The 60948-nt window shown below is 41.0% G+C and overlaps 3 protein-coding genes across 3 annotated transcripts; 2 read left to right on the top strand and 1 right to left on the bottom strand.

Annotated features, from left to right (window-relative positions):
• Positions 1–9709: 9709 nt before the first annotated feature.
• Positions 9710–32943, top strand: CUNH19orf18 (chromosome unknown C19orf18 homolog). Its single transcript, XM_041654554.1, has 5 exons — positions 9710–9830; positions 9937–10023; positions 27276–27378; positions 31648–31808; positions 32789–32943. The coding sequence occupies exons 1-5, from the start codon at positions 9710–9712 to the stop codon at positions 32941–32943; spliced, it is 627 nt and encodes a 208-aa protein (XP_041510488.1).
• A 17452-nt stretch (positions 32944–50395) lies between these two features.
• On the top strand, positions 50396–51309 carry LOC121449892 (vomeronasal type-1 receptor 1-like). Its single transcript, XM_041654553.1, is given in 3 exon segments — positions 50396–50476; positions 50478–50945; positions 50947–51309. Coding segments are annotated over 3 exon segments (912 nt in total).
• A 3257-nt stretch (positions 51310–54566) lies between these two features.
• LOC121449891 (vomeronasal type-1 receptor 1-like) lies at positions 54567–55518 on the bottom strand. Its single transcript, XM_041654552.1, is given in 2 exon segments — positions 54567–54968; positions 54970–55518. Coding segments are annotated over 2 exon segments (951 nt in total).
• Positions 55519–60948: the final 5430 nt, after the last annotated feature.

Below are 60948 nucleotides of genomic sequence, written 5' to 3'. Positions count from 1 at the left end.
GATCAAAACCCAGTGCCATTGTTCTTGAGTTCTCAGCAGTCCTCATTGTCCCCTATGTTCAGCGAGTCCGGTTTTATCCCATGCTTTTTCCGACCCAGTTCAGCTGGCCTTGGTGAGTTCCCGATAGAACATTCTCATTGTCTCAATGTGTGGGCGCACCCCTCGCGGTCTCGAGTTCCTTGCTCATGCTCTCTCTCCTTCTGCTCCTGATTTGGACCTTGGGGTTTCAGTCCTGTGCTCCAATGTGGGTCTCTGTCTCTGTCTCCTTTCATCACCTGATGAAGATTAATATCCAGGAGGATGACTATATGTTTTTCTTTGGGTTCACCTTCTTATTTAGCTTCTCTAGGATCACGAATCTTAATGTGTTCTTTTCCTGCCTCTGCATCGGAATTACTTGTAACACAATTATTTCTGATTCTAACACATTTTGATAAATCTTATGTTTTGGTCTTGAAATTCCTGTGGCTTCCTCCGACACGTATGCCCTCAGTCTCCACAGTCCCTCTACTTTCTGTTGAAACGTCCCCTGCTGTTCTCATTGACTGATGTTAGCCTTCCATTGCTGTGACAAGATACCCAAGGCAAAGGAAGCAAAGCTGATTTTGGTTGATGGTTTGAGTCCATGGCCATTTGAGATTCAAGGTGTCATTTGATAAAAAAAACCTGAACATGTGACTCTTGTTTTTCGAGGCAGGGTTTCTCTTTGTAACAGCCCTAACTGTCCTGGAACTAACTCTGTAGATCAGGCTTGCCTCATCCACCTGCCTCTGCCTCCCGAGTGCTGGGATTAAAGGTGTGTGCACCACTGCCTGGCTGAACATTTAACTCTTCCTGGATGCTATGCTGCAGAGGCCATAGAGGTGAGGTGAGCCTAAGGAGAAGAATGAGAAAGTTAGGGGCAGAGAGAATGAGATTAAGTGATTGGGAGCAAAGGAGAATGAGGAACAAATGGACAGGGAACATTGAGTTTTGTCCCAGGCTTGGGGACTCCACCGTCTTTGAACACAGTTCACCCTGGAGATGATTCCTTCAGGAGTTTCAGCCTCCAACCTTATCTTTGCCTCATTCCCCACTGCACTTCACTGGGCACTGCTTTTCCTTGGGATCACTCCAACTAGACTGAATGATTTTGGCAGAAACGCTTCACAAAAAAGGTGTAGTTCTTTGTCAGTTTCCGGGGACAGGTAAGACTATCTGCTCACCTGAGCCAGAGCATTTACTAGGTGCAGATGTGGTGAGACATGGAACAGAGTCGTCATTAAACATCACCCTTGCACTGAAAACTTGGTAAAGGAAATAATGGGAAAAAGGGAGTGATAGGCTGTTGGGAAAACTCAGCACGTAAAGGTGCTTGCTACCAAGTGTGATGGCTGAAGTTCACTATGTGGGATTGGTATGGTGGAAGGAGAGTGTTAACTCACACAAGTTGTCCTCTGACCTTCAAATATGTGCAGACATACCAATTTAAAAAAATAAAATTAGCCAGGCAGTGGTGGTGCGCACCTTAAATCCCAGAACTCAGAAGCTGAGACAGGTGTATCTCTGAGTTAGAGGCCAATGTGGTCTACAGAGCAAGTTCCAGGACAGGCTTCAAAGCTACACAAAGAAACCCTGTCATAGCCGGGCGGTGGTGGCGCACGCCTTTAATCCCAGCACTGGGGAGGCAGAGGCAGGCGGATCTGTGTGAGTTCGAGACCAGCCTGGTCTACAAGAGCTAGTTCCAGGACAGGCTCCAAAACCACAGAGAAACCCTGTCTCGAAAAACCAAAAAAAAAAAAAAAAAAAAAGAAACCCTGTCATAAAAAACAAACAAAAAAAAAGAGCAGTCAGGGTTCCCTGCCCCGTGGAAAATCCAAGGTCCTCCCCCCTCCATCCAGGTCTAGGAAGGTGAACATCCAAACTGGTTAGGCTCCCACAAAGCCAGAACATGAAGTAGGATCAAAACCCCGTGCCATTGTCCTTGGCTTCTCATCAGCCCTCATTGTCCGCCATGTTCAGAGAGTCCAGTTTTATCCCATGCTTTTTCAGTCACAGACCAGCTGGCCTTGGTGAGCTCCCAATAGATCAGCCAGGAGGAGAAAAGTGGGGGGAGAGGGAGAGGGGCGGGAGGAGGGGGAGGAAAATGGGAGGCTGGGAGGAGGTGGAATTTTTTTTTCTTTTCAATAAAAAAATAAATAAATAATAAAAAAACAAAAAAAAAACCCAAAAAAATAAAAGTAAGTAATGAGTTCTCAGAGAGAAAGTGAGCAGTGTATATTAGAGATACAGCACCAGGGACAGGAGAGAAGAGCTCCCACGAAGAAAGATGAAATTCGATAGGATGACTGGCCAGGTCAGAAAAGAGGAGTTAGGAGAGCTGGTGAAGCAGAAGCTGGTAGCCTTCTACATGTGACACAAAAGGCTGGCATCATTTATGGGGGCAGAATATTAGGAAGGAGAGTATTTCATGTTGTTGGAATCAAAAATCATAGAAAGCAGTAATAGTAACTTTGAGGTGAGGTTGAGCCCTGAGCAGGTTTGACTTCCTCAAAATAAAGGGAATCTGAAGAGAACACTTAAACCTGAATTTAGAAATATGTGTCCCACATTTGATGAGATGACTGGAAATGTCTTCAAGCTGGTGAAAGTAAGTCAGCTCTAGAGAGCAATAACTCAAAAGTTGGATCATAGAGAGCTGCAAAGATCTGCAGCAATAAAATGACCAATGCAAACAGACAATGCAAAACAGACGCATGAACGCGATAATGATGTGACTAGCAGTGACTCCAGGAGGAAGGATGGCAATGGAATGAGGTTAAAAGTGCTGAAAATAGCTAGGCCTTATATCACAGGCCTGTAATCTCAGCTATTTGGGAGGATGAGACAGGAGGATTGCAAGTTCAAGCACTACCTAGGGTACTGAGTGAGTTCATAGTTATGTGGTTAACCCAGTGAGATTGTCTCAAAGAACAGGAAGGGGGACATATGGAGATGTTAAAGTGCTTGCTGCACAAACATAAGGACCTGAGTTCAGATCACCAAAACCCATGCAATGGTGTGTGAATATAATCCCAGAACCAGGAATGGAAACATGAGGTTCTCTGGGGTCTGCTGGCCAGCCAGTGTGGTCAGATTTGCAACTTTCAGGATCAGTGAGAGACTCTGTCTTATATAATAAGATGGAGGCTGCAGGTGATACTGTAACTACTGCCAATCTTCTGCCCCATTGCAATATACTCAACAAACTTTGTTCTTTTAAAGAAGTGGAGAATTACTGAAGGAGACACCAAGTTGCTTCTACGTACACATGCATATGCATATACAGACATACACATGCATACACACATGAGCATGCACACTAAAACAAACTATCCAAAGGACTGGGATATAGGTCAACGGCCACATGCTTACTAGCTTTCATGAGGTCCTTGGGTTCAATCCCCAGTGTGAGTACCTCCAAAAGAAACACCTCAAAGTGCTGAAAGTAAATGTCATTTTTTAACATCAAAGATATATACAATTTAAGATTAATATTTTGAAAGATTCGTTTATTTTATTTTTGTATGGGCATCACATACTTGCCCGAGGAAGTCAGAAGAAGGTGCCTGATTCTCTGATACTGAGATCTGAAGTTATGGATGATTGTGAGCCACCACGTGAGAGCTGGGGACCAAACTCCGATCCTCTGGAAGAGCAGAAAATGTTCTTAATTTCCAAGTTACTACTCCAGTCCCAACGGATCATTCTTTGCTCATTAGGAACGTCCTTCATAGTTTTGAGGTATGGTGTCTGCCTCACAATTCTACTCTTCTAGAAGATTGAGGCAGGGGAATCTCAAATGGAAAATTCTGCCTTAAAAATAACATCTTTCTGGAAATGATGAAATATCCAGGTGAACCAAAGGGGGTCTGCACTGAAATAAAGCAAGATGATTCTGTAGGAAGAAGGAAAATCAAGCAGAAACATGAAAATGCAGGAGGTGGTGAAAAGCAGATGCATATATTTTCGCTCTGAGTGGTTGAATACCTGGTGAGGCTGGGTCTTCGCCTTCTTATTTGGCTCCAGATCCTAGGTTATTTGGCAACCCTCTCTGATCTTCCAGCCAATGCACTTTCATCTCATTGCTATGCTCAAAAATTGTTTTATAGCACAAGTCACTATGTAACATATTCTTTTGTTCTTTCTTGTTGACTCTCTTCCCCAATAGTACACAAGGTTGTGAACTCCATAAGAATAGGGACTTTGATAGCCCTGTACTATTGGCCAGATTAACAGTTATCATGCTGTGGATATTTGGAGGCGTACCATAACACAAGTAGATTGTTCGGTTTGCTTTTATGATTCTAGGGATCAAACCCAGAGCCTTTATGGTAGGCAAATGTTCTACCACTTAGCTACACCCCAGTTTGTACCGAGTTCTTGATTAGACTTTGTGAAGCCTGACCTCATTAGATCAAGACTCATGAGTTGCTCCTGTCTGCTTCTGTTGTACGTGGGGAGGAGAAAGTAGGGTTGAATGTGAAGCAGGACCACAGGAAGAGAAGGTTGTAATTTCAGATAAATGTTCAAATGGTAGAAGAATTAAGTAGTCACTTCAGAGAAGCAGATTACCTTGGCCTTGCAGACAGATGTGAAAAGTAGGAGTGAACATGGGCAATGTGTGTGTGTGTGTGTGTGTGTGTGTGTGTGTGTGGTTTCAATTGCATGCATGGTCTTCAACCAGGAGAACCTTGATTTCTGAAGATACTATTTCCCCCTGGCAACCGTCCTGCCTTGTGACATAACACAGAGAAAAACTTTATGCAGGTACAGTAGACAGCAGTCATTAAGGAGCATTTGCACTCTGGTGTATCCTCCTGGGAGGAGACTGGAGGAAGTTTAGTGCCACAAAGAGGAAGAATTCATGCAAGAGAATTGGGAGCCCATACAGATATTTCATCCAAATTATAAAAAGAACTAAAATAGCTATTACTCTTCAATTCTGTTTTTCTGAGCTCTGAAGAACTGCACTGTTTGCTCATTAACTCTGTGAACTAGGTACTATTTTTTATGGCATTTACACATGAGGAAACTGAGGCTGAGGAGATTTAAGTGAATTGATGAAACAAAAATTTAACTTTAGAATAATTGGGTTATCTACAGGTAGGGAGGTCATAAGCCTTAGTGAAGCATCGGTTATATTGTTTTGCTAAATGGATATGTCAAAAATCTCTTCTTATATCCATATTTTATAACTATTTATTAATGTGCTCTCAACTTTTATCAAAGAAGCTTATTCAGGCAAGAGTTAATGCAGACAACTGTTTTGATCACAACTGATCAAAATACTGAGAATAAGTGATGGTGGGGTGCTTAGTCCTAAATGGAGCATCTCTATCACTCCCCCCTAGGCTCAGGGACATCATAGAAGAATCTTAAAATTTGAAGATGTGGAGTTATATTGTAAAAGGATGTCTTCTGGAAACAACATGGTCATTGTACTCACGAATTCATAGCATCTATTGTTATTCATACAGGACCTGCACAGGATTGATCTTGAGGACATTCATCATTGATTGGAGAGGGACTCATGAGGTTCTACTCCTTTCTGAAGAGCTAGAGGCGGTTGGTGGTTGCTGTGTATATGTGTGAAGTTGTGTTGGTTGTCTTCTTAACACGAACTTAGATATATTTGGGAAGAGGGAATCTTAACTGAGAAAATATGTAAGGTTGGGCTGTAAGAAAGTCTGCGACATTTCTTTTGATTAATGATCGATATGGGAGGGCCCATCTTATTACTGATGGTGTTAGCAGGCTGAATAAGTCATGAGGAACAAAGCTAGTCAGCAACATTCTTCTATGACTTCTGATCCAATTTCTGCCTCCAGGTTCCTGCCCTGAGGTCCCGTCTTGACTTCCCTTGTTAGTCCTTATTTATTGAGGAAGACATTGTACACTTAGGACACGGTACTTGAATGATTCAAGCTGTATAGAACACAAGAGCTCCTTTCCTGAGGTCTAGCTTCCAATAGTTCCAGAAAGTATCATACAAGCTTCCAAGGGAGAGAAACAATTAATAGCTCTTACTAACTGTGATACCTATGAACTACAACAGTGATCAGCATGGCAAGATATCCATAAAGATGCAATAGTGGCACTCACATGTTGGTAGTAATAGATGCCTAATTGGACTTAAAGTCTACTCAACAGATAGGAAAACATGTCTGGAACTAGAATCCTAGCCAACTACATGGAGTTCATGAGGTCATGTGTCTTAGCTATACTACTGCCATTTTGCTAGGTCAGCATAATTCCAAATTATATTCTAAAATATTAACTTTATACCCATAGATAATTGTAGTCATCACCTATCATCAAAGATTTTACTTACAGCAAATAGAGACTATTACAGAAAACCACATCTGGACACACTGCGGAGATTAATGGATGGTGAAGATTCCGGTTCCAGTAGATAGCTCTACACCACAGTCCTTGCATCTATGACTCAGGAAACATCACAGAAGAGGGGTAGGGAACATGTAAGAAGCAGAATACCAGGAAGTCTTCTGTGAGATCATCTCTCCTAGAAATGACTACATAAACAAGACCTGAATGATCATATTATCAATAGACACACCAATAAGGAAGAGAAAAAATCTCACAGGATCCTGTCCCTAGGCAAAGAGCTATAGGCAACTAATGATTGCTGAGAGGAAGAGAATTATCCAGGGATGTGCCCATTAATTGTTTATTTGATGCATCTAGCATAGCTCCAGGAACAGACCTGGTTAGGATGAATAAAGAAATGAAGAAAGATAGACAGATACAAGGGCCATGCAGAAAAACTGGCATTGGGTGGTGGGGCTCTTCTATGGAGAAACCTGAGCACCTTGAAAGATAAGTAGGTTTACTATGTAGAGTTGATCTGAGTGGTAGAGTTATTGCACAAAGCTGAACAGTTAAGGAGGCAGGATTTGTATTCTATAGATGGATCAAGGAGACAGATTTATCTGGTCTTGGTAGGGGTAGTCTCTGGAGGGGAGCACTCTTAAGGTCATAACCATCTGAGCAAAGAAAGCTTTGGTGGACATCTTCTGCATACACAGTCAATATCCACACTTGGACCAGAGAAAGGCTTTGCCATGTTCCTGAGCCTCACCCTTATGGGAAGGGATTGCAGGGGGTGGTTCCCATTCTTTAATCAGTCTGAGACTCTGAGGTACTTGAAATGGCCATGCCTATGTCAACAGCATACATTCATTCACTCAGGACTTCACTAACTCAGGGCTTCCTCCCTACAGTTATCTAATACAATGTGGTCAGCCCCATTGTATGATTATAAACACAACAAAACATACTCAGCAGATTGTACTTACTTATTGGTATCTATCTATCTATCTATCTATCTATCTATCTATCTATCTATCTTCTGTCTATCTATCTATCTATCTATCATCTATCTATCATCTATCCATCTATTGTCTATCATCTATCTATCTCTGTCATCTGTGTGTGTATATAACATGTATGCACATATATATACATACATATATATATATATCAGTAATACATTATATGGAACAATAAAAAAAGGATATAAATTTGAGGATGGGGACATGGGAGCTTCTGTAGGGAGGAAGAAAGGGAAAGGGGAAGTTATATAATTACATTTTAATTTTACAATGTATAAAATAAGTTTTAAAAAGATGGTTGGACCAATGGAATTGAATCAAAGACTCGGATATCAATCCACACATCTACAAACACCTGATTTTTGACGAAGAAGCAAGAAATATAAGATGGAAAAAAGAATGCATACCCAACAAATGGTGCTGACATAACTGGATATCAGCATGTAGAAAAATGAAAATATATATTGAATGAATCATATCTATTGCCATGCATAAAACTCAAGTCCAAATGGATCAAAGACCTCAACATAAAGTCAACCACAATGAACTTCATAGAAGAGAAAGTGGGAAGTACAACTGAACGCATTGGTACAGGAGATCACTTCCTAAATATAACCCCAGTAGCACAGACACTGAGAGAAGTAGACACTGAGAAGCTTCTGTAAAGCAAAGGACACTGTCAACAAGACAAAATGACAGAATGGGAAAAGATTTTCATCAACTCCATATCAGACAGATGGCTGATCTCTAAAATATGTACAGAACTCAAGAAATTGGTCATCAAAACAACAAATAATCTAATAAAAATGGGATACAGACCTAAACAGAGAACTCTCAACAGAGGAATCTAATGACTGAAAGGCACTTAAGGAAAAGCTCAACATCCTTAGTCATCAGAGAAATACAAATCAAAACAACTCTGAGATTCCATCTTAAACCTGTAAGAATGGCCAAGATCAAAAACACTGATGACAACTTATGCTGGAGAGGTTGTGGGGAAAAGGGAACACTTCTGCATTGCTGGTGGGAGTGCAAGCTGGTACAGCTCCTTTGGATATCAGTGTGTTGGTTTCTCAGAAAATTAGGAAACAATCTTCCTCAAGACCCAGTAATACCACTTTTGGGTATATATCCCAAGGATACTCAATTGTTCCACAAAGACTTGTGCTCAATTATGTTCATAGCAGCTTTGTTTGTCATAGCCAGAACCTGGAAACAACCTAAATGCCCCTTGACTTGGGTAAGGAAAATGTGGTACATTTACACAATGGAATACTACACAGCAGAAATAATTAATGACATCTTTAAATTTGTGGGCAAATGGATGGAGCTAGAAAATGTCATACTGAGTGAGGTAACCTAGACCCAGAAAGACAAATAAAATATGTATTCACTCATAAGTGGCTTTTAGAATAGAGCAAAGAAAAACCAGCCTACAATTTGCAATCCCAGAGAACCTAGAACAACAAGAGTACCCTAAGAGAGACATACATACATGGATCTAATATACACGAGAAGTAGAAAAAGGCAGGAGTAAATTGGAAGCATGGGGACCATAGGAGAGGGTAGAAGGGGAGGGGAGAGAAAGGGAGCGGAGCAGAGAAAACTATATAGCTCAATAAAAACAATTTAAAATAAATAAAAAAGATGGTTGACAGAATTATGATCAAAATACATTATATATTTGAGTATTTGCATATGGTATATTTATAAATATATAATTATTTGTAAGTATAAAACTTTGTGAAAGAATAAATTAAGAAAGATATGGTTTAGAATATAGAGTTTTCTTTTTTCAAAAACTGAGCCTGGACTACAATATAGTCTGCTGCTTTCTATGTAGCCTTCTAGGTCTTATTGTTGTGGTTTGTTTGTTTTTATACAAGGGTTCATGTAGCCCAGGCTGGCCTTGAGTTGTCTAACTTGTTATATAGCTAAGGATGACCTCAAACTGTTGAACCTTCAACCTCTACCCCCTCAGTGCTGGGACTGCACATGCGTGGCACTGCAGCTAGCATCTGTCACTTCTGACTTGTCACACTGAATCAAGATTCTTGCCCACCTCCTCCCTAATCTGCATTCTCCCTGAAGGCAGAAACCCAGTCTCATTCCTGTCTGCCTTGCTATAGGACACCAGGCTCATTTAGTCAGTCTCCTTGACTGCTCTGGTTCTGGGAAGGAATTTCAGGGCAGCACAGTAAACTGACCTCACACTAGGGGCTCTAAATCAGAACCCAAACATTCCATGGGTAGCAGTGTCTTCCTGCTCCAGTCGCTAGGCTGTTAGATAAGTACTTCTTTCTAGTGTATGAAAAAGAATTGATAGCTTTAGAATGATGGTCAAGGTTCAGAGTTCCTCTATGTTTTTATTTTGGTTTCTATTGGAATGCCTACTTCATGTCTGCTTACCTTACACAGATGGGATTTATCCTGCTGGGAAAGCAATGGACTCACCAGGTAGCTTCAGCAATGGCCTTTCTTATTTCGGGGGAACTAAAGACTTGTTTCCAGGGAACTAAAGAGAAGTTAATTATATTTCACTGCTACAAGTTTTCTTTTCAAGGGAGTAGACAGTTACAAAGATCAAAAGCTCTTGTGGAAGAACCCAGAGACTACATTTCAGTAATTCATCCAACCCCAGGAACCTCAAGTAAGTTACTGTATTGTTTATTGAGGGGAGGATCAGAGCCGAGCGTGTGTGGTGTGTATATGTGGTGTATTGTGTGTGTATGTGTGGTCTGTGGTGTGTATGTGTGTACATGTGCATATACGGGCTGTGTCTGTGATGTGGTCTGTATATTTGGTGTATCGTGTGTGTGATATATGTGTGTGTATGGTGTATTTGTATGTATGGTGTGTATATGTAGTTTATTTGTGTGTATGGTGTATGTGTGTGCATGTGTGGTGTAATTGTGTGTGTATGTGTGTGTGGTATGATGCATATATGTGGTATATTATGCGTGTGTGGTATGTGCAGTGTATGTGTGTTCATGTTGGCATATGTGTGTGGTTTGGTGTATATATGTGGTATATTATGTGTGTGTGGTAAGTACAGTATATGTATATGCATGTGTGGTGTATGTGGGTGTGCATGTGTGTGTGTGTGTGGTGTGGTATGTATATGTAGTATATTGTGTGTGTGTGATATGTGCAGTGAATGGGTGTGTGCATATGCATGCATGGTATATGTTTGTATACAAGTTTATGTATGGTGTGTGCATGTGGTATAAGTGTGTGTGATATATGTGTGTTGTATGAGTGCATATGCCTTGAGTATTTGCGAGTAGTAAAGTCCAGAGAAGACTTAGACAAATATTTGATAGGAAATTAAATATTCTATGTCTCAGTGTGCTTTGTGCTTTTCATTAAAGGCTACTGCTTCTTCCACTGCCCTTCGCTTTAATTAGTGTGCATAGCAACCTTGAGTCTATCTTGGTTCTATGAACGACTTTAGGTGTAATTTGCTCTACACGTTTTGGTGTTTTGTTTTTTTTTGATGTCTAGATACAGATGTTTTGCAAATGTCCTGCATTATTTATAATCATCTGGGCTTTCTGGACTTAGTTTTAAAGATAAGTATTTACTCCACAGACTTGGCTGGCCTGCGACTCATAACCCTCCTGTGTCAGCCTCCCAAAGTACTAGAACTACAAACATGTACCATTTGTCTCCTAGGCTATGCTTTTTAATTTAAGAACAAAACCATGGCCTTGGGTTTGGTCCTCAGCTCTGGAAAAGGAAAGAACAAAAACATTTATCTTTTTAAATTTAAATTTGTATTTATTTTCTAAAAGGTTCATACATGTATACAATGTATCTTGATCATACCCCCTCAAGCTTTGGGTCTTCCTTTCCTTCTATAATTTTAATTAATTTTTCCAATCCTTGGAGTCCAGTTAGTGCTCATCGGTGTGAGGTTATCCATTAAGACATTGGAAACCTACCAAGAACCACAATCATAAAGAAAAGTGACTATCTACATCCTAACAAATATCAATTTCCAATGAAATTCTCAGTTGGGCTGGAGCCTTTGAAGCCCTTCATCCTCTATGCTGGAAGTATTAACGGAACTGACTGTGTGTAGATAATCACAGCTGTTGAAAACTTCCTTGTGTATCAATCATGTCATGCCCAGAGGACAACATTTCACAACATGCCTTTCATCTTCTGGCTTTCTTCTCTTCTTCCCCAGTGGTCTCTATTCCTTAAGGTGTGTGGGGGTTAATAACAAGTATACCATATATAGCACCCACAGGCATTTATTACTATCAGTTTGAACAGTAATGCATCTGTGCATCAACCACTGCCTACTGCAACAAGAAACTTATTTCACCCAGGTTGGAAGAAGCACAAACATATGGATACAAACATAAGGGCAGGTCTGGAGCGATGACTCAGTGGTTAAGAGAGCTGGTTGCTCTTTAGAGGACCCAGCTTTGATTCCCCAGCACCCACATAATGGCTCATAACTGTCTGCAAGATCAGTTCCAGGGGACCTCTTTTGGACTTCTTGGCCACCAGGCCTGCGTATGAATACCCCCATCTCGTCACTGTCGTACCAGTGGACAGGGTCCAGGGTTGGGTGTCTTTCCTCCCCCATCAGTGTACACGGCACCTTCCAGCACTTTGAAAGCTAAGTAGCAGGGAAAGTTTCTTGTTGAGTTCAAAGTTGATAAGAAATCATTTGAGCAGATGTTGTGGTTCACACTTTAAGACCTAGCACTTTGGGAGGCTCTGGCAGATCTCCCTTCAGTTCCAGGTCCTTTAGGGATTCTCGTGGCACTCTATAAAAAACAAAAATGAACAACAACACCTACAACAAAAAGATAAGAAGTGATTTAAAACAGTGGAACCCAGCCAAGATGATCTTTGATGTCGTATATGCGTCCTCCTGGGAGGAGAATGAAATTTCACTTGTATTCAAGAGAAGGGTCTGTTAATGATTTCGTCACATCTCATCTGTGTCTGAGGAAGGCCATTATTGATGGCTTCATTGGTCTGGCTCTCTTTCTTTGTGGTAAAGGCCAACAGCTTTCAATTCTGTCTTTTCACGCCCTTATCCTGGGAGGGAGTTTCTCAGTTCCCCTGACGGTAAACTTAAGGTCTTATATTTTTGAAATCCCACAGTCACAAAATAAAAAAGTGGATACAAATAGCATGCCATGATGTGGCAAATTAGCTTATATGTCTTCTAGATACTGGAATATATTTATTAACATTTATATTTTTTAGTGGCGGGATACAAGATCAACTCAAAGAATAATTGGACTTGTGAAGGTGCCCTTTGGTGCTCACTAGGGATTAACAGGGCTCAGGCTGAATAAGAGCTTCAGCTCCCTTTGGGTGATGCAGAATATGCAACCAGCCCACACAACCCCAGTACCAACTTTCTGGAGGCTTCTTTGCTTCTGGTTTTTCTGCATGGAGCTTTCCCAAGGGCCCTTGCCACCTAATCCTCTTTAGACAATAGGCCACCTTTCTGCTTTGCTACTCTTCCCACCTTAGAAGTTCCCTTTGGGTCTCTTCACATCTGTTAAATAAATGCCTGCCAGGAACTGATTCCTTACTCAGCATTCTTGTTTTGTACCTTTAAATTTATAATTTTTAATTTTTGAGAATTTCATATGTAAATACTGTATTTACATAATTTCCGTCCACCCTATTCTCCAATTCCTCCCATGTCCCCTTTCACTCCTTATAAAATTCATTACTTTTAAAATGATTATTGTTAACCCGTGCACACATATACACACAAACACCCTGTGGAGTCCATTTAGTTCTGTTCATATGCACATTTGTCTAAGGCTGACCACTTGAGATTGGATAACTAACAAGTAAGATTCTGCCTGTCTCCACAGTCATTGATAGCCTGCAGCTCTTCATCTATGGGCTGGGATTTGTGAAATGTCTCCATTTCAGGTTGGTAGTGACAACTAGCATTGTCATATGCAAGCATTGTGTAGGCAGCCAGAGTGTTGAAACTTCGTGGATGCAGCTTCCCTGGCATGTCTAGAAGACATTACCTCCCAGCAGCATCCTGGTTCTTTGGCTCTCTCTATTTTTTGTTCCATCTTCTGAAGTATTCTCCAAGTCTTATGTGTAGTTGTTGCATTGTATAGGTACCAGTTCGGGTTGAACACCCGATAGTTGCTTGACCAGTTTTGGATCTCTGCAATGGTCTTCACCTGCTGCAGAAATGAAGATTCTTAGAAGAGAGATGAGATCTACACTTGGATTCATCTCTGTTGTTTCACAGTGTACCTGGGATTTGGTTGAAGCAGGTATGTAGGGAGCACAGACATGGAAAGGAGACAATGCAAAAACATAACACTCAACGCAAAGGGGATACAAGATAGACCATTCTGGAATGAATTATGAGTGTCCATAGCCTGGGAACACAGACTCAGGTTATCTCTAATTTCATGTTCCAGTGTAGTAATAGTCTCATGAACTTTTTAAGCTCATAGAACAGAAATAATCAAGACACTTCTCAAATACGTTGGTGGAAATATCAAGTCGATGACTTACAACAAAGTGGATCAATCTTAGCTACAGGCCTCAAATGCTCTCTAATGCACTCTTTGCCTTTTGGTTGGTGGACACGAAGGGTCCATCTGTGTGTACATTCCAAAGATCTACCTAATGGTCAGAAAGATGTCAGATCACACCAGAGGAGGACAATAATGGCTACTGAAGGGTTAAAGATGGTCCAAGATAATTTTGCTCTGGACCTGTAGCATTTCAAATTCACATTATGAAAGTTATCAACTGCCTTTGTGGTTGTATCTTCTTTCCAAAAATTCTGGTTAAGGTTGATGAAGGAAAAGTTTTTGTTACTCACAAATGCTAAGCAGAAGGGCCACTTAATGGAGTATGGGAAGTGGATCAGGAGGAAGAGGGAGTAAGGACATGTGGCCCAAAGCCTTTATTTTTATTTTCACAAACAAAACTTAGGCTAGATAAGAGGCCTTACAGTTGAGTAGTTTGAGTAATTTCCGTTGACCCAAGGGCTCTTCCTAGTTTGTCCAATGTTGGGCCCCGGAGTGGTGAGGGCAATTAGATAGCAGTCTGCAGACTAACGGCTCGCAAAGGGTTCATTGGAGGTGGGTGGTTGCTCACTGGGCTTGGGCTGATCTGAATGCATGTGAAAGGCAAACTCTACCATCTTAGGAGTTAACTGGTCTTAGTCTGGTAGTGTGTATAGGGTCAGGAGGGTCCTCAAATGTCAAAGTATCAACATATAGAACAATAATACAATGAATACATCTATCAGTCCCAAACACTCACTAATAGGACTGTCACTTGCTTGTTTATACCACCCGCAAAGCACAAAGCTTGGGTTAGGGTCTGGGTGTGAGAAGGCTTGTGTTCTCATCTCGACTTTGACACTAACCTGTTCTTTTTAGTTAGTGCTAGTGGTTTGCTGAGCCGTGAGCTTCAGCTCTCAGCTGTAGGTTCTATAGCTAGAGGAAAAAAGTGGTCATCTAATGGAATTGCTGGGAGCCCCCAATGTTCTCCTGGAACTCTTGGACTCTTGTTCATATTGGAAGATGTATGACTCACTCCTAATGAGAGAAATGTGTTGAAAGGTCACAGTGATTGCATCTTTTGGCTCTGAGGTTGAAAGTGGGCAGAATGTTTCAGAACTGGGCTTATGTCTGCTCCCAGGGTTTGGGCTAGAGGCCTCATGCTAACCACATACTTTACCACTGATCTCTGTCCTCAGCCCTTTCATTGCTATTTGAAGATAGTGTCAGTGACTTGGGGCATAGGAGAAGGAGACACTGTTCCCCGCTGTCCCTCTGCAACCTGTGGAGTTCCCCTAGAATTTTAGGGACTCTGATTCAGGTCACACCAGTATTTGTATCTTCGGTGCTGAATATATCCATGAGCATTTCAGGGATAGTCAGTTTATGCAAAAGTGGAGATTTTATTAAAGGTATTTTATTATAGGTTTAGGACAAAGAGAGGCACTCGGAAGAAAGTAGGGCATACCCAAGTGTGGGTAGAGATTCCTCGAGGGAGGGTTTTTATAACAGTCATATGTAGGGTTTTGGTAAGCATTGAAAATTGCTATCTTATCACTGGGTGATTTCTGAGGGAGACCCAACAGGAACACCATTGTGAAGGTAAGAGTCAAGGCCACAAGGATACAGGAAGGCAGGAAATCTATACTGTAAACCAAGTTTCCCAGTGTCTAGGTAAGGAACAAGGGTCCTTCCAAAGGTAATACACATCCAGGGTGTAAGCCTAGGTCACTGTTATTTTAATGTGAAATATGTATATATGAATAGAATGTTGATGTTTGGTTGGTGGCCTTTACAAAGAGCATTATTATACTGGAGTGCTTGGCTCTCAACTGGCCAAGGGCTTTACTCAGACTCCAGAGTGAGGGCCCCCTTTTCCCTTCATGTTGTATACTTTTCCGGTCTTTTTATCCTGCCTCTATAGTGCCTCACTCACTAAGTTGCCCAAGCTGGTCTTGAACTTAACTCCATGCATGGCCCAATGCTCACCTTGACTTGCAACCCTTTTGCCTCAACCTCCTGAATTGTGCTACCAGGCCTGGCAGTATTGTCAAACTCTTGTTTGAAAGCTGGTAATGACTGTAACGTCTCCAGAGGGTGATTTTTACAAATGTAAAAATGGGGCTTGTGAGATGGTTCTGCGGAATAAGATGCTAGCTGCTGAGTCTGACTTTGAGTTTGGTTCCCTGGACCACATGGTGTGAGGAAAGAATGGGCTTCCTTGAACTTATCTCTGACTTCCACATGCATTACACAAAACACAAAACCTCACAAACATACACACAAATAAGTATATGAAATAAGAACTTGTTTTTCAAGTATAGATGCAATATCAATAGATTTTGAGGTGAGAGAAGTGAGGAGATAGGATCAAGAGGAGGGATCTGAAACAAACTGCCCCTCAGGGTAAGAGGTTTATTAGGTGAGTGTTTTAGTTACTGATTGCTGGGGGAAGACACAATGACCAAGGCAACTTAGAAAAGCATTTAATTGGGGGGGGGGTTGCTTATAGTTTTCAGAGGATTAGCCCATTGTCCTCATTGTTATCATCTTGGCTGGGAGTGTGGCTGCAGGAAGACAGGCTTGGTGCTAGAGCTCCCATCTAATCTGCAAATTGCAGAGAGAGAGAGAGAGAGAGAGAGAGAGAGAGAGAGAGAGAGAGAGACTGGGCCCAGTGAAGGCTTTTGGAATCTCAAAGTCTACTCTCAGTGACATACCTATTCCTAAAAGGCCACACCTTCAAATATGTCCTAAATACTCCATGAATTAGAGACCAAGCATTCAAATATATGAGCCTATAGAGGACCATTCACATATAGAGCACCACAGTGAGTTATTATTACCACACAGAGTGTGGTGCAGTTCTAAAAACTTCCATCCAACAAATAAAGCATGATTCTTTCTCTTAAAAGTACCCAGCATATTCTATTTACATGTAGTCAGGCTGCCTTAAATTATTTGTGCAGCAGAGGGAAGAAGAGGGGCTCCCAGCTGATAAGGGAGAGAGGCTTCCGTGGGAGCCACTGAAGCTCTTATTCTAACAATTGCTTTAACTTTTTTACCCAGAATGTTGAACTATGCATAGTGTTTACTTAAAAAAAAATTAGTATTTTTTTTTTCTGAGACATGGTCTCACTATGCAGTCTTGGCTGATCCAGAACTGTAGTAAAATGAGCAATGGGCTGTGTCCTGCCACCTGGCTAGCTTACACCTGAAATAAGTACACAGAAACTGTATTCATTAAAACACTGCCTGGCCCAATATCTTCAGCCCCTTCCTGGCTAACTCTCACATATTAATGTAACCCATCTCCATTCATGTGTATTGCCACTTGACTGTGGTTTACCGGCATAAGTCTAACCAGCATGCGTCTCAGGCAGGAGAATCATGGCGAGTGCCACACTTCCCTTTTTCCCAGCATTCTGCTCTGTCTATTCCACCCACCTAAGGGCTGCCCTATCAAAAAGCCAAGGCAGTCTCTTTATTCAACCAATGAAAGCAACACACAAACAGAAGAACCTCCTACACCACAGAACCCACTATGTAGATCAGGTCGACCTTGAACTCACAGAGTTATACCTGCTTCTGCTTCCCTAGTGCTGGGATTAAAGGCCTGTGCCACCACACCTGGATGGGATCTATTTTAATGGTGGAGGGGAAGGCAGGATGAAAGCCTGGTACCTCTACCTCCACTGTGTTCTTCTTTTTTACTTTGGGTCAGATTCTTACACATGATTATCTCTAAGGGGGTATCTCTCAATCTCACCTGCATCATTGCATCATCCACTTTCTGAGACTGGAGCCAAGAAAATTCTGGGAGGACCACCTCAACTAGGACTGTTTAATTGCTTCAATTTAAACCTAATGCTCATATTACTACTCCAAGGATGAATTTGGGGTCACTAGACCCCTTATTTGTTCCACTTCCTAAAGCATCAGTTGAATGTCTCTTTAACACACATTTTTAATGTCATATCAGGTGATCAAGACTAACTTATTGGGGCTGCAGGAGGTGGGGCTTATGCAGTCACCAAGCTGAGCCATTTCTTACTCCCTATTTGTAGCAAAATTCACATAAGAATTTCCTAAACTCAGCATTCAAGCTCTTTCCTCTCGTTTCCCAGCTCTGCTTTAGTCCTGCCTCTCTGTACAAAAATGATTCTTCTTTACTTTGAAGTTTCAGAAACATCACAGACTAGTGCTACACCTGAGCCTTCAGAGACAACTCATGACTTCACGGCACCTTCTGCATTCTTTAGATCCAACTCTTGGAAAGCAGGTATCTGGGATTACACCATGAATTGACCTGTGGTTTCCTTTTACTACAGCAACTTAACACCTCTAGGCCATTAGGGCAGTATCTTGATCATAAGCCAAGGTGACACAAGGGAGGTGCCAGGTGACAAGAGTTACTATCAAGGGTTAGTATATCTATGAGCAAGGAGTTAATTTATCTACAGGTTACAGGTGCTGTGGGTCAGCAAATCTATAGGTGAAAAGTGTTGTTATAGTGACATCCATAGGGTAAGAATGAGGGCTTGGATAAGAGGTGACCACAAGAAGAAAGTCTGGGGTTTGGGGAAGTAAAATTGAAAAAAAATTAAAATCATTGCATTTCTAATGAATTAAAATGTGTCTATGTGTCTCTGTGTGTATGATGCCTATGGATAGATGGACATCAGAGGACATATTTCATGACTTTATTCTCTCCTTTCACTCTGTAGGGGGTCAAACTTGGACTGATAGGTTTTCTGGTTGGAGTTTTTCCCTGCTGAGCCATTGCTTCAGCCTCACAACTGTTTCTGTAATCTGGACTATGCAGTCTTATGTTAACATTTGTTTTTGAGACAGGCTCCCTCACTCTGTAGCCTGAGCTGGCTCTGAACTCACAGAGATCCACTTCTCTCTCTCTACTTAGTGCTGAGATGAAAGATGTGTTAGAATGTCTGGCAGTATTTTTTTTCTCCTTTGAAAATTGATGTTTATCCAAAGAATATGAATAATAATAAGAAGAATATAAAGAAAGAGGAGGAGGAGAAGAAGGAGAAGGAGAAGGAAGAAAAATGTCCATTCCTTGGGTCTTTTTTCTCCTTTCTTCATTTGTTTCTCAGGATTCCAAGATTGAACACTAGCTAGGGCTAGGTGGCAGTGAAAGACCCTCAGAGTGGGGAGAATCTCAGTCAAGTCTGGGGATAACACGACCTCCAGGAACTCACAAGAGACCGTACTTGCTGCAATCACATGAAGTTTATTGACAGGATAGGAACCAGTGCACTGGGGCCAAGACTCATTTCCCACACAGGGGTAAAGAGTTCAACCCCAAGTAGCTGGGAGAAGGGGTATTTAAGGGAAGAAATCACAACCCAATAATCCAAAACGGGTAGGGAGGGCATCATTGGAAAATTTTGAAAATACCAGTGATCATTGAAAAATTCCAAAAATACCAGTGTTAATCACAAGGGGGGTAACTCCCTGTTTTTCAAGATTATTCTCAAGATTATAATCTAACTTTATCTTCAGCTAGTTCCTGAAACAGAGTCACTGAACTGGCTAATCTAGATTTTTGATTCTTCTCTTCCTGCTTAGGTTTTTGGCTCTATTTTTTCTGCTAGAGGGGTCTGGATTTATCCAGGTCTTTCATCTCCCCACTTCTTCTAGTACCTAGTTCTGATCATAGAACTAGATTTCAGTATCTTCTTGACCTTGTAAAGGCTATATTGGAGGCGTAACATCAAAATCTGAACAGCACTTATTCTTTCTCTAATGAAGGTAATTAGTTTTAATTCATTAAAGTACTGAGGGGCCTTTATTAGGGCAGTGGTGCCTGTCCCGACACCAGCAGCTGCCCCAAGGCCCAGGATTACCGGTAGTGTCAGAAAAATAGGTTCTCGTCAAAAGCGAGTTGAGTGCTTGTCAAACTCATATTCAAGCATGTTAGCTGGATGATAAAAGACCCTAGGTACCAGTTGTACAAGCACAAGTAATCTTTGGTGGCATTAAAAACCGATGTTGACACGCAAGGTATCAGGCCTGTATTACAGGCCCACCATTTATCTAAATTGGGAACCAAGTTCCTGGTGTCAGGAGTCTTAGGGCTCTTAAGAGTCTCATTATATAACCTCAGTAAGAGCCAGCCCATGATTAGTACCCCAAACACAAGCATCCTGACTGGTATTGTTGTTAAAAGCCCCGGATACTGCAATTTGGGTAGTTCAGGAGTTCGCTTCACTCGGTAGGTGTGGATCTAGGCAGAGATGCATACTTCCTTCAGTTGTTCCCAGATCTGGCATCTCACAACTTCAAGGGCCTTTAGGCAGGCAAATAAAGGTCTAGAAAGAATAGCATCAGGATTATACACTGCACCAGACTCAGTGAGCATTCATGGTCCCCCACATAGGATCTCATAAGGGGTGAGTTTAAATTGGGGTGTTCCTAACCCAGAACAGGGCAAAGGGAAGGGGGGCTGTCCAGTCATTCCTGCTGATATCTAGGGCCAATTCTGTCAGAGTGTCTTTTAGAGTTCTATTCATCCTTTCTACCTGACCTGAGCTCTGGGGTTGGTAAGCACAATGTAATTTCCAATTAATCCCCAGTTGGGTGGCCAGTCCCTGACTTACCTGGGCAACAAAGGCAGGTCCATTATCAGACCTTGGGTATCCCAAACCTCGGGAAGATTTCTTTTATGATCTTCTTAGTCACCACATTGGCTGTCTCAGTCCTGGTAGGAAAAGCTTTTACCCAGCCTGAAAAAGTATCTATAAAAACTAATGAGTACTTGTTACCATATCTTTCTGGCTTAATTTCTATAAAATCTACCTCCCAGTAGGCCCCAGGCTGGTCGCCCTGAGCCTCTTCCCAGGAGAATATATATATGGAGTGTCCTGCATTAGTCATAGCACAGACCTTGCAGCTTTTGACTACTTCTTCTGCCAAGTCAGAGAGTCCTATAACGTAATAGTCGGAGGACCTAACCACATCTTTTAGTTTCTTGGCCCCCAAGTGGGTCAGGTAATGTAAGTTGGTAACACATTTGTGTCCTTCTTTTTGTGGGAGGACTAGTTTCCCTCTACTGCCCAATATGGAGTTTTCTTTACCAGTCCTAATTTTCCCATAACTTGATAGTCCTCAGGGGTGTATCTAAAGTTTCACTGATATCATAATAATCTTTGGGTTCTTTGACTGCCAGGATCATTGCTCCTTGGGCCGCCTCTTTAGCGGTTAGGTCTGCCATCTGATTTCCTTTAGCCACAGCATCTTGAGCTTTTTGGTGTCCTGGACAGTGTATGATGGCTACCTTCCTTGGCAAATGTATGGCCTCGAGAAGGCTCAAATTTTTTTCTTTATTTTTTATGTCTTTTCCTGCAGATGTTAACAGTTCACTTTGTCTGTCTATTGCTCCCTGTATGTGGGCAGTGGTAAAAGCACTGCTGTCAATGTAGATGTTGATAGACTTCCCCTTGCCATCCATAGAGCTTGTACCAAAGCCACGAGTTCAGCTTTTTGGGCTGACATCCCTTCAGTGAGGCTACTGGCCCAGATACTTGCTTCTTGTCCACCACTGTTGCCCCCGCCTTCCACTTACCTTCAACCATGAAACGGCTGTTGTCCATATACCAGCTCAGACTCCCAGGCCAAGGCTGATCCTTTAGATCATTTTGGGTACCAGCTTTTTCTGCCAAAATGTCAGCACAGTGATGGGTAGGTGAGGAGTCATCAGTCTCAGGCAGTAGGGTAGCGGGATTGAGGACAACAGGGGAGCGAAGGTCATTCGTTCAGTCAACAGAAGGCTTTGATCACCTCTGGTCTGGTTCAAGTAAACCTGATCTGGGCCTTCAACTTTGTTAACAAGTCTCTTTCTAATAAAGGCATGGGACACTCAGGGATAACCAGGAAGGAATGAGTCACTTGTCCTCTCCCCAAATCTACAGTTTGTAAGGTGGTCCACGGATATTGTTTCTGTCCAGTTGTTCCAATTACTATAGTTTTTGTATTCTTTTCGCTTTCCCAATGGTTGTTTCAGCACAGAGTGCTCAGCCCCTGTGTCCACTAGAAAATCCATAAGGGTCCCCTCCACATCCAGGGTTACCCTCGGTGTGGGAGAGAGGGTCCTAGCCCTGTCCCCTCTAATCATCTTCTTCTAGGGCCAGTACCTTAGAGGCTCTTCCTGTCTTCTTTGGGCATTCTCTTGCCCAATGTCCTTTTTCTTTGCAATAAGCACATTGGTCTTTGTCCAAGGGACGCCTCTGTCCATCTTCACTCATCTTTGGTTTTTTGTTGCCCAGGTTCCCTATCTGTCTAGGTCCTGTTTTTCCCTTTTCTCCTACCACTGCGGCCAAAATTCTAGTCAAATTTCTCTCTTGTCTATGATCCCTCTGGTTCTCTCTTTCTTCTGCCTCCCACATCCCCCTCTCTTACTTCTCTTCCTCAGTCTCTCACTTATGAAACACTTTCTCTGCCTCCTTAACCAAATCCTGCAAGGTATAATCCTGTAACCCTTCTAACTGCTGCAACTTTTCTTAATATCTGATGCTGACTGTCCTATGAAGGCCATAGCTACCGCTGCTTGCTGACCCTCAGAGGTTTGGTCAAAGGGAATATAACACCTATAAGCCTCCTTTAAACGTTCAAGAAACACAGACGGTGAACAACCAGCCCCTGAAGAACCTCTCTTACCTTGGCCAAATTAGTGGGGCGTCTTGCGGCCCCTTGGATAGCCCTGCAGCAATAGACTGTCAGCTGCTCCCTACCTGCTTTAAATCTGACCTTGAAAACATACACAGGGAACTAGATAAGATCCATTTCTGTTTACACTTTTTTTTTTACCAAAATCTCTCTTGCTTTTTAGTCAACATACCAATAATCTCTCTTGCTTTTTAGACAACATAGCAAAAATCTCTCTTGCTTTTTAGACAATGCACCCAAAATCCTCCCTTGCCTTTTAGACAACATAAAAACTGATGTAGGTGGGTCTTCTTTCTATGTGTTGCTTTCATTGGTTAATTAATAAAGAAACTGCTTGGCCTTATAGGTTGGAACATAGGTGGGTGGAGTAGACAGAACAAAATGCTGGAAGACGCAGAGTCAGGCAGATGCCATGATTCCCCTTCCTGAGACTGAAGCTGGCTAGACTCAGGCCGGCAAGCCACGACCTCGTGGTGGCATACAGATTATTAGATATGGGTTAGTCAAGATTTGAGAGTTAGCAAATAATAGGCTAGAACTAATGGGCTAGGTAGTGTTTAAATGAATACAGTTTCCGTGCAGCCTGCCGCTCCTTTTGCCACAAAAAAACTCTTACTAAAGTCCTCTCTGTGGTTTTTCTCAGTGGGGATGTATGGATACATTTTAAACAAGAACAGTATATAAAAATCTGTACCAGTGTGAAACATTTGAGACCAACAATAGGCTTTTTTAAACATTAACCAACAATAATTTTTAAACAAGAACAGCTCATAAAATCCTGTACCAGTGTGAAACATTTGAGACCAACAATAGGTTTTTTTAAAAAAAACATTAACCAACAGTAATTTGTAACCAACCCCTATAAATGATGACAGATGCTTATAATACTTATAACCTATTGGACATGAAAGAGTTCTTCACCCGTGGAGCCAAGCCTTGGTCAGCTTTGACCAGAGGTTTGAGGCATGCAGCTCCCAGGGCAGGCAGAGGGAACTTGTCCACCAGCACAGGGCGGCGGGGGTGGGGGGGAGGGTGGTATGCAGCACTGGGGAACAAAGATTGTTAGCCTCTTTAGGCCATAGCGATTACCCTCAGATCTTTTTTGTTTAGTGTTTGCAATTCTATTGGGGTACATCTGCCTTCTACAACTGTGTCTGCCAGGCTCAATACCTTTTAACAGCAAAGCTGAATAGCCCAGCCATCCATACAAGCATGCTGCCCCGCAGCCATGTGCTTGGGGCCGAGGCCGACTTCTTTTTTTATGAAATATACCCCTATGCTTATGGCCCTACCTCTAAAGTCTTGTAAGTGGTCATAATATCAAAGTCAAAGAAGTCATGATTTGAGTACGTCAGCGTCAGTCTAAGTCAGGACAAAAGCAAAACATACATTACACAGTCATACAGGACAATGGTGCCAAACAAACCAAAGACACAGCCTCAAGCTGCTTCACGGCTGTGACCTGCCCTACTATCGAAATGAGACTGCTATCCACGCGTGTCTCTACAGAGAACTGACCACACCACTCACATGTCATACCACAGAACTGAGAAATGCCACCTAGGTATCTCACCAGAGAACTGAACATGCTACCTGTGTGTAAGAGAAAACCAAGACCGAAGACACACAGACAAAGGTTTAACAAAACTTAGAAAGACAAAACCACTGATCCAGAGTCAACATCACAGTCTGTCCCATTCGTCAAAGTCATAAGTAAGACAAAAGACCAAAGACACACAAGACACACAAACAAACAAATGTCCATCTCCACTGAGACAGACAAAACCATTCCAGAAATACAGGTGGCCTAGAGGGTGTATAGTTCCTCCATTCTAGGAGAACTTCCGTATCCTCAGCAGCACCCAGACTGGAATCTCCCAGGCGTCCCTGGGTCCCTTCTCACCTCCTGGGATGTCTCCCGTGGTGGCAGTCGGTGATCTCCTAGCATGTCTGCTGATCACTCCCTCTGCCTCCTCCTGAGATGCGAGCTACTGCAAAACTAAAACCAAAAATACAGAATTCAGCTGGCAGGGAAACACAGAGACACAGACACACAGACAATGTCTCACCTCCAAGAGGGTCTTCGGAGACAAGGGTGGTCACCAATCCTGAACGAGCCCCCAAAAGAAAGACCCACCAGAGTGGGGAGATTCTCAGTCAAGTCTCGGGATAACATGACCCCCCAGGAACTCACGAGAGACTGTCCTTGCTGCAATCATATGAGGTTTATTGACAGGACAGGAACAAGTACACTGGGGCCAAAACTCATTTCCCATGCAGGGGTATAGATTTCCACCCCGTGTAGCTGGGAGAAGGGGTATTTAAGGGAAGAAACCACAACCCAGTAATCCAAAGGGGTAAGGAGGGCATCATTGGAAAATTTTGAAAATACCAGTGATCATTGAAAAATTCCGAAAATATCAGTATTAATCACAAGGGGGTAACTCCCTGTTTCTCAAGATTATTCTCAAGATTATAATCTAACTTTATCTTCAGCTAGTTCCTGAAACAGAGTCACTGAACAGGCTAATCTAGATTTTTGATACTTCTCTTCCTGCTTAGATTTTTGGCTCTATTTTTTTTTCTAGATTTTTGGCTCTATTTTTTTCTGCTAGAGGGGTCTGGATTTATCCGTGTCTTTCAGCAGGACAGACCCTCAAATGAGGTCAACAATATTGAGAAGCCTCTCCTCAATGGGAGTATTGTAGGAAGTATTAGTGCCTTGAAGAGTCTCTTGCCTCCTTTATCAAGTATATTACTTTGCTGTTGCTGTGATACAATATCATGACCACAATCAATTTATAGGAGGAAGGGTTTACTTTGGCTTAAGGCTCCAGAGGAGAGTCTGTAATGGCAGGGGTGGCATGATAGTTGACATCTAAAACAGGAAGGAGAGAGAGACAGAGACAGAGACAGAGAGATCATATCTTTGACTGCAAATGTGATACAGAGAGATAATCTCAGGATTTGTTAAAAATAAATTTTTAACTAAGAAGATTGTACAATATATTTTGGTAATATTCTTCCCCCAATTCCTCACATATTCTTCCCATCTCCCTACCTAGTCAACTTCATGTTCTCTCTCTCTGTCTCTTTGTCTGTCTCTCTCTCTCTCTCTCTCTCTCTCTCTCTCTCTCTCTCTCAAAAAACCCCCAAGTCTCCCAAAACTAAAAATTAATACTATCAACAACAACAAAACAAAATCAGATAAGACAAAAATAACCAACAAAGCAAAAAGCACATAAAAAGACCACATTGAGTTTGTCTTGCGTTGTCCAGCTTCTCTTGAGCATGGGGCCTGCCTTGTAGTGTGGTTGATACACACAGTGACACTTCATTGGAGGGAACTGATCCCCCCCCCTCCATCCCAGCAGGTATTGAATGCAAATAAGTTCTTGGGTAGGGGTGGGACTGTGTGTCCACTTCCTCATTTCATTCTCTGAGATTTTATCTGGCTTAACCTTGGGTAGGTCTTGTGCAACAGTGTCTGCGAGTTCACATGTGTATCAGCTCCACTACAATTTTTCTGCCTCATCTTCTGTATAATCAGCAGTATCATCCAGTCAGAATAACCACAGTACTACTTATAACAGTTATCTACCTTCAAGGTATACTGGTACAATAGTGGCACAAATGTTATGGGAGTTATTGTAAACATTGCAATTCAGATGGAAGGGGATCCTGGAAGTCAGGGGCCAAGGAGTACCACAAAATCACCTTAAATGTAGCGGTTTACAGCCCTGATTCAGGGGAAGGTTTCCCCAATGTAATAACTCTGCTCTAGCTGGGGAGAGTTTTTAAAGTGTTATAATTCTGCTTCAGAAAAGTTGTTACTTCTCTACTCCATTCCAATCTGGGAAAACAAGGTCTCACTCAAACATCATTCAAGATATTAGTTGGGAGGGAGAACCAGGAGGATGGCTGCTTCTGCCAGGGTGGAAAAAGGCAGCAGTTAGCTGAGCAGGTACAGGGCTTATATATAGCTTCTTAGGGGCAGAGTTTCCCAAAGGTGGAGAGTATCAGGGTGGGAATTGGTTGGATTTCAATTCCTGAATTTGAATAAACTCGAGATTGACTGGATTTCATGCTCAGGGATTGGTTGGTTTTTCTGCTCAGGGATTGATTGTTTTTTTTTGTACTGAGTTGATCAGGGGCAGATTGTATTTCTTTGGCTCTGATTTCAAGGCCAAAGTGTATTTCTTTCATTGGCTTCTTTTAAGCTTTTGACTCTGGTTTCAGGGTCAGGGTGTGCTTTTTTGACTGGCCCTTATGCCTAGGGTAGCTAATTACTTTTTGATTGGATTAAAGTCCCACTCCTTGAAATAAAGATCATACTTGACACTGCTAATATGGCCAAGGACCAGATATTTGATAGGTCATGGGACCTACTGGAAAACCTCCTACTAATATCCAGCTAAAGAAACAGCAATTAGATGATTTAATGCTATACCCATATATCAGAGCATCATTTAACCCTTATCAGAGAAGCTTCTTGTAATAAATTGGAACTAACATGGAGACCCACAATTGAATAATGTACAGAGACTGAGAGACTTTGGGGCACTCAGCTCTAAGTGGGATGTCTCTAACCTTAGTTTTCAATTAGTTTCCTAATTTTTCAAAAATTAGGGATGTCATTTCTAAAAGTACTGCCATTTTTTTTGTAACAAACTTCTTTTCTTTCTATTTTTAGCAGCAATTCCACGTAGACCTGGTCTTGTTCATGTAATTTCAATTTCTAGTATAGCCTTTGCCATTGCCCTGATATGTGGACTCATAATCTCCTATATGATATAGTAAGTATATGCCAAATAACCTCCCTTGTTCTTAACTAATAGGGCAGGAAATACACAAGAAAATTATTTAGAGTCAGAGGTGATGATGATGGTGACATTTCTTTTAATTACTAAATTACTATGACCACATTACACTTCCAGATCAATGCTTCCAAAATGTGAATATTTTTTTATGCTAGCAAAGTAGTAGTAGTGGGAGGAAGACAAGGAGGAGAAGGATGTGGAGGAAGAAGAAGAGAAGGAAGAGGAGGAGGAGGAGGAAGAGAGAAGAAACTGAAATATCAGAATCTCCACAGTGTTGGGGTTACAAATGGGTACCAACACACTTGATTTTTTATGTGGGTCCCTGGGATTTAACTCAGGACCTCAGGCTTGGGTGACAATCATTTTGCCGACTGAGTTTTAGAATTTAGATATTGGGGTAAAACTCTTATCTTTAAAAATATTTAAAATGATTTTACTTGTTCTTTGAGAATTTCATAAGCATACTTTAATCACATTAGGTGGGGCTTATCCAAATGCATCATCGTTTTGAAACTTTTAATCCAAGTGGCATCATGCTATTTGGACCACATTCTGTGGTTTTGATTAAGCCTGGAATTCTACAGAAATAACCAAAGAAAGTACAAACCTCCATTAAAGTTGATGGCCTCCTGAATATAGCAAATAAAGACATTTATTAAAAAAGTTTTTCGAGAAGAAGTTTTTTTTTTTTTTTTGACAGGGTCTCACAATTTAGCTCATGCTAGCCTAGAACTTACTGTTATTCTGCCTTTGGCTTGAATTTGGAGTATAGGACTGCACCAAGATGCTAAGCACAGATTGTTTCTGGATATTTGGCTTATTATAGACTTTTTGTATTCATATCAACATTTGAAAATATTGAGTTAAAATAATTATCTTTTCTCCTGTGTATTTTTGAATTCTCTAAAAATTTTCATCTGGGACCAATGTGTCACCCTGTCTGAATCAATGTCTTTAATACAGTTAATGAATTATTTTGTGAGATTTTTTTTTGCCATTTTGCAACCTGTATCTAGGATGATACAATTGCTTTTCCTATATCACTGCTTTTTAGAATACAATTAAGCTAACCATCAAAGAAGTTTTTTGTTACACAAGTCTCATAGAGCTGGGCAGTTAAGTTTGTCAGGAGAATTAAAACACTGTCATCCATTTCCACATCAAACAGAAACAGCTATCTACAGATCTGCTTACAGAACTGGACTGCCAGTGGCGAGAGGAAGGCCCTACTTCAACTGTAAACTTTAAGGGGGTGTTTAAAAATTCACTAACCAGGATTGTCTTAGGATTTCTATTGCTGTGAAGAGGTACCATGGCCATGGAAACTCTTGTAAAGGAAAGTATTTAATTGGGATTGGCTTACAGTTGAGAGGTGTAGTCCATTATTGTAATGGCTGGAAGTATGGAAGCACATATGCAGACATGGTCCTGGAGATATAGCTGAGCATTCAAAATCTGGACACTGTAGGCAGCAGGAAGAGAGAGTGACACTGGGTCTGGCTTGAGCACTTGAAACCTTAAAGCCCACCCCCAGTGACATACTTCCTCCAACAAAGTCACACCTACTCCAATAAGTCCACATCTCATAATAGTGCCACTCCTTATGGGGGTCTTTCTTCATTCAAACCACCACATTCCACTCCTTGCCCCCATAGTCTTGTGGCCGTATCATAATACAAAACTGCATTCAGTTTAACTTCAAAGGTCCCCCAGAATCTATCAAAGTCTTACCATAGTTTAAAAGTTCAAGGTTCAAGTTTCTTTTCGGAAAGTTTCTTTACAGTCTCTTAACTGTAATCGCCTGTAAAAATCAAAATCCAAAAGCGGATCACAAACTTCCCATATTCAGTGGCACAGGATTTACATTACTGTTCCAAGACAGAGGAAAGGGAGCATAGTGAAGAAAGACTGAACCAAAACAAGACTGACAAATAGCTGGGCAAATTCCAAACTCTGTATCTCTGTGTCTGATGTCAAAATAGTCTTCAGATCTCCAATTTTATTCAGCTTTGTTGACTGCAACACACTTATCTCACTTTGAGTGGCTCCATCCCCCATTAGCCACCTTTCTTGGCAGGTATCCATGGTGCTGTTATCTCCATCATTTTAGGGTCTCCAAGACAGTTCAGGCTTCTCCTTCACAGCTTCACACAAAGGCCTCCATGCAGGCATACCCCTCGCACATGCCTAGGCTCAGTGGCTTCTCTTAGCCATGGAGGGAGATTCCACGACCCCTTTCTTCTCTATCCTTGACTTTTAATTCAAAACCACATGGCTGAAGCTGCCAAGTTCTGCTGCTTGCTGCGGGGGCGGTAACAAGACTCTTTCCTTCAATTGCATCTTTACCAGTTTTCTTTTTTTGATGGTTTCATTTGCTTTCTAAGCTTGACTGTCCTGGAACTTTCTCTGTAGACCAGGCAGGCCTTGAACTGAGACATCCATTTATTTCTGTCTCCTGAGTGCTGGGATTAAAGGCTTGTACTGCACACCTGGACCTACACTGTTCGTTAGTTCCTTTTCATAAGTTGGAAGCATAGCTAGTGGGAGTCTCACCCTGAGGTCATCACTCCCTGTATTCCATTTAGCATCAGACTTTTCTCTAAACTCTTTCCTAGTGTTCCTCTTCTTCTCAAACTGTGTATTTTGTATTTTTGTCTTGCTTACCTTGCTCCATTTAATTATAGATCTGCATAGTACTGACCACTAATAACTAAGCAACAGAATCAATGTTCGGTTGTTTTGAAATATCCTTTGCCAAAGCTGTTAACCCATAATTTTTCAATTAAGAGTCAAACAGATTTTTTTGGAACAAGTACAGAAAGCATCCATATTCTTTGCCAAAATATCACAAGATCTGTCTCCAAGCCACATATGAATATTCTTCTCATCTGAAACCTTTTGAGCTGGCCCATACAGTTCAAATCATCCTCAGTACCACTGTCTTCCATGCCCAGTGCTTTACGTGTGGCCCAATAAGCCATACTTATCTAGGGAAGCATTCCACTGCCTTCCCATCCCAAAGTCCCAAAGCCCTCATTCCTCCAATCAAAAATGTTGTCTTGCTTATCACAGAAATATCCCAGTCTCTGATACCAGCTTCTGTCTTAGTTAGGGTTTCTATTGTTCAAATCTCTACCCACACCCCCTCGGCCCTACACACTTCCTCCAACAAGGCCAAACCTCCTAATAGTACCAATCCCTATGAACCTTTGGGAGTCATTTTTAATTTAAACCAACACAAGGATGAATGATATTTTTTAATATAGTGCTATAAAATGTCAATATCAGAATAGTCCCAGTTTACAAAACAACATCTTTGTCTGTGTGTGAGTGAGTGTGTTGCTGTGTATGGCTGTAGGCCAAGGTCTACTTTAGGTGTCATTTCTCAGGTGCCATCCATCTTGTTTCTGGAGATCTCTTAGAATCTAGAGCTCACTAGGTTAGATGGGTAGTCAGTGAGCTGTGGTAATAACATGCCTGCCTGCCTGTCCAGTGTTGGACAGTGTGTACCATCACACATGACTTTTTATGTGGGTACTGGGGATTGAACTTGGGTCCTCAGCCTTGTGTGACAAACTCTTTGCTTATCAATCTGTCTCATTAACTCCAATTAAGTACAGGATCTATGCTGGGCCAAGTCTGGGTATTAGAGGCTCTGTAAAAGGAACTGTCAATAGTATCTTACATTTATTTAAAATCTTAACATTTTGTTCATTGTGTCTTCCTCGACATTAATTTTATTTTGCATCATATTGCATTGATAGTGATTTCTGTTGTAAATTCCTTGAATTTTATATCTAGTCTAAGTATGTCACTCATATCCAGTCCTGCTTTAGTTGTGAGATTTGGTACTATCAGAGTATTTGTTGACATAAATCAGCTGGGTCAGATCAGAAATTTGAAGTCTTACATAAATACACATTTTTGCCTTTGTTCTCCATCTACCAACATAAATGAACAATTTCTCTTGAGCAAAAAATTCTATGATCTTGGCTGGAGTGATGGCTCAGGCTCTTGCAGAGGACTAGAGTGCAGCTTCCAGCATCCAGATTGGGGGGCCCATAATTGCTTGTAACTCCAGATCCAGGGCTCCTCCCTGGTCTTCACAGGCACATGACGCCACCTCCCTTCTCCCATATACACATGCATATAAATAAAACTTAAAAACCCTCTCTATAAAACAGAATGATTCACTGTAAAAACCAAAAACAAACTGCCCTCACATTCATCTCTGTCCTTCTCCAGTCGGCTGGTAAAAGCTGAGGAACAACAGCAGCTTGCAATGTTGTATGAAAAGGTCGAGATTCCCCTTTTAGATGAGAAGGAGGTCTCAGAAGATGAAGGCCAGGATGAGTCTTCTAAACCACATCCAGAGAATGAGGAGCTGGGGAAGTTCATCGGCTCAGGTGCTTTGTCTTCTAAGATCAAGGCTGGGAATAGTGGCTTGGTTTTTCATAAGAATATAACTGGAATCAAATAGAGTCTGAGTTAAGAAAAATGGGTATTTGTATAAAAATGAACCATTTTCATCAAACTCCAGGGCTCAATGGGTACTTGTCTAGTTACTTGATTCTCAGTGTAAGCCGATTCCAAGAATCCAAGACAGAGTTCAGGAAAAACACTTAGTTTTGCACAAACTTTCCCTTGAACATGCTTATTATTGGTGCATTATTCCTGCATTTAGAATATCTATAAGCAGACACCCCATTTGCCTCATCCTGGTGTAGAAATGGGCTCCAGGTCCATACAACAGGCATCATTTCTCCCAGTGGAAGGGCCTTATCTCCATGTCTTTGTAATGAGAGGATGCCATAAATACATCACACGCTTGATTTTGTGAAGGTTTTCAGGTTCAACATGTAAAGTTCGTTGTCTGGTCTAAACACAACAACATCCTTCACCTTGTTCTTAAAGAGTTCCATTGCTTTGATGTGTCTAGACCCAAAGAGACAGACTAAAGGCAGAAGTGATGATTGATGCCTACTGAGGCTGACAGCCTTTGGAACCCATAGAAAATATTTTCCATTGTCTTTTTATTGAGTTATTATTGGGTGTTTGAAAGGCTGGAACATAGAATGTAATCATTTTAAAAGTCAAACTCCAGCTGAGGGTGGTGGCTCACACCTGGAATCACAGCACTTGGGAAGTAGTAGCAGGATGGTGAATTCAAGGCCAGCTTGCAATGCATAGCAAGATCTTGTTTCCAAAACAACAGCAAAAACAGCAAAACCCCAAAATAAAATCAAAATATTTTTTACTTTCCTTAGTAGATCATTTATTTTTCTCTGAAAATACATTTATTTTTTTCTGGATTCCCCTCACCCCTTTGTCTGCATTTCTGTTTTCCAATTACTCCAACCTCATTAATATAATTTCTATATTTCAGTTATTAAGACAAAAAGAAGGGAAAAATTTTTGAAGAAGAAAGTGAAGGGAGAGAAAAATCTTCTGCAGGAAAATCCATCAGAGAGTTCCAATTATACTGAAAAGGTGGAGAGTTATGACAGAATGGAAAAGGGGGAGAGCAGTGAGAATCTGTGAAGACAGAAGAAAGTGTGGGATCTGCTAGACAATATGGAGACAAAGTGGAATGGGTAACAGATGACTGAGAACATGAATAGGACTTACTGACTTCTACTTACTTGTAGAAGAATATACTAGAGAAGTAAATGTGAGAAGTCTATATCAGAAAATAAATCTGTATGCTTCTTAACTGTGATAGTCCATGAGTAATTATAACTTAAGTAGAATATAAGAAACATCCCAGGTTCACTAATGATGAAGACAAATTGTAAGAATTTTATTCTTGGGGGTGAGTTTCTGGCCCCGCGGCGCCAGCCTGGGAAGGGGAGTTCAGAGGTTCCTTGGCCCCCTATCCTTCTTGAGCTCTCTGCAGGGCCTCCACTCCCTGCATACCTCCTCTTTCTTCCTAGCCCACCCAGCTTCCATCCAGAACCCTCCCCACTTTGCCCCACCGCCCTCTTTCTGCACATAACATCACCCAGCCCAGCCTGTCTGGGCACTAGGTCCAAATCCTCAGGGCACCCAAGCGGGCGGGAGTCTCTTTGTTTCTATGGCCTGCCTGCACCAAGCAGGGTAGGAGCTTTGTTTGCCACCTGCCCATCAGCACGGAGGCCTGATCTCTCGGCGCCAGGAGACCCAGCATTGGGCACGGAGGTCTGATCTCTCGGTGCCAGGAGACCCAGCGTTGGGGAGACCCAGCGTTGGGGAGAGACAACGTTGGGGACAGCCAGCATTGGGTAGGCAAGGAGACCTGATCCCGTAAAGAAGATCCATAAGGGAGCATTTGGAAGAAGAGATGGGTAGACGCCAAGGCAAGAATTCGCCCAACAAGCTGAAAAGCAACATGAAAACACCAGAAACCAGCGACCTCACAACGGGAGGACATGAACACCTTAATCAAGAAGAAGTAGAAAAGATTGACTTCATGAAAGTGATTGACGCCCTTAAACAGCATGTAAAAAACGCCCTTATAGAAATGGATGAGAAATATAACAGAAAGTTTGAAGAATTGAATAAATCAGTGAATGATACCCTAGAAAACCAAGGAAAAACAATCAAACAGATAATGGAAACAGTTCAAGACTTGAAAACTGAAATGGAGACAAAGAAGAAAACACAAACAGAGGGCCGGCTGGACATGGAAAATTTAAGTAAACAAACAGAGTCTACAGAAACAAGCATAACCAACAGAATACAAGAGTTAGAAGAAAGAATCTCAGATTCTGAAGATACCATAGAGAAACACACTGATCAAAGAAAACAGCAAGTCCAACAAACTCTCATCACAAAACTTTCAGGAAATATGGGACACAATAAAAAGACCAAACCTAAGAATAATAGGAGTAGAAGAAGGAGAAGAAGTGCAGCTCAATGATCCAGAAAATATATTTAATAAAATTATAGAAGGAAACTTTCCCAACCTAAAGAAAGATATACCTATGAAGGTTCAATAAGCATACAGAACACAGAATAGGCTGGATCAAAAAAGAACATCCCCTCGCCATATACTTATCAAAACACAAAGCATACAGAATAAGGAAAGAATATTAAGAGCTGCAAAGGAAAAAGGCCAAATTACTTATAAAGGTAAACCTATCAGACTTACACCTGACTTCTCCATGGAAACCATGAAAGCCAGAAGGTCCTGGATAGATGTACTTCAGAAACTAAGAGACCATGGATGCAAGCCCAGATTACTATACCCAGCCAAGCTTTCATTCACTATAAATGGAGAAAATAAAATTTTCCAGGATAAAAACAAATTTAAACAATACGCAGCCACAAATCCAGCCTTACAGAAAGTAATAGAAGAAAAATCACTAACCAAGGAGTCCAACAATGACCACAATAACTCAGACATCTAGAGACCCTTCACCAACACAAATCAAAGAAGGGGAACACACAAACTCTACGACTAAAAAAATGACCGGAGTTAACAACCACTGGTCATTAATATCACTTAATGTCAATGGACTCAACTCACCTATTAAAAGGCACAGGCTAAGAGATTGGATACGAAAACAGGATCCAACATTCTGCTGTTTACAAGAAACACACCTCAACCACAAAGACAGGCAACTACTCAGAGTAAAGGGCTGGGAAAAGGCTTATCAAGCAAATGGACCTAAGAAACAAGCAGGTGTGGCCATACTAATCTCTAACAAAGTTGACTTCAAACTTAAATCCATCAGAAGAGATGGAGAGGGGCATTTTGTACTCATAACAGGAACAGTTCAGCAGGATGAAGTCTCAATCCTGAACATCTATGCCCCTAATATAAAAGTACCCACGTACATAAAAGAAACATTGCTAAAACTCAAGGCAGCCATCAAACCGCACACACTAATAGTAGGAGACTTCAACACTCCTCTCTCACCAATGGACAGGTCAATCAGACAGAAACCTAACAGAGAAATAAGAGAATTAATGGAGGTAATGAATCAAATGGACTTAACAGACATCTATAGAACATTCCACCCAAATAGGAAAGAATATACCTTCTTCTCTGCAGCTCATGGAACCTTCTCAAAAATCGACCACATAGTCGGTAACAAAGCAAACATCTACAGTTACAAAAAAATATTAGTAACCACCTGTGTCTTATCAGATCACGACGGATTAAAGTTAGAATTCAACAACAAGGCTACCCTCAGAAAGCCTACTAATTCATGGAAACTGAACAGTCAACTACTGAACCATACCTGGATTAAGGAAGAAATTAAGAAAGTAATTAAAGTCTTCCTGGAATTCAATGAAAATAAAGAAACAACATACTTAAACTTATGGGACACTATGAAAGCAGTCCTGAGAGGAAAGTTCATAGCACTAAGTGCCCACTTAAAGAAAACAGAGAAAGCTCACATTGGAGACTTAACAGCCCACCTGAAAGCTCTAGAAAAAAAAGAAGCAGACTCAACTAGGAGGAGTAGAAGACAGGAAATAATCAAACTGAGGGCTGAAATCAACAAAATAGAAACACAGAAAACAATTCAAAGAATCAATGAAACAAAAAACTGGTTCCTGGAGAAAATCAACAAGATTGACAAACCCCTATCCAAACTAATCAAACGGCAGAGAGAGAATTTGCAAATTAATAAGATCAGAAATGAAAAGGGGGACATAACCACAGACACAGAGGAAATTCAGAGAATCATTAGATCTTACTACAAAAGCCTATATGCCACAAAACTGGAAAATGTAAAGGAAATGGACACTTTTTTAGATAAATACCATATACCAAAGTTAAACCAGGACCAGGTGAACAATCTAAATAGACCTGTTAGTCGCGAAGAATTAGAAGAGGTTATCAAAAACCTCCCTACCAAAAAAAGCCCAGGACCAGATGGTTTCAATGTGGAATTCTACCAGAACTTCCAAGAAGACCTAATACCTATACTCCTTAATGTATTTCACAATATAGAAACAGAAGAGGCATTGCCAAATTCCTTTTATGAAGCTACAGATACACTGATACCAAAACCGCACAAAGACTCAACCAAGAAAGAAAATTATAGACCAATCTCACTCATGAACATCGATGCAAAAATCCTCAACAAAATACTGGCAAACTGAATCCAAGAACACATTAGGAAAATTATCCATTATGATCAAGTAGGCTTCTTCCCAGGGATGCAAGGCTGGTTCAAGATACGAAAATCTATCAATGTAATCCAGCATATAAATAAACTGAAAGAAAAAAACCATATGATCATTTCATTAGATGCTGAAAAAGCATTTGACAAAATTCAACACCCCTTTATGATAAAAGTATTGGAGAGATTAGGGATACAAGGATCATACCTAAATATAATAAAAGCTATATACAGCAAGCCGACAGCTAACATTAAATTAAATGGAGAGAAACTTAAAGCCATCCCACTAAACTCAGGAACACGACAAGGCTGTCCACTCTCGCCATACCTCTTCAATATAGTACTTGAAGTTCTAGCAATAGCAATAAGACAACATAAAGGGGATCAAGGGGATTCGAATTGGAAAGGAAGAAGTTAAACTTTCGTTATTTGCAGATGATATGATAGTGTACATAAGCGACCCCCAACACTCCACAAAAGAAATTTTACAGCTGATAAACACCTTTAGTAAAGTGGCAGGATACAAGATCAACTCCAAAAAACAGTTGCCCTCTTATACACAAACGATATGGAAGCAGAGAGGGAAATCAGAGAAGCTTCACCTTTCACGATCGCCACAAACAGCATAAAATATCTTGGGGTAACTCTAACCAAGGAAGTGAAAGATCTATTTGACAAGAACTTTAAGGCATTGAAGAAAGTAACTGAGGAGTATACCAGAAAATGGAAGGACCTCCCTTGCTCTTGGATTGGGAGGATCAACATAGTAAAAATGGCAATTCTACCTAAGGCAATTTATAGATTCAATGCAATCCCCATCAGGGTCCCATCAAAATTCTTCACAGATCTGGAGAGGACAATAATCAACTTTATATGGAAAAACAAAAAACCCAGGATAGCCAAAACAATCCTATACAATAAAGGATTGTCTGGAGGCATTACCATCCCTGACTTCAAACTCTATTACAGAGCTACAGTGATGAAAACAGTGTGGTACTGGCATAAAAACAGAGAAGTCGACCAATGGAATCGTATAGAAGACCCGAATTTTAACCCACAAACCTATGAACACCTCATTTTTGATAAAGGAGCCAAAAGTATACAATGGAAGAAAGAAAGCATTTTTAACAAACGGTGCTGGCATAACTGGATGTCAACCTGTAGAAGAATGAAAATAGACCCATATCTATCACCATGCACAAAACTCAAGTCCAAATGGATTAAAGACCTCACTATCAGTCACAACACATTGAACCTGATAGAAGAGAAAGTGGGAAGTACCCTACAGCAGATGGGCACAGGAGATCGCTTCCTATGTGTAACCCCAACAGCACAGACATTAAGGGCAACATTGAATAAATGGGACCTCCTAAAACTGAGAAGCTTCTGTAAAGCAAAGGACACTGTCACCAAGACAAAAAGGCAACCTACTGACTGGGAGAAGATCTTCACCAACCCCGCAACAGACAAAGGTCTGATCTCCAAAATATATAGAGAACTCAGGAAACTAGACTTTAAAATGCTAATTAACCCAATTAAAAAATGGGGCACTGAACTGAACAGAGAATTCTCAGCAGAGGAAGTTCAAATGGCCAAAAGACACTTAAGGTCATGCTCATCCTCCTTAGCAATCAGGGAAATGCAAATCAAAACAACTTTGAGATATCATCTTACACCTGTCAGAATGGCTAAAATAAAAAACTCCAATGATAGCCTTTGCTGGAGAGGCTGTGGAGGAAGGGGAACCCTCATCCACTGCTGGTGGGAATGCAATCTTGTGCAACCACTTTGGAAATCGGTGTTTCGGTTTCTCAGGAAATTCGGGATCAACTTACCCCTGGACCCAGCAATACCACTCCTGGGAATATACCCAAGAGATGCCCTATCATATGACAAGAGCATTTGTTCAACTATGTTCATAGCAGTATTATTTGTAATAGCCAGAACCTGGAAACAACCTAGATGCCCTTCAATGGAAGAATGGATGAAGAAAGTGTGAAATATCTACACATTAGAGTACTACGCTGCGATAAAAAACAATGACTTCTCAAATTTTGCATGCAAATGGATGGAAATAGAAAACACTATCCTGAGTGAGGTAACCCAGACCCAAAAAGATGAATATGGGATGTACTCACTCATAATTGGTTTCTAGCCATAAACAAGGGTCACAGAGTCTACAATTGGTGATCCCAAAGAAGCTAAGTAAGAAGGTGAACCAAAGGAAAAGCATATAGTTGTCCTCTTGGCTATGGGAAATAGACAAAATTGCCGGGGAGAAAATTGAGATCTTGGGGGTGGGGTGGGATGGGGGTAAGGGGAGATGGGGAGAAAAAAGTGAGAAGTGGAGAATGGGGGGAACTTGGGGAAAAAGGATTGGGATAAAGGAAGGTTGGATAGGGGAGCACGGAAGCACAATTCTTAGTTAAGGGAGCCACCTTAGGGTTGGCAAGAGACTTGAACCTAGAGTGGCTCCCAGATGCCCAAGCCGAGGTCCCCAGTTAGTTCCTTGGGCAGCTGAGGATAGGGAACCTGAAATGACCCTAGCCTATAGCAATACTGACGAATATCTTGCATATCATTATAGAATCTTCATCTGGTGATGGATGGAGACAGAGACAGAGACCCACACTGGAGCACTGGACTGAGCTCCCAAGGTCCCAGTGAGGAGCAGAAGGAGGGAAAACATGAGCAAAGAAGTCGGGACCACGAGGGGAGCACCCACCCACTGAGACAGTGGAGCTGATCTATTGGGAGCTCACCAAGGCCAGCTGGACTGTGACTGAAAAAGCATGGGATAAAACTGGACTCTCTGAGCATGGCGAACAATGAGGGCTGAGGAGAACCCAAGGACAATGGCATGGGGTTTTGAACCTACGTAATGTGCTGGCTTTTTGGGAGCCTAGCCAGTTTGGATGTTCACCTTCCTAGAAATGGACTGAGGGGGAAGGACCTAGGACTTACCACAGGGCAGGGAACCCTGACTGCTCTTTGGGCTGGAGAGGGAGGGGGAGAGGAGTGGGGGGAGGGGGAGAAGGGTGGGGGAGGGGGAGAAGGGTGGGGGGAGGGGGAGAAGGGTGGGAGGAGGGGGAGGGAAATGGGAGGCTGGGAGGAGGAGGAAATTTGTTTTTTTTCTCCTTTTCTCAATAAAAAAAAAAGTTAAATAAAAAAAAAAAGAATTTTATTCTTTGACTCCAGTCAGAAATAAAGCTTATTCCTTTGGGGGAGTCCCTCTGATTGTGACAGCACAATATTTTCATTAAAAAAAACCTTTCTAAGTGATGTTTCTATCAGATCCAGTCTTTTATTTCAGTTTTACACATGAAGACTCTAGGATATTCTAACAAATATAGTATTAGATTAAGACAGGGCCATCTCTGTGGATTCTCAGCTCTGATGAGGGAACTTTGCCTGCATGGGAGGAACTATATTGTCAGTTAACATATGCAGTAAACTGTGAGTAGCTAGGAGCTGTGGGAAGACAGAAGAGGAAAGTCTCACATAGGTCCAATCTTTTGACTTGTCAGCACAGTATTGTCATGTACAAAGTTCATGCTGGAGAATCAAGAAACAAAACAAAATATCACCAAAAATCTAAGTGTTTAAGTACATTTATTAGTACATTGCATAATTCAGTTCGTACATTTTAAGTAAAATGTTAAGCACAACCCAGCAGTTTTGTGTTGGTTCCCATTCATTGCCATCCTGAGTGAAATTGCGTTAAAAAAGTCTAGTTGTTCCTATAAACACTGAGTTACTACATGACCCAGCTTATCTACTCTTAGGTATATATGACCATACAAAATCTGGACATGTCTATAACAGCTTTATATAGCAGGCATGAGAGCATATGTCAGTAGTCCCAATACTTTGGAGGTGTTCACAGTAAAACTATGAGTTTGAAGTCAGCCTGGGCTATACAGTGAAATGTTGTTTCATTATTTGATAAATGATAAACAGACTGCAACTTAACCATATGATGGAATATTTCTCAGCAATTAAAGGGGTGAAGTATTGATGTATACTCCACATATGTGTGTTCATAACAGAAATATTGTACTGGGTGTAAGAAACCAGACACCTATTGTGTGATTTTGTTTACATAAAACATCCATATAGGCAAAGCCTATAGCTACAGGGAGTGGGTTCTGGGTTCTACAGTTGAGGGGGTGAAGAGGTTGCCTTGTTGGAAGTTCTAGCCAATCAGTATGGAGATTGGAGACTTCCAGAAGCAGTAGCATGGGTTCTCACAGCTCCTAATTCGGGAGGCAGTCTCTTTACTGTGGCAATTGTTTCCTTTGTTATATACAAATGCAATCCTTGGCCCACACCTACAGCCATCCCCCACCACATCTTTGACCACTGGAGCCTTGATCTTGGCTGAACCTGGAGAGGTGAGTGTCTGGGTTTATAGCTGGAGGGCCCAGTTCTCTGTACCTTAGCCCCCCGGGAGGCACATCTTAAGCCCTACCCCAACCCAGCTAGGTCCCAGGGACCTGGGAGCAGTCTTCCAATACCCACAGTCATCCCCTACTGTATCTCTGACCACTGGAGCCTTTACCCTGGCTGATCCTGGAGAGGTGAGTGTTTAGGTTTGCGACTGGAGGGCCCAGCACTTTGAACACATCCTGTGCCCCAACCCCACCCAACAAAGCCAGGGAGACCAAGGAGCAGCATTCCCACACCAGCAGCCATCCACCACCACATCACTGACAACCTGAGCCTTGGCCCTGACTGCCCCTGGAGAAGTGAACATCTGGTTTCATGGCTGGGGAGGACATCTCTCTGGACCCTAGCCCCTGAAGGCACATTCCATGGCCTTTGCTCACTCAGTGAAGCCCCAGAGACCTGGAAGCAGCCTTTCTATAACCACAGACATCCCTCCTTGCATCTCTGACCAATGGACCCTTGACCCTGGATACCCCTGGAAAGGTATCTGGGTTCCCAGCTGAATAACCCAGATCTCCAGGGCCTAGCACACAGAGGAACATCCAATGCCCCACAGCTAACCACCAAACCTGAAACCCCAGAGCAGCCTCCCCACACCCGCAACCATGCCCCACTGCACCTATGACCGCTGGAGCCTTAGCTCTGACTGCATTTGGAGAGAAGGGCCCAGAGTCACATCAGTGACTACCAGAGGCATAGACCTGCTTGCACCAAGAGAAACAGTGAACACAAGCCACAGTCCTCACCTGCAGCAATTGGAGGAGGAGAGACTCCCTGAAGCATGGGCCCCAGCTGCACCCCTTGGAGGAAGAGATGGGTAGGCACCAAGGCAAGAGTACATTCGGCAACCTAAAGAACCATATGGCAACCTAATGGTCCTACAAAAGGAAGGCCTGAACATTCTAACCCAGAATAAGCAGAAGAAAATGTACTTTAATATCACCTTCTGAAGATGACAGAGACCCTTAAAGAAGAAATATAAAATTCCCTTAAAGAAATGGAGGAAAAGACAAACAAAAAATTTGAAGAAATCGGTAAACCTCTTAAAGAAAGTCAATAAAACCATGAAAAAGCAATTAAACAAGTGGAAAAAAACCAGTTCAAACAGTTCAAGACTTGAAAATTGAAATAGAATCAATAAAGAAAACACAAATCAAGGGAATACTGGACATGGAAAATCTGTGTAAATAAACAGGAACCAGAGATGCCAGCATAACCAACAGAATACAAGAGAATGAAAGTCAATATACAAATATACCCAAACGTATGTTACAAAATTAAAGTTGTTCTAAGAGGCAAAATTGTAGCATTTAAGTACCTATATAATAATAAATCAAAGGGATTTTATACTAGTAACTTAACAGCACACCTGAAAGCTCTAGAACAAAAAGAAGAAATTGCACCCAAAAGGAGTAGAGATAAGACATAATCAAACTCATGGTTGAAATCAATAAAATAGAAACAAAACAAAATAAAGAATCAATAAAACAAAGACTTGGTTCTTTGAGAAAAGTCAATAAGATTGACATGCCCTTATTCAAATTAGCTTAAAGGTAGAGGGGGAATATCCAAATTTACAAAATCTGAAATGAAGAGGGGGCATAAAAAGAGACATCAAGGAAATCTAGAGAATGATAAGGACCTACTTTACAAACCCATATTCCACTAAATTGAAAAATATAAAAGAAATGGAAAATTTTCTTGATACATACTACTTACTAAAGTTAAAACAAGATCAGATAAGCAATGTAAATAGACCTACAACCCCCCAATTAAATAGAAGTAGTCATTAAAATCTTCCAACCAAAAATAAAGTCCAGAGGCAGATGGCTTTATTGCGAAATTTTACCATACTTTCAAAGAAGGGTTAGATCAATATGTAAGAGCTAGCCAATAAGAGACTAAAACTAATGGGCCAGGCAGTGTTTAAAAAAATACAGTTTCCTTGCAATTATTTCGGGGCATAAGCTAGCCATGTGGTGGTCCGGGTGCCGGGGACGCAGCCCCGCCACTCCTATTACTACACTTATCTGTGGATATTACCTGTTAAGTTGGTGATAATCAAGCTACAGCTGGTAGCATCACAGAGGCTTTGTATAGAGGAAAGGACTAGTGGATAAAGACAGATCTCATTAGGAAAGGGAAATAGAATATGTCCTTGTGGATGAATGGATGTGGTGGAATGGAGCATAAAGTAGGAAGAGGAGGTAAGAGGGTGATGAAGGAGAAAATATGGGGAGAGACAACTGAAATTAAGGGGGCACTTGAGAGTTAGTATGGAAGCCTAATAAGTAGATGCTTCTTAAAATTCATGCATATACGAAGATGATCTAAATGAAATTACCAAAAAAAAAAATGGAGGAGACAGAGTCCATATCTTGGCACCAATCAATACCTAATTTGACTTAAGGCACGCTGCATAAGATGGAACCAATGCCCAGCACTGCTTGGGTGATCAAGGACCAGAGACTATATATCCCAGGGACCTAGGGTAAAACCAAATATGACTGTTCTACAAAAGTAACAGTAAATTGACTCCTCATGATGATATTCTTTTTATATTCATCAATCATTGCCTTGGTCAGCCATCATCAGAGAAACTTCCTTCTGTTGATGATGGGAACAAATACAGAGACCCATAGACAGACATTATATAGAGAGTGAGAGACTTTGGAACACTCAGCCCTAAATGTGATGTCTCCATTAAATCCTTCTGTTCAGGGTTCAGGGAGCCATGCAGAAGAGGAGATGAGAAGAGTGTAAGACCCAGAGAGAATGGAGGGCACAAAGAAAACAAGGTTGTCTAAATCAACGTGTTGAAGGCTCATATGCACTCACAGACTGAGGCTGCATGCATAGGGATTATGGGGGTTGATACAAGGTCTTCTGGGTGTATTTTATGGTTTCCAGGTTAGTGTGTTTTATAGGATTCCCGAGTGTGTGAACAGTGGGTCTCTGATTCCTGCGCCTCAGGCTCTTTTTCTTCTGTTGGTCTGTCTTATCCAACCCCAATGTGATAGTTTTTGGTTTTTACTTATTTTACTTTATTTATTTTTTGCTATTTTAAAAATTATTATCCCATAGAAGCCTGTTTGTTTCTAATGAGAGACAGAAAGGGAATGGACCTGAATGGAGGGGAAAGGTAGAAGAACTTGTACGAACAGTGAGATGGGAAATCATAATGAGGATATAGTATGTGAGAAAAACCCCATTTTCAAGAAAAAGAAATAATAAGAATAAATATCACAAAGTGACCGCATACATTAGTTGGAAATTAGTAGAGTTTTAAACATACACTGGCCTAAATCAGATTCTCTCACACAAAATTTTGTTCTCCAGTTGAGACTCATGTTCTTAGGGATATCAGATACTTTTCTTGATATTTCTGTCACCCTCCCTAGACAACCCTTGAGGCTACTAACTCCCTCACTCAGGGCACCACTGTTTTCCAGAGATACTCTTCAGTGCTTGCTGTGCTGCTGCTTTTCTTCGGGTGAAACCATCACCTCTCATCAGGGAGAACATATCGTGGACGCCAGACTCTTCTCAGTGTTCACGTGGTGTGTTGGAGTTCTGGCCTTGGAGAACCATGCTGGCAGCAATATCAATTTAGTCAGAAATATTCATAGAGAAACATCATCATTTTAGAAGCGAGGATGCCCCTCAGCAGTGCTGGACATCATTTCACATGTTGATCGGCTAGATTGTTGGTTTGTCACGGGTGGAATGTCAGCCTCTTAACAAAGTTCTACAAACTTCAAGAGACCATAGAAATCAGTCAAGATTACTATACCCACAAACCTTTCAATGACTATAGCATTAAGAAAAACATTTATGATGATAACATTTAAGTATTTCTTCTACCATTCCAGTTCTCTAAAAGGTACTAGAAGGAAAACATCAGTCTGAAGAGAAGGTTAACCACAGCCAAGAGGACACAAGGATTAAATAATTCAAGAAGTTAGTCAAAAGAAGGGAAGAAACCTCACACCAAAATAACAAAACAACAACGAATCAACACTGAACATTTACAACTCCCAATATTAATAGTCTCAACTCTCCCCGAAAGACACGATTAGCATTAGATTAGAAAACATGGCTCATCTTTCTGCTGCATCCAAGAAACACATTTGTCCATCAAAGACAGGCATCATCTTATTTAGAAGGCTGGAAAAAGTTACTCAAAACAAATGCAATCAAGAAACAAGCAGATGTAGCTATTTTAATATCTAACAAAGTAGACTTCAAACAAAAGCTAATCAGAACAGAGGGAAAGACACTATGTACTTCTTAAAAAAAACCAAAAAAAAAAAAAAAACAAAAAACAAACCCCGCCAACAGGATATAAGGAATCAGAACATTTGTACACCAAACACGAGGGCATCTAGTTCATAAAAGAAACACGACTACAGCTTGTATCACATGTTGATCCTCTTGCAACAACATGGATGACTTTAGTATCCCATCTGTTCTATGCCTGGGGATTTGGTTTCAGTTCCTCGCATCTCCACCAGACAGCTCACAATTCCTGGAATTCCAAATCTAGGTGGTCCAATGTTCTCTTCTAGTCTGAAATAATTGCTGCTGAAAGAGGGTCCCCACTCCCACCCAGGTTACACTACAGTCTTCCTCCATGCTCTCCTGCTCCTCTAATGTGATGTCTTTTCATGTAAAGCACTTATTGTCCTACAGTACTTTTAACATCTTGTACATTACTTGTCATTATCCGTCTTTCTTGACTATGCCGTCCGTAAGAGAGAAGGCCGAGTCTTTGCCAGCTTTAAAATTTTTTTAATTTACTTAGTTGCTTATTCATTTACTATGTGTGTGCTTATGTCACAGCTCATGTGTGGAGATTAAAGTGCAACCTGTGTGAGCCTGTTCTTGCCTTTGACCCCATGGCTTGCAGGGAATAAACTCAGGTTGTCCGTGTTGGAGGCAAGTAGCTTTACCTGTTGAGCCATCTCCCTGGGGCCAGCCTTTTTCTTGCTGCATCTTGTAAACCCAGAGCGACAAGGAGACACACATCATGTGGCTAATCATGCCCACAGAAGAAGTAAATAAAAGCTTCTCCAAGTTCACTCTGACAGTCAGGCCATCAATCACTTCTTGTCTTTTTGACTAAGCCAATTGTCACACCCAACAGTTCACTCCTACCCACTCGGTCTCCTCTTCCCTCTTCTAGGTAGCCATAGTGTAAATTTCTCGGGACTAAAAAATAATTACACAAGAAGTTAAGCTCTCAAGTTGGCAAGATACACAATCAAACTTCTCACTTCTTAGACCTCAGTTCCCTCATCTCCCTTGTCATTTCCACCTTGTGTTTTTCAGCAATCTCAGACCCTATTTTTCTCCCTTAGCCCCTTCCCTTAGCCTGATCTGTCCCTAATAGTTCTAATCCCTTTCAGGGATTTGAACACAGAGCAGGTGTTTTTCAGAGCTTTCTAATCTCCATGAAGACACTGTCACTGCACTAAAAGGTGAAATGATAATCACCTCCCAGTAGTATGACCTCACTCTGTGCCAAGCCTTTATCTCAGGGATGAAACACCCTCCTCTACAGATGCTCTGAGTGTGACCAAAGTGGCTACTGCTGTAATGAACATACTTGGTAAGCTGTCCTCCTTCTACCCTAGTGAACAAACTTGGTAAGTTTGGTTTTTCTGGAAATCTTTAAGAATATACCATGAATATACAAACTTTTTGAGATAGGCTGTAACAAAATTGTCCATAACTAGCCAGGAATTATTGGTTTGAAATGATCTTCTTCGTTCTGCCTGCAAGTATCCCTGTAAAACCTGACGGAGCATGTTTCTCTAGGTCTGAGACTTCTCCTCAGACCATTTTCTGTAACATCCACACAGCCATACATCCCCCATTCTTACTGGCTCTGGGGAGCAAGGTGAACCTTATATCACTGATTCTGTTTCTATGGTAACTTTCTTGGACCCTTGTGATGAAGGTAAATGCATCCTTCATAAATTTAATAAAATGTTATTAAAAATTGACCAAGACATTTCCAAGATTCTGGGGCAGGAAGAATTAAGGTCCTCAGATACATTACCTGTGACTCTAACATGTCACCAGAGTGACTGTGCCTTCATATCTCCCATTAGCTCAGGTGGACTGTGTCAGTGAATGAACTCATCATGGTCTTGACCTCTTGCTCATATTCTCATTCCTCCCACTCTTCAACTGGACTTTGGCAGCTCAGTCCAATGCTCCAATGTGGGTCTCTGCCTCTGTTTCCATCAGTTGACGGATGAAGGTTCTATGGTGATATTTAAGATAGACATCAGTCTGACAGGGCAAGTGGCATTTAAAGCAGTTGGAAATTAAATTGGGGCAAATTTTCAGTACTCACGGAAGTTCCCTCCCAATTCTACCCTATGTTTTTCTGCTTTATTATTTTCATTTGTGTCTTCATATTCTTTACTATATTTCTAATCCTCATGCCTCTACCCTGGAGAGAGGTATTTTTGTCATGACAGGTCCCCGACGTTCTATCACTGAGGTACATACCTAGGCCATTAAGAAAATTTCAATATTTAGCATTTCCTTTTCTTTACCCACATGTAATTTATCTAGATTCAATATTTTCCAAAATTTGATGTTTGTTATGTAACTGATTATAATGTAATAGCATTATATTTTAAACAAATGAAAGAAAGACAATTCTTGTTTTGATGGATCCTAGCTTTAAGTTGGGGGAATCCCATTGTGTTTTAAATGATTTTTTTCTATTACTTATTTGGGTGGGAATTGTTAGTTTGAAGCAGGCTCTCAGAGTGCAACCCTGACTGACCTGAAGCTCCCTGTGTAGATCAGGCCAGCCTTGAGCTGGAGGATATTGGTGGTCTCTGTCTCAGGAATGCGAGAAGTAAAGGTGGATTCCACTCCACCCGGCCAAGTTTTTATTTTAATGATATCATATATTTAGCATCATATTATATTATATACATATTGTACTTTAAATTTGCTAGATTGATCTAGTTCAACTTTAAATAATGCCAGCTGAACAGGCCTAACTAAATCCTTTCATTTTGTCTCATATGTTCACACAAAAGATGAACTTGCTGTACAACACAGACTGTAAATACTTGGCGGAGATACAGTTCTGCTACCAAGAGAGATCATGATTTGCCATTTTTCTCCTTCTGATTCTTTCAATGTTGGTGTCTTAACTTTGTTTGTGTCACTCAGGGTTTGTTGAGGTTTTTGTGATAATGAAGATAATAATCTAGGTCCTTGTGTATCTAAGCAAGTGCTCGATTACTGAGCTACATTCCAGCCCTGGGTGTTTGCTTAATAGCATCAAATGTGTAGTGCACATGTATTAATTTCTTTTAATATATATCAAATATTAATATTAATATAATATTGATTTATTTTAATGTATTAGTACTATAAACACCTCATCTTCTGCTATGGGGATCCCTCTGTGCTGATTTTTTCATTCACACATGTACAGTGCTCTTTGTGTGCATTTGGTTTCCCTGCAGAGGTTCTGGATTTATTCCTCCACTTCCTTAGATGTTCAGCCAGATCTTTTTTATGTTTCAGAAGTTCTGATTGCTTTTGGTAAGATGGGTATTTGAGCTGAGCGTGGTTGCCCACACCTGTAATCCCAGTGCTCCGGATGTAGAGACAGATTACTCAGGAGCTCGGGGCCAGCCTAGGCTATAGAGTAGGACCTAGTCTCAAAATCTAAAAACCAAAAGAGAAGGTATTTAAAAGCTATGTATTTATATGATGCATATGGAATTATAAGCATGTACTTGAAAAATACTTTACAGTATTATCTCCTAAAATTTTACTTTTATTTTATTCAATTATTGAATTCTGTGGAATTATGTTAAACTAATTCTACTTAAACTGAATGCAAACAACTTCTCATCACTAGATTAATACGGCATTCTTCGATAAGATAGGCTTGCTTCATTATTTTATTAGTTTTTGAGACAGGGTCTCACTATGTAGCCATGGCTATCTTGGAGTTCATTATACAGATAAGACTAGCCTCAAACTCACAGACATCTGTTTCTCTTTGTCTCCTGAGTGCTGGAATTGAGCTATGCCTGGTTGATTCTTATCTTTTTAAGATTAATTTTATGTTTATGACTTATTCTTGACACAAGTTTTGGCATTATACATGTTTAAGAAAAAGTACACATCTACATTTATTTCTTTTAATAGATGTATTTATACTCTTCTTATTTGTGCGTGTGTGTGTGCATGCATGCACACATTTGTATACCTGAGTGTAGTGCCCACAGAGTCCAGAAGAGACATTCAAAAGTACAGATTCTTGTAGCCATAATTGCAGGGACTTGGGAACTTAACAAGGTATGCACTGGGAACTAAATTAGGGTCCTCTGAAAAACTCTGAAGTGCTCTTAAACTCCAAGCCCCACTTTACATTGTTAATATACATGGTTGTGTGTGCATATGTCATGTTGTTCATTTGGAGGGCAGGGGACGACCTGTAGCAACTTTGTCCTGTTCTTCCATCACATAGGTCCCATGGATCAAACTCAGGTCGTCAGGCTTGGCAACAACTTTATCCGCTGAGCCACCTGCTTCTTAATGCACACACAAAGTATGATACGCTGTGGCAGCCTGGCTCCGTGTGTCTTCTCTGTCTTGCTTGCTGGCCCTCACAAAGGCGAATTTTAGAATTTGTGACTTACTTTCACTTTTCTAAGATAAAAGGAGAGAGACACGCCTGTGCAATCTATTATTTTTTTGTTTTGTAAATCCTGGTGTTTCCTCAAAGAGAAGCAGTCAACAGGACTTCCTCAGCAGGCCTATAGCTGCACAGAGCTCTGTCAGAGCAGTGCCAATCTACTGGATCTTCCAGAGACTAGAGTGGAGAGCTTCGAGTGGGCGGCTACAAACAATGCTGTTGGAAGTCACGGGGCACCGACAAAAGACCTGTTTAATGCTCATGTTCACAACAAAAATTGGCTTTGGTAGAAAAGACATTTCGAGATGTGAGAGGACTAAACAATAGTTGCTTTCCAGTGGTTGTGATATAACAGAAAGCAGATGAGAGGAGAAATGAGCTTATTTTTCTCTATGGCTCCAGGAGGATAATATACCATGAGGAGGAAGGTACGAAAACAGTGAGGGACAGAGCGGGGGAGGGTAAGGAGCTGGATGACAAAAGACTAACAAGAGAAACAACAGTAAGTGGGGCCAGGCCATAGCACTCAAGACTCCCTCACTCCGTTCCAGTGATGGACTTCTTCCAGCAACGCTCCATCTCCTAAAGGACTCAGGAAGTCATCAACAGTCACTAACTGGAGAGGAAACGCTCAAATACCATAAGACTATGGAGGACATTTCCCATTCAAAGAACCTCAAGTTAAAATCCATCTCCAAATTTCACTGAATCAAATAAAGCAAAACTCCAACCTCTCCTAGAAATGGAAGCATTAGTTTACATTGACTTAAACTGGGGAATGATGCTCTTCATTCAGACCATGGCTGGAATCCTAGCCAATTCTTTTCCTCTTTCATCTGTATAACTTTCCATTGTTCACTGCACAAGTGGTGAGACCCATGAACTTGGTTCTCAATCAGTTAGTCATATCAAACACTCTGGTTCTCTTCTCCAAAGGGATCCCTCAGACAGTGGCCACCTTTGGGTTGACATCTTTCCTGGGGGAGGCTGGGTGCAAACTTCTACTCTATTTGCACAGAGTGGCCAGAGGGGTCTCCCTCAGCACCACCTCCCTCCTTAGTGGCTTTCAGGCCATTAAGCTTCACCCCAATACTTTGGGGTGGCTGAACCTCAGAACTAGATCCTCAAAGTGCATTGTCACCTGCTGTTTCCTTTGCTGGATCCCACAGCTTCTGCTCAATATCCCTGTTTCTATGATCAAACCTGGTCCAAAGAATAGCAAAAACCTGAGCACTAAAGGAATACACGGATACTGTTCCTCAACTGTGCCTGAGAGATTAACTTTCTTAATTAAAAGCAGTGATTCTATCCCTAAGTGATATGATGTGTCTGGTTCTCATGGCCTGGGCCAGTGGCTCCATGGTCCTTGCCCTGCATAAACACAAGCATCGAGTCCAGCACATCCATAGCCACAGCCTCTCCCAAAGGCCTTCCCACGAGGACAGAGCCACACGCACCATCCTGATCCTGGTGACCATGTTTCTGTCCTTTTACTCTCTAGCTTCCGTCTTATCATTTTGTATAACCCAGACTGTGAACCCGAGCCCTTGGCTGCTGAACACCTCTGTGCTGCTGTCATTGAGCTTCCCAACACTCAGTCCCCTCGTGTTCAATTTCAGTAATATATGTGTCCCTCATTTCTGCTCTGTCTTTTGAATAAAGAAAACAAACAGTCCAACTCTGGTCTCTTATGTTTGAATTCCCTCCAGGGCATGTCAACCTACATATACTTACTTTTTCTCAATATTTATAGGCATATGTGTTTGTTATCATGATTGTTTCTCTGTAAAAATTTGGAGATTTAGTGTTAGTAAAAAATGATAATTATTGCTTAATCCTTCTTGCTAGACTATCAATAATTGAACACGGTATAAAAGATAAACAAATGACTCTTCATTTTTTAATCTTATATAATTACCCTCTTTATAAATAAATTAATCTCTAATGTTTGCACTCCAAAAACTCAGGCTATTGGAATTGGAGTTCAAGTACATCTTTAGCTACTTAGTCAGCTTGATCGCAGGGTAGCCTACATGAAACACTGTCTTTAAAGACATTGCCATTCATTTCAGTAATTCCTTGCTGTGATGGCAGGTATCTATACTTCCAGCTCTCAAGAGAAAGCAATAGGAGAGCAGCAATTCAAGGTCTTTCTAAGCTAGGCACAGAATGCAAGCTCAATTTAGGAAACACTATCTCGAGACAAACAAGCAAACAAACAAAAATAGCCAAATCCAGCTGTCCCACTCTAATCCAGAGAATTTAAAGAAACCCAAGCAGAGTTCATAGGGTTTTCCCTGTAGCCAGGAGCAGGAAACAACAGAAATGCCAAAGGATGGAAGAATAGATCAATAAATTGTATTTACATAGAATGCATGAACTGACATTAATCTAAGGGCAACAATCCTGATAAAAGCTAAGTGGATAACTCAGTGGAGTTCTGCATGATGTAAATTTTCAGGGCTGGAGGGCTGTGAAGATCCCACAGTACAAAGAATGTGCTTAAAGCAGCACAATATGAATTACATTGGCAAAATATTGCACTTTAAGTTCTGTATATATGACCACAGTAAAAATGCCACCAATTCATAACTTCTTGAAAATTGAATGGAATCATCTGTTTGAGAGGGCCTCATCTTCTGTTGGCCATCTACTGCTGCTATTATTCTAGGAATAATCCTAACAAGGAGGTAAAAAGCCTCCGATGAAAGAGATAGAAAAAGACACAAGAAGATGAGAAAACCTCCTACGGTGACTGATTAGTAAAAATATATTGTGAAAATGACCCTTCTTCCAAAATAAAGTTACAGGCTCAATGCAATCCTAATAAAAACCTCCACAACACTCTTCACAGGAACAGGAAAACAATCTAAAATTCAGATGGAACCACAAAAGTTCCTGAATTACCAGAATAATCCTGAGCAAAAAGAACAAATCTGGAGGAATTACCATTAAAGATGTCAAGCTTACAGAACTATTTATAAATAGAAAAAAAAAAAACCCAGCATAGTACTGGCACAAAAGCAGGCACGTAGATCAACAATCCATGAACAAAATACAAGACCCAAACGTGAGAGAAATCTGCTGGCAGATTAAAGAGGAACAGTGAATGGCAGGTTTGCATCACCACAGGTGGTGCTCACATCTGCACTGAAGGAGTCCTGCCCTTTGAGGAATGTGAAAGTCAAAGGAAAGAATGAGACTTCTATCTCTTCTCCAGTGTCCTTCTTCATCTAAGCACTAGAATAAACTGTGTTTTGAACAATAAGTTGAGTGCAGAAATGGGGTGGTGACTGGTTTCATTTGCATTGAAAGGTCTTCCCAAGTGTCTCACTATATTCTGTCAACAGGAGATGAGCCCCTTACCAACATACGATCACAGTCACCTTTAAATTTATTATTATTAATTGGTGGCATATGTATTGTGGTAAAATATACATAATGTGAAGTGTTGTAATTTGCCAATTGCATTCAAAGAACATTTTTTGTACTGTCAGGCCATCACAGCCATCCAGGCCTGAAATTTTACATCAAGCAGAAAAGGAAATGTGTTCACTAAACACTGATGTTCTAATCCCTATTCCTCTCAGCTCTGTTGATCCACTGATTTATTTATATTTTGTCTCGATAATTACATTTTAAGTGACTATGTCCATAGAGTTATGTAGTTAGCTTTCGTCAGGCTTATTACACCTAGATTAAAGTCAGTCATGCATTCTATGTGAATATTAATTTGTTATTTGTTGTAAGGACGGCTAGCTTTACACCCGAAATAATTACACACAAATTGTATTCTTTTAAACACTGCTTGGCCCATTAGCTCTAGCCTCTTACTGGCTAACTCTCACATCTTGATTAACCCATTTCTAATAATCTGTGTAGCACCACAAGGTGGTAGCTTATGAGGAAGGATCTTAACCTGCTTCCATCTTGGAGAAGAGAGCTATGGCGACTGCCTGACTGGGCTTTCTTACTCCACCCACCTAAGGCTGGCCTAACAAAGGCCAAGCAGTTTCTTTATTAATTAACCAAAGAAAGCAACAGATAGATAGATGACACTCCCACATCAGTTATTCTATTCTTCCATCTTTTAGCATTTATGTTGTTTCCAACTCCTGGCTACTAGGGCAATCCTATGAATTCTTTTTGGGTCCTTTCTTTTAGTTCTCTGGCTTAAAGTATAACAGCTAAATTTGGGAATTGTTCTGATTTGCTTGCTAGCTTGTTTCTTGAGACAGTGTTTTTTGTACCCTAATTTGGGCCTAAACTGAAAGTGTAGCTTAGAATGACCTTGAATTCCTGATATTCCTGTTGCTTTCTCTTGAAAGATGGAATTATTAGGTACATGCAATCACAGAAAGGAATTACTGAGATGAATGGCAATGTTTTTTTTTTTTTAAAAAAAAAAAACAGTACTTCATGTAGCCTAGGTTAAGATCTAATTAGCTGAATAGCTGAAGATTTACTTGAGCTCCAAACCCAAAGACCTGAGTCTTCAGAGTGCAAACATTAGAGATTTAGAGGGCAATTATATGGGATTAAAAAAAATAGTCATGCCGGGCGGTGGTGGCGCATGCCTTTAATCCCAGCACTCGGGAGGCAGAGGCAGGTGGATCTCAGTGAGTTTGAGGCCAGCCTGGTCTACAAGAGCTAGTTCCAGGACAGGAACCAAAAAGCTATGGAGAAACCCTGTCTCAAAAAATCCCCCCCCACAAAATAGTCATTTGTTTGGATTTTGCACCATATATTCTTTTTGATAGTTTAGCAAAAAAGATGAAACAATAATTATCATTTTTATTAATACCAATTCATAAGTTTGTTACAGAGAAAGAAGCATGATAGATAACAAGCATGTGTACCTACAAATATTGGGAAAAAGCATCACATTAAAGTTGACATGTCCTGGAGGGAATTCAAACATCAGAGACCACAGTTGGGCTGTTTTTCTTTATCCAAAAGACAGAGCAGAAATGAGGGACACATATATTACTGAAATTGAACACTAGGGGATTGAGTGTTGGGAAGCTCAATGACAGCAGCACAGAGGTGTTCAGCAGCCAAGGGCTCGGGTTCACAGTCTGGGTTATACAAAATGATAAGACGGAAGCTAGAGAGTAAAAGGACAGAAACATGGTCACCAGGATCAGGATGGTGCGTGTGGCTCTGTCCTCGTGGGAAGGCCTTTGGGAGAGGCTGTGGCTATGGATGTGCTGGACTCGATGCTTGTGTTTACGCAGGGCAAGGACCATGGAGCCACTGGCCCAGGCCATGAGAACCAGACACATCATATCACTTAGGGATAGAATCACTGCTTTTAATTAAGAAAGTTAATCTCTCAGGCACAGTTGAGGAACAGTATCCGTGTATTCCTTTAGTGCTCAGGTTTTTGCTATTCTTTGGACCAGGTTTGATCATAGAAACAGGGATATTGAGCAGAAGCTGTGGGATCCAGCAAAGGAAACAGCAGGTGACAATGCACTTTGAGGATCTAGTTCTGAGGTTCAGCCACCCCAAAGTATTGGGGTGAAGCTTAATGGCCTGAAAGCCACTAAGGAGGGAGGTGGTGCTGAGGGAGACCCCTCTGGCCACTCTGTGCAAATAGAGTAGAAGTTTGCACCCAGCCTCCCCCAGGAAAGATGTCAACCCAAAGGTGGCCACTGTCTGAGGGATCCCTTTGGAGAAGAGAACCAGAGTGTTTGATATGACTAACTGATTGAGAATCAAGTTCATGGGTCTCACCACTTGTGCAGTGAACAATGGAAAGTTATACAGATGAAAGAGGAAGAAATTGGCTAGGATTCCAGCCATGGTCTGAATGAGGAACATCATTCCCCAGTTTGAGCTAATGGAAACTAATGCTTCCATTTCTAGGAGGCACTATATTTTGCTTTATTTGAACCAGAGCAATTCAGAAATGGATTGTTACTTGTGGTTGTTTAAATGAGAAATATCCTCTGTAGATTATGGTATTTGTATAGTTCATCCCATTGGTGGCTCTGTTTGGGAAGCTTATGCAGCATTTAGGAGGTGGAGCCTTACTAGATGAAGTCCATCACTGGGAGGGAGAAGCTAACATTGATTGTGAATAAGCTGGTCCCACTTGCTGTTCTCTCTCTTCTTCCTGTGTGTATGAACATGTGATTAATCATTTTCCTCTTCCTACCTGCTTTCCCTGACTGTTAGCATGGTTTTACCCTTCATCCCATGAGAGACTCTATTCCTCTGGACCTATAATTCAAACTAAACATTTTTCTCCTCTAAATTGCATCTAATCATGGTATTTTATCACAGAAACAGAAAAGTAACTGATATGCTGTCTTAAGACTACTAGAAACATCTTTTCTCATAAAACCCATCTTAGATGTGAATTATGAACACATCATTTGTAAATGTAAAGGGTCTTCTTACTGCATTATTTATAGACAAGAAAACTGGCAGTTCTCTACCTCAGTCATGGAAAGACTGAGGGAACTGTGTTCAGTCTGCCTTGCCTGATGAGGAAGTTCTGTTTGCTGCCTCCCTTTGAGGAAACACCATTATTGACTAATGAGAGAAATGACAGATTTGAAGTAGGCCCCTCTGTGTGTGTATCTTTCAAAAGTCAGAATAAACCATAACCTGTAAAATTAGTTCTTGCTGGGGCCTTGAGAGGAGGCTAAGAGAAGTGACCACTCAAGCAGAGGGTCTGGGTTTGATGTCCAGTACCCACACGGTGTCTCACAACTGCCTGAACTCCAGTTCCAGGAGATTCAACTTCCTCTTTTGACCTCCGTGGACTCCTGAATGCACATGGTGCACACAACCTCATGCCGGTAAACATGCATCACACGAATAAAAATAAATAAACTTAAATAAAAAACCCCTGTGTGAATCTGTAAACAATGCAAAGCCATCACAAAGCCAGAGCACCACAGCCTATTTTCTTGTTTATATTAGAAACATATCTAGGAGGACTGTTTATTCTATGGGACCCATATAGTGGCAAAAGAGGACAAATTCTTCCAAGTTTTCTTCTGGTCTCCATATTCAAAACATGTCAACTGCATACATACACACATGAACAGAAATAATCTTATAATGTTTAAATGGGACTGGAGGGATTGCTCAGTGGATCCTCAACCAGAGGATCCAGGTTTGGTTTCCAGTACCCACCTTATGCAGTTCACAACCTCCTGTGACTCCAGCTTCCATGGATTCAATGTACTCTTCTGGGTTTCATTGGCACTGAACTTTCAGCTTCAAATCCACACAAAGATACACAGAAATATACACAAACACAAATTTAAAGAAATATGAACATTAAAATAAAAATGTAGATTTTTCTTAAACACATAATACTAAACTTTGTATCGAATCTAACTCATAAACATAAAGGATTACTTTAAAAAGTAACCAGCCAGGCATAAAGAGGAGCACCTTTAGTCCAGCACTCAGGAGGCAGAGGCAAGTGAATCTCTGAGATGAATGCTAGCCGACAATACACAGCAGCTTCTGGCTATCCAAGATTATACAATGAATTCATATCTCAAAACAAATGAACAATTAAAGCAACATAAACATCCCACAAAAGAAAAAAAATGATAGAAAAATAATCTAAAATGCACTTTTTTCTAAATTCATATTCATCAAGACAAGACTGAAAGAGTTCTTGAGTTGAAGGAGAATGTTGAGGGCACATAGGAGGGTTGGGAAGGAGGAAAGGAAAGGAAGAAATGTTATAATTAAACTAAAATCTGGGGGCTGGAGAGATGGCTCAGTGGTTAAGAGCATCGCCTGCTCTTCCAAAGGTCCTGAGTTCAATTCCCAGCAACCACATGGTGGCTCACAACCATCTGTAATCATGTCTGGTGCCCTCTTCTGGCCTGGAGACATACACGCAAACAGAGTATTGTATACATAATAAATAAATATTTAAAAAAAAGAAACTAAAATCTGAAAGGTAAACATCTTTTTCAAAAAGAAAGAACTGTAGTTAGAAATCAAGGAGACAGTCCAGCAGTTAAAATCTTTGTTGTCTCTGCAGGGGCTACAACCTCATATCCCAAACAGTGGGGTCACAACCATCCAGAGACTTCAGTTATCTCATGATATCTATGGACACCCAGTGCATACAAAGTACTCAGACACTTTTACAGGCAAAACATTCACACACAGAAAATAAAATAAAAAACCTAAAACTTTTAAAAACAATATTTTGTAAAAAAATTTTTATGTGTTTAAAAATTACTGGTATTATACTAATAACCTACATAACAATCATTAGGTTTTAGAAAATGCTACAATCTGGATAAAAGATAGAGGAGATAAAACAGAATATTCTGAAAATAAAATATGTTTGTGACAGAATTTCTTAAAGGGCTAGGCATGTAGCTCGATGATAGGATGCTTATCCAGCCTACATAAGGCTCCAAGATCAATTTCTGGTATTGTCAAAAAAACTACTTCCCATAACCTAAACAACAGATTATTTCCAGTGTTACAGATGTTAGGGTAAAGGGGGAGGATGAGAAAGAAAAGAACACTTCAGTATGTGTACAAATATCTTATCACAATATCCCAAGGAACAAAGTCTGGGCACTAGAATAACACAACACAGCAATGTTGTCATGATGTCCTGAGGAATGAAGTATGGGCACTAGAAGAACACACCAAAACATACAGCATCTCAATCTGGGACCTGCTAAGAACCCAGATCCCTGTGTCATTTAATAACTGCAATCACTCCCAGAAGCACAAATACATCCCTCCTTTTCTGTGTTAAAATATTCCCTGTGGAGGCACAAGCTAGAAATAAACTGGACACATCTTCTAGAATAAGAACAGGAAAATGGTCCTTCTCAGGTCTGCTGGTCTGGAGCAGACTCTGTTTCCACTGCCTGGACACTGGATTGGGTGGCAGCCTTGGAAACCCATTGGCCAGGAGGTGGATATAGAGGATGGAGAGCTATGAAGGCACTATCACTCTGGTGACATGTTAGAGTCACAGGTGATGTATCTGAGGACCTTAATTCTCCCTGCCCCAGAATCTTGGAAATGTTTTGGTCAGATTTTTTTTTTACTATTTTTTATCACATTTGTGAAAGGGTACATAAAATAAAATTAATGAAATAATATGATTCATTCTGCTGCTAAAGACCAATAATAAAGGGAGAGTGTAGAGTAGTGCGGGTGCTACAGAAAACACTGAGGCATGTTCACAGAGCCAGCTGAGGACAGCATGCTACCACAAATGTTTTAGTTATCCTAGCTAGTCATGCAGACATATAGGCTAAAACAAATGAATCATATTAGCTCTTTGGTTCCTGGTTAGTTCTGGACAACATTCCTAGAACATGTCTCAAAAAATGTGTGTATCTATGCCATATTTCTTAAGACAGTTCCATACAAAAAACAAACTATGAGAAAAGAAAGGAACAACTTACCAAGTATGTCCACTGGGGTGGCAGACACCTTGGTCACACTCAGAGCATGTGCACAGGAAGACATTTCATTCCTGAGATAAAGGCTTGGCACACAGTGATGTCATCCTGCTGGGAGGTGGAGGTGATTATCATTTCACCCTTTAGTGCAGTGACAGTGTCTGCATGGAGATTAGAAATCTTCTCAGAAAAACACCTGCACTGTGTTCAAATCCCTGAAAGGGATTAGAGTTATTAGTGACAGACCAGAGTGTGGCAGGGGGATTACAGAGGTAAACACCATCAGAGATGGCTGAAAAACACCAGGAAGAAATGGCAAGGGAGACGAGGGCACTGAGGTAAGGATGTGAGACTAAGTTTGGTTGTGTATCTTGCCAATATGAGGGCTTTACTTCTTGGGTGGTTACTTTTACATCCTGAGAAATTTGTACTATGGATAACTAGAAAGGAAAAGAGGAGCAGCTGGTCATGACATTTGGTCTTTAGTTAAAAGGACAAGAAATGATGCTTTGATTGTCAGAAGTGAATTTGGAGGAACTGTCAGTCACTGACTAATGAGTGTTTACATGATCTTTGTGGTGTACGGGATGCATCAAGAAAGCTCTAGTGTGGGGAGACGGCTGGCCAGGTGGACACTTAGGTTAAAGCTAAAGATGACTCCTAAGGTGACTTCCAACTTTTCTCGTCCTCTCACCTTTGCTTCCTTAGCTCTGAGGTATCTATCACAGTTTGGAGCATTTTTCCTTCTAGCTCTCATACTTACATAAAAGTTGTCTCTATAATATTAACTTGCCCAAAAATTCCTTTCAGCCCTACCACCAAAAATCTCAGGTCAGCCTGAGAAGTTAAAGGAACTCCTGAGGCTCCGAAAGACAAGCAAACCAAGCTATATGTATGTACCCATGACAACATTCCAGAGGTCACATCTTCAAAAATGGTTGGGTGTTATTTTTTAAATTGATTTTTATTGAGCTCTACATTTCTCTTTGCCTTTCCTCTCCTCTTCAGTCATCCCCCCAATGTTCCCATGCTCCCAATTTACTCAGGATATCTTGTCTTTTTCTATTTCCCATGTAGATTAGATCTATGTAAGAGTCTCTTAGTGTCTTCATTGCTGTCTAAGTTCTCTGGGGTTGTGGTTTTCTTTACTTTATGTTTAAAAGCCACCTATGAGTGAGGACATGTGATAATTATCTTTCTGTGTCTGGGTCACCTCACTCAAAATAATGTTTTCTAGCTCCATCCATTTTCCTGCAATATTCAAGATGTCGTTATTTTGTTTGCTGTGTAGTACTCCATTGTGTAAATGTACCACATTTTCCTTATCCATTCTTCTGTGAAGGGGCTTTTAGATTTTTTCCAGGTTCTGGCTATGACAAACAAAGCTGCTATGAACATAGTTGAGCACATGTCCTTGTAGCACGATTGAATATCCCTTGGATATATATTCAAAAGTGGTATTACTGGGTCTTGAGGAAGGTTGTTTCCTAATTTTCTGAGAAAATGCCATACTGACATCCAAAGGAGTTGTACCATCTTGCATTCCTACCAGCAATGCAGATGTGTTCCCTTTTTCCACAGCCTCTCCAGCATAAGTTGTCATCATTGTTTTTTATCTTGGCCATACTTACAGGTTTAAGATGGAATCTCAGAGTTGTTTTGATTTGTATTTTTCTGATGGCTAAGGATGTTGAACATTTCCTTAATTGTCTTTAGCCATTTTAGAGTCCTCTGTTTAGAGTTCTCTGTTTAAGTCTGTACTCCATCTTTTTATTGCATTATGTGCTCTTTTGGTGACCAAGTTCTTGAGTTCTTTGTATATTTTGGAGATCAGACCTCTGTCTGATGTGGGGTTAGTGAATATCTTTTCCTATTT

The sequence above is a fragment of the Microtus oregoni genome, unplaced genomic scaffold (genome assembly GCF_018167655.1).
Source record: "Microtus oregoni isolate MIOR12 unplaced genomic scaffold, Mior012 000006F_ref0000085, whole genome shotgun sequence".
Taxonomy (NCBI): domain Eukaryota; kingdom Metazoa; phylum Chordata; class Mammalia; order Rodentia; family Cricetidae; genus Microtus; species Microtus oregoni.
The sequence above is the reverse complement of the archived record's forward strand: the minus strand, read 5'-3'. Positions and strand labels throughout refer to the sequence as shown.

Coding starts and splice junctions, on each gene's coding strand:
- CUNH19orf18 (XM_041654554.1), top strand. CDS start 9,710: ATGGTCAAGGTTCAGAGTTCCTCTATGTTTTTATTTTGGTTTCTATTG. Junction 10,024..27,275: donor TCCAACCCCAGGAACCTCAA/GTAAGTTACTGT, acceptor TTCTATTTTTAG/CAGCAATTCCACGTAGACCT. Junction 31,809..32,788: donor GGGGAAGTTCATCGGCTCAG/GTGCTTTGTCTT, acceptor TCTATATTTCAG/TTATTAAGACAAAAAGAAGG.